Source organism: Grammomys surdaster, unplaced genomic scaffold (genome assembly GCF_004785775.1).
Source record: "Grammomys surdaster isolate TR1022 unplaced genomic scaffold, NIH_TR_1.0 60, whole genome shotgun sequence".
In the NCBI taxonomy this organism is placed as follows: Eukaryota; Metazoa; Chordata; class Mammalia; order Rodentia; family Muridae; genus Grammomys; species Grammomys surdaster.
This window is the reverse complement of record NW_021604562.1, coordinates 9,696,898-9,761,090: the sequence shown is the minus strand read 5'-3', so window position 1 is coordinate 9,761,090 and position 64,193 is coordinate 9,696,898. Positions and strand designations below refer to the sequence as shown.

General features: G+C 39.9%; 1 protein-coding gene across 2 annotated transcripts; it reads right to left on the bottom strand.

The window, feature by feature from the left end:
- Positions 1 to 10,719: 10,719 nt before the first annotated feature.
- Lamp2 (lysosomal associated membrane protein 2) lies at positions 10,720 to 55,992 on the bottom strand. Of its 2 annotated transcripts, none has more exons than XM_028770286.1 (9): positions 55,780 to 55,992; positions 41,209 to 41,324; positions 39,320 to 39,536; positions 33,772 to 33,930; positions 32,364 to 32,563; positions 31,422 to 31,544; positions 25,013 to 25,076; positions 23,927 to 24,091; positions 10,720 to 11,238 (listed from the first exon to the last, which is right to left on the bottom strand). In XM_028770286.1, the coding sequence occupies exons 1-9, from the start codon at positions 55,841 to 55,843 to the stop codon at positions 11,099 to 11,101; spliced, it is 1,248 nt and encodes a 415-aa protein (XP_028626119.1). In that variant the 5' UTR covers positions 55,844 to 55,992; the 3' UTR covers positions 10,720 to 11,098. The 2 variants fall into 2 exon arrangements, with proteins under 2 accessions (XP_028626119.1, XP_028626772.1); XM_028770939.1 differs by lacking the exon at positions 10,720 to 11,238 and adding an exon at positions 18,982 to 21,319.
- Between the last annotated feature and the right edge of the window lie 8,201 nt (positions 55,993 to 64,193).

Sequence of the window (64,193 nt, the reverse complement as noted above, 5' to 3'; positions counted from 1 at the left end):
GAGAGAGAGAGAGAGAGAGAGAGAGAGAGAGAGAGAGAGAGAGAGAGAGATTGAGAGAGAGATTGAGATTCCAGAAGTCACAGATGCGGGCTACATTTTGGAATTAGAAGTGACACAAGAAACACTGTGTTGTTCCTTTAGCCATCTGGAAAATGGAAATTAAAACTACAGCGAGATTCAATCTCACCCCAGACTACCAACAAGAAAACTGATAATAACAAATGCTGGAGAGGATGTGAGAAAGAGAAAGCCTTACACACTGCTGTTAGGGATATAAACTGGTGTAGCCAGTACACGAATCAAAAGACTAAAAACGCAACTATCATGTGATCTAGCCATAACACTAACTATACAAATTGGTCCTACCTACAAGATGTACTGGGGTAAAGGTAGAACAGAAATTGTGGGAATAGCCAACCAATGGCTGGTCTGGCTTGAGACCCATGTCATAAGATCACCCCTCACACTGCCTGGAAGGCCAGGATGCAGAAGATGGATAGCCCAGAGACCTAGAATAGAAAATTATTCCTAATGATATTCTGCTATACTCATAGATTCGTGCCTTGCCCAGTTGTTACCAGAGAAGGTTCACCTGGTAATTGATGAAAACAGATGCAGACACCCACAGCCAAACATTAGGCAGAGCTCAGGAAATCCTGTGGAAGAGGGGAAAGGAATGTAGGAGCCAGAAGGTTCGAGTATATCACAAGAGAAACCACAGACTCAACTAACATGGACTCACAGGGGCTCACAGAGACTGAACCGCCAACCAGGAAGCCTGCATGGGTGTGACCTAGGCCCTTTGTCCATATGTTACAATTGTATAGCTTGATCTTCTTGTAAGATTCCTAACAGAAGGAGCAAGGGCTTTCTCTGACTCTTATGCCTGCTTTAGGGAGCGCTGTCCTACTGGGTTGCCTCATCCAGCCTCAATATGAGAGGACGTGCCTAGTCTTACTGCAACTTGATTTGCCATGGTTGATTGATATCCATGGGAAGCCTATTCTTTTCTGAAGAGAACTAGAGGAGTGGATGGGGGGCGAAGGGAGTGGGAGAGGAGACTGGGAGGAGAGGAGGGAGGGGAAACTGTGGTCAGAATGGAGAGGGAGAGAGAATATTTATATGTATATTTATATTTATATAATGGACTGTAAGCCTTACCACAGAGACCACACATCCATGTATATTGCTGTACTCTTCATAATAGCTAAGAAATAGAATCAGATCAATGGATAAAGAAAGGGTGTTCAATATATACAATGGATATTTTTGTTGCCTTTTTTTAAAAAATGAAATCATAGGGCTGGTGAAAAGACCAACCAATAAGAGTATTTGCTACTCTTCCAGAGGACCTGAGCTCACAACCACCTGAAACTTCAGCTCCTGGAGATCTAACACCCTCTCTGACCTCCATAGACCCCTGCACTCATGTTCATACACACAACACACAAGGGTACACGTATACACACAAATAAATCTGTAAAAGAAAGAAAGGTTACAGAAAATCAGCAGAACTAGAAATTATGTTAAGTGGCATAGCAGACAATTATCACACATGCACACATTTTAAAAACACATTTTCTTTCCTGTGGATCCTAGTAAAAATACACATTTTAACTTTATACGTTTATGTTTTTGTGGATGCTGTTACTGGTCATGAAACTAAAAAGGGGACCATGAGAGTGGATCCCCTGGGACTGGAGTTACAGATGGTTGTAAGATGCCCTGTGGGTGCTGGGAATCTAACCCAGGTCCTCTGCAAGAATAGCCAGTGCTCTTATCTGCTGAACCATCTCTCCAGCACACACATGTCAATTGTCATTAAAGTGTTCAAAAAAGAATCAATGACATACACAGCTCAGTGGGTGAGCACAACTGGCACCAAGCCTGGCAACCTGGATTTGATTGATATTCATGTGGTGGAGGGAGAACCAACTCCCACAAGTGGTCCTCTGACCTCTGCACATACATGCATGCATGCACATGAAATAAAAATGTATTAAATTTCAAAAGAGAACTGATATGTTGTTTAATTAAAAGGTTGTAATAAGAGAATATAAGGCTTGATCTGCTTCCATAATATAGATGGTATATTTATGGTTAGCTATTCATTATTAGATAATGTTTCGTGGTAGATGACATAATCTATGTACAGCACAGTTCATGGTAACTGGAAAATATCAATTCCAAAATCTTTTTTATTTCAATTTTTAACAGCTTTGAAATCAGCAGGCCTCTTATGGCCTCATTATAATTGGCAATATTGACCTTATAATTGATAGATCTTAGACTTGATGGAATACGGCATTTGGTGCTTAATAAATGTTTAGCCTATTTCATGAGATGATTGCTCACTCAATAATTTTTCCTGTGCAAATTATATACCAGGCAGTAAGTATTTTAGGGATTGGAAAAGAAGAGCAGATTCACCAATAACACCTGTTCTCACTAAATTCATCTTCTAGAGGAAAACAAACTTGAAATACACATTAACAAGTAAGAGACACAGAATATCTGATGCAGTTAAATGACACAGGTAGGGGGGGAATGGAAAGTCATAGGAATGTTGGTGTGTGTGTGTGTGTGTGTGTGTGTGCGCACATGCTCATTGTATGCATTATTAGTGCATGTCTATGTGCATATGGAAAGACCAGATGACACTGGGTGTCCTGGTCTGTCATTTTCTGCTTTATTTGCTTAAAACAGGGTTTCTTTTTCTTTCATACAATATATTTCTATCATGTTTCTATTTCCCCAACTCATCTCCCTCCCTCAATCAAAACAAATAAAAAACAGTAAGATTTAAAAATTCAAAACAAAATGAAATAACAAACACACACACAAACCCAAATCAAAAAACCATAGGGTTTCTTACTGGCCTGAAGTTTGCCATTTCAACTCCACTGGCTGGCCAGGGAGCACTTCCCAGATCTGTCTCTGTTCTCCAGTGCTGGGGTTCTGGGTATGTATGGCCATACCCAGCTAGGGCTTCAAATGCAGCTCCTTAAGCTTCCAGAGCAAGTGTTCTTACCTACTGAGCCATCTCTTCAGCCCTGAAGTACCATTTTAAACAGGCTGGGCAGGTAATGCTTTATTGACAAGATGACAGTTCAGAGACTTGACTGGGGTGAGAGGGTGAGCTGTGAAGGGAGCTAGGGAACAAGCTTTCCAGCTAGAATGCAGAGAAGTACAAGGACCTTGAGAGGAAAGCACCCTGGCGGGTTTTGGAGGGTCAGTATGGCTAGAAAGGAGTACAGGGATGCACTAGACAAGATATACTACAGATCATGGCTAGAAGTTTAAATATGAAGGTAAGCATCTCTTGAAACTCAAAACTGCCCTAGATTTGGAAGTAGGAACTGTGTATCGGGGCTCAAACTACCAAGTGTCCTAGCTACAGTGCATTTAAATCCAAGGGATGACTCCAGGATAGGAGTGACATTAAGGAAAGCGAGGACAGAGAGAGTTCCATTTAGTTTCTTAAACACACTAATGCACAGTCAAAATGATTCATGATCCAGAGGAGTCTGAGGGCAGAATGATAATGATACGTGATCAGAATAAATGGATGAGGCTAGCTTGGAAAAAATGATGCCCAAAGCTTAACATCAGTAATAAGGCACACTGCAAACTGGCACTGAGCTCTCAGAAGGCACGGTGCCACAAAATTCATCTACCCTTCCAAACTCAAGAATAATGGAGAGTATTTATGGATTGATTAAAGGCGAGCTGGTAGAGCACAAAAGTCAGATTTCTGTGACTAATACAAGGCAAATGCTCTATAAGCCTAAAGCGTCTTAGAGGAGCAGGATGTCTAATGCTAAATGGCATGCTCTGTGGAGGCAGACGAAGCTGAACTCAGATATCCGCTTGACCACTAACTTCAATGCTTCAGTGACCTCACTTCTGTGACCTGGGAATGATAATTTGCAACCTCAGAATTACTGCACTGAATGATACAATGTGGGTCAGGAGCTTAGCACCAGATTTGCTCATTGAGAAACTAGAGTTGCTATCAGGTGATGGTGTTAGTGCACACTTTTAATCTCAGCACTGGGGTGGAGGGCAGAAGAATTTCTGTGAAGTTTGAGGCCATCCAGAGCTATATCGTGAGACTTTGTATTGAGAAAAGAAAAAAAAAAACTAGAGTTGCTTTGCTATTTAAAAAAAAAAAAATGTGTTGTGGAAAAAAAAAAGGCAGTTGACTTCCATGCCACCATCTCCATTTGGGCAGTTGTAGCACAGACCTTTAACCCCAGCAGAGTCAGATGGATCTCTGTGAGGTTAAGGCCAGAGCAAGTTCCAGGACAGCCAGTGTTACACAGAGAAACCCTGTTTCAAGGAAACAAATAAACAAAACACTGTATACCACAAGTTGTTGTTCATTGTGTACACCTCTTGAAACAAAGTGATCCAAATTTACAGTGCCCTAAAAATACAAAAACAATGAAAGTAATGGAAAAGAGGAAATATTTCCTCAGAGTTCTAAAGACAGTAGTAGCTTTCAGGGATTACACATATCGAACTTAGAAGGGCGATCCTTCAAGTTGGCTTAGATCCATAGGAACCCTTACAGCCAACATACATAGAATACTCTTGCCAGCTGTACTCTTAAGTATTGAATTGTGAATACATTCACTAAAGGAGATGAAACAAGAAATATTTTATTGAGACTCCCCTTCCCTAACCAGTCCCACAAATCTTGTATAGTGCCACTTTTCCAACTTAAGGTGCATGTGCCGGTGCTGCCTGTAACATCAGTTTTTACCCAGGAGTTAAAAACAAGAGGCTCAGGAGTTCAAAACCCCAGCCTGGGTTATGTATGTGTAATCATGTCTCAGAAAGAAACAGTGGGTGGGGATAAAACATGTAGCAATCACAAAATGAAATACTAACATTTAAGAACTGAGAGACAATACTAAATTCCTTCCCCCAATATCCAAAGTAATGTAAACAGTAATAAATATATTTATGGATTATCTAATGTCATCCAAGTGAGCAGACAGAGGGCTTGTAAAGAATTTAAGGGACATTTCAGCTCCCCTTCTACCCCTGTTGGAAAGCATCTTACAGGTCATTGGTATTCACAAACATGTTAGTACATTTATTAAGTTCTAAGAATTGTTGATGTATACATTTCATTATGGGTATTTTCTTGATATTTTCATGAATATGTAGGCCCTCATATTTGAATTGTCTATTTTAAAAAATTCTAGTGGCTTCCTTATAATGGGACTTGAGTCAAGTTGCAGACCTTTGAGATCATGATTTGTGCTAACACTTCAAAAGAAGAGGCTTTAAAGATATAAATCAATCTAAGTTCTTAAGGCTGTGCACACAGAATAAAAATGAAGTTATCCCTGGTGCCATGGAATGTATCACCTTTATTACCGATAATGTATCTATCTAAAATCACACATATGAGATCAAACACAGATACCACAGTATACTTTATTTTCCCTGGATCCATTAGTTCCTTAAATGGACAAATCCAAAACTTGAAAGAACAGCAAGCATCAGTTCTCCCAAAGAGGATTAGGTAGAAAATAATTCACCATTCACGAGTTCAAAGTCTTAGTTTGATCCACTGTTATATTGGTATAACATGAACTCACAAAGAAAAGCTAATTGAACACTTGACTCAGTTCACACTTTGAACTTCATTGGAATTGAAGCAACTTTTTTGATCTCCTATGTTGTATTTTAATGCTCAGAAAATAAAAGACATATCTGCTAGTTGCCTAAGATAAAGCCATAACACCTAATGAAGAATTAGTCATATTAGTTTCCTGCTCAAAATGTAGAAAGGTTTTGAATATACTCATATTTTTGGAATCTCTCTGAACATTCAAATCATATACTTAGCAAGCCAAAAAGTCCATTTAATTAATTAGACTTGACAATATCCAAAATATATATTGAAAGGAAGCCACTGTTCTTTATAGTACCTGCATTTGGCTAAATGACTTTTGCTAAATAACAAATAAGCAGAAGCCTTTGGAGGACATTTTGTTAAAAGCTATTCTGTATCTATTAGAGCAAATGGAGCACTTGACTCTGCTAAAGGAGAGGGACTGAGTTACCTAGCATTCTACATACACAGTTGGGTATCTCTACTTTTGAGATGGATAAGATAGTAGAAAAGCATCTTGGCAAACCTGCTTTCTTTTTAACAGGATTTCATAACTGCAGTTAATGGTAAAATACCCTGACATCAGCTCGTGGCAGCAGCACAGTGGTAAGCAGCTGCAGTATGCTGAGAGGTAGATTGGGATTTGATCCTGGGATCTGCTACCAAACTAACATCACTTAACCCAGTGGTCCTCAACCTTCCTAATGCTTCGACCCCCCAACCACAAAACATTTTTGTTGCCACTTCATAACTAATTTTGCTACTGTTATGAATTGTAATATAAATATTTTTGGAGACAGGGGTTTGTTAATGGGGTTAAAATCCACAGGTTGAGAACCACTGACTTGGACTTAAGATCAATATTTTAGGCTTAACTAAAATCTCTGAAGTGAAAACAAATCTTTGGACTCTTCAGTTCTTAGTAGAGAGAAAACAGCTCGAGAAAATTCAACATCTTCCTCGTGCTCGTATCAGGTGTGGGAAGCTGACATTTGGGACATAAACATGCACAATGTTAAACATAGTAACTCAGTGGCTAAAGAATCCAACAAACATAAGGATAAGTAGTGTCTACTACTACCTTATTCCAGAAGCCATGGGCACTTGTGGCCCCTACAGGGATACAAGTCTTACATTTGTAAGATCATCCCAGGAGAGCTTTGGTTAGACAGCCACCTGACAGATGACATGTCAGGGTCCACTAGATTCCACAGTTAGCACTTCCAACTGGGAGAGGAAAAAGTCAATGCATTAGAAATACCAATTTTTTAACTCACTGAGGCACAAAAAGTATACCGAAGGATTTTTCTTTTAGTTAGTGCAGGATAAATTAACTTTCTCAACAAGTTAAAGCCGGGAAATAATTCTACATTATACCCTTAAAAAACATAGCCCACTCTAAATCAAAACGTTAAGAAACACAAACAGTATTGCTTCATCTTGTGGTAGAAATACCAGGTTTAATATAATCAATACATCCCAAACTGCAGAAGCCAAACAAACAAACAATTCCTTCTTAAAATATAGTAGCTCTGACAGTAATGGAGAAATAGGCAGAATTTTCTGTTGAGTGTAGTTTGTTTAAAATGCTACTTTCGAAGTTGTGAGGCCGGAACCCAGAACTTCACATATGCATGCAGTAAGTACCACTGGGTTATATCCCCGACCTCTTTTTATTTTTGGTTGTGAGCCTAGCCTTCAATGACTGAGCCATGTCTCCAGCCTCCAGACCCCCTTTTAAAGTAACAGAATTACACAGATTTAAACAATTCTCCTTAGAAGGTGCAGAAAGTCATTCTTATTATGAGCTAAATTTTATGTTTGTCCTCAAAGAAGATGAACTCATTATGTTTCAAAACTTATTTAGGGAAGCAAGTGATAGTCTCTAACAGCTCTGATTTTGCAAATAACATCAAAGTAGCAAAATACAATTAATCGCAACATATAAAATTATACTTCAGTAGAAATGCTTCCAAAATTGGATCCAGATGCTTAAAATTATTTACTTTAAAAAGACAGTCTAAGTTGTAAGTTTTCTTTCAGTTACATCTTAACAAATGGAGAAGAAAATGACAGAAATAAATACATTTTTAAAGTTCTACTCATACCCAAGCCAGCTTGCAACTCACTGAAGTCAGTCTGTTTATCTCACAGCGATTCTTGGCTTTTGGCCAATGGAAGCACTAGGCTGGTTTGATTATACAGACTGATAACCAGTACGACTTTTCTGTCTTCCAATCATGTAAGATATAAACACAGCAATTATAAGGAAGCCCAAGGCCACACCCACTGCAACAGGAATAAGAAAGTTGAGGTCAGAGTCAGCAGCACATTCTTCAGCTGTTAGAAAAGAACAGACAGACAGCAAAGAAAGGAAATTAGTAAAGAATACAATGAGACAGAAAGAAGCAAACACGAAGCATTGAGAGCATAGACACATGCTATCTTTTTCTTTAGAGTATTACTCTTATTTTCTCAATATTCACTGGAACATTTCACAGTAAGATCATTGTTGAACATTTCATGTAAAAAAGTTCTCAGTATGGAAAGGGAAACTGGGAAATGGTTCAAATTCTGAATTAAGCTTATACAATATTGAGTTATATTATTAGCTTATACAACTTTAGAGTTGCCTGATGGCATTAGGGAAATTACTGCCTCTGCATCTCCCCATTTCCTTTCTCCCTCGCCACATCCAGACTTAGTGTCAAGTGGGAAAGGGAAGCTAGAGTGCTTGCGTAGCATGCCTAAGGCTCTTGGGTTCCATACCAAGCACATCTGGAAAAAAACTTCTAAGCAAATAAAAGACAGGATCAAGACAATGTGCTATAGCTTTTTAAAGATTAATTTATTTATATTTTATTATGCAGGTGTCTTGCCTATGTGTATGGCTATATACCACATGTGTTCAGCACCCTGGAGGCCAGAAGAGGGCATCTGATCCTCAGCACTGAAGTTATAGGTGGGTGCTGGGAATCAAACCCAGGTCCTCCGCAAGACCAACACATATGCTCAGTAACCTCTCCAGGTAACATTTTTTTTTTCACACAGGCATTAGGTAGCTCACAGATTATAAGTAATCCTTTCCAACTAACTGATGGCTGTGGTGAAGAATAGCAGTATCAAAAGCATACAAGTCCATCCCATGGAATCACCAGAGCACAGCATGAGCAAAGTGGACACTAAACTCTGACTCAAGACATAACTGATTTGGAAATCAGATTCTGAAGTACAACTTAAGGAAGCTATCAAGTTATTTAAGCTCCCTTCCTTCCACTAATACTTACACTATACCGTACTTCAGGATTAAGTACATTTTCAAGTACCTGGACCACAGCAAGTGATCCACAATTACCTTCCCTTTTCCTCCTGTATGTATATTCCAAAGGGGCCTGAGTTTTGACAACATAGGAATCCTAACACTTGGGTCTTAGTGGACGACTGACAAGGCCTGTATTCATTATTTCAAAATGACTGAAGCAAAACAAAGGACAACTCTCAAAGTGCCAAGCTTTGGACTCGGAAGCTCAAGTTTTAATCAATCATTTCACTATTGAGTGATTACATTTTATTGAGATTTTAATCCAAATACTAATGGTTTCGTTGCTGAACATGTAACAGAGGAAGTCACGTCCCTTTCAATACAGGAAAGGACTTAAGGAGTACCTAATCACTAAGGTCTTCTCAGCACAAGGCTAAAGCCATGAATAAATTATAATGGCTTGTGTTATCTGGGATTTTCTCTTACACTTTTGTCATTCACACAAACATCATGGTTCTGAAAACATAATGTCAATTTCAATAACTACAATTAGCCTTTTTTTTTTTTTGGAGGACTACTGTTTTCCAGAAAGCTCCCTAACAGACACTGGCAGCTGGATACCTAAACACATTTTCACTGTTAATTAGTACGTGACAGAAACTCTGAGCAAGCCAATATACATATTAAAATGAAGTAACGATCATTTTCAGTGTGTACATGGTCTCACCTATTAAGTCCTTTGATTTATTTATGTATTCCATCAGCACTTCACTTTTACCAGGAAAATGTTTCAATCTGGACTAGCTGCCTAGCTCATCTGAATGCCAACAGCCTCCTTCTCCACCCCTCTCAGAGCTGTGCCCCACAGCGGCTGTCTTGGAGAAGCAAAAGCATAGCCGCTGTGCTTCATTGCTTCCCTTCTGAGATTGCTGTTAGCTTACATTTCATAAGTACCAGTCTGATGACAACACTAAATAGATTTTAATGCTCCAGAGATCAACAAGATGAGGTAGAGAAACACAACACAATCTGTCCTAATTAGTTCATAGAATCCTCTATCCTTCAGTGCTAACCAGGCATCCAAAGAGGAGGAGAGTATGCCGAGTGGTTAACTGTTTGAATCCTTTCAGTTTATATTGCTGAAAAAGAAACATTTTCTTTAAAGCCTGGGATGGGCACGGTAACACATGCCTGTGACCTTAGCATTTGGCCAGCCAAGGCAGGTGGATCTCCGAGCTTGAAACTAGCGTGGACTACATAGCAACTACCAGATCAGACAGAGCTACAGAAAGACTCTTTAATACCGCCCCTTCCCCCACCCTACCCCCCAAAAAACCCTCTTCTAATTAAGAAGCCAGTCTGAGCTCTGTTAAAGCCTTCTAAGCCTGTTTTTAACCTATGGAAAAAAATCACAAGTTTGAGAATCAATTTCATATTTAGCTTGAACTCAAAAGGCATCAAAGTCATAACCTTTTTTAAAATGTAATACTTAGCTGGGCGATAATAGCACATGCCTTAATTTCAGTATTGGAGGCAAAGAGAGGTGGATCTCTGTGAGTTCAAGGCCAGCCTGGTCTATACAGTGACTTCGAGGTCAAGGGCTACACAGAGAAACCCTGTTTCAAAAAACAACCAAACATACAAACAAAAGTCCTCTGGTTCCTCTTCAGATCTTATTTTTTAAAAAAATGTGGATGGCCCTAAGGACTGTACTTCATCCCCTAAAAACTAAGTCTGAGCATATCTGATAGTTATTTTAAGTATATGCAAAGGCATAGTAGTGGTGAGTTTAAATTAGGACAGCTGTTACAAATGGAAACAGAACACCAGTGGTGAAGCAGTGTTTATTAATTCCAGTAAGATACAACTCCATATATCTTTTCTTATAATGGTCATGTTAATAAGTTTAAGGCATCTTAGGTTGGGATCCCAATTTGGCCAAAGCTTCTTAAGACAGACCTTAAAACATTGCACGTGTGTGTTCGTTTTCTTTTTTTTTTTTTAAAGCCAGTCTGCATTTTAAGCAGATCAGAGGAATTTTTTTTTTCAAAAAAAAAAAGACTTATCTCAAACTGTGGTGACTGATTTCCAAATGAAAGTTCCAAGGTGTCTGTCTTAAGGAGCAAAGTGCTTCATACACTGACAGGTAAGACCACTTTGTTATTTGTATGTATTTGGTAATATAATCAATCAGATTGCAGGTGCTAAAATTGCTCATATCCAGTATGATGGCGCTTGAGACCAATAAAATAAGCCAGCAACACTAGAATAAGTACTCCTCCCAGGGCTGCTCCCACTGCTATGGGCACAAGGAAGTTGTCTTCATCTGCACTGCAGTCTTGAGCTGGATGTGGAGAAAGGACAATTGAGAACAGAAACAATGGCATTTCATATCTCTCAATTTTAAGTTAGAATGACAGCCCTTCCCCCACATATGGATTTTTACATCAAAATAGCAAGTCATTGGCATTCATTATCAGTAGTGAGATATTATACTTCATGAGATGTCCCCCAAAAGGTTTTTTTAAACAAACAAACAAAAAAAAAACAAAAACAAAAAACCCCAGTACTTCCATGTAGTTCCCCTTCATAAAAAGCAGTCATTGGGGGAGAAATATGTATAGTGCTCACATACTCCCAGGCTTCTTACAGAAATTCGCTTTTCCTTGATCAGCCTGAAGCTTTCAGAGCCAACTATGACACTGAATCCTGAATGTTAGAGAGTACTAACTCAGTAAATAAACAGTTATATAAAGCAGACACAGCACTCAATGCATAGGATGTGAGCTCACTTAGTAATAAGGAAAGATAATCTGGCCCTGCTGCCATTAATTGCTGGCTTCAAGATGTGTATGTAACTGAGGGAAAAAAGGAGTACTTATTCGCTACTGGTAGGAATGTTTTGGTTTAGCAACCATGGAAATCAATATCAAGTTTCCTTAGAAAGAAAGAAAGGAGAGAGAGAGAGAGAGAGAGAGAGAGAGAGGGAGGGAGGGAGGGAGGGAGGGAGGGAGGGAGGGAGGGAGGGAAGATGGATCTGGAAAAGGAACAAGTTAGGAAGGGGGCACATTGATAGGAATGGGAAGGAAACAAAAGGTTGCAGGAGAGAGTTCTAATGAGAAAACAATATATAGGTATATCAAATTTTCAAATTAACACCATTAATCTGAAAAATTAAAAAGACAAATACCATATATACAGTGATCCAGAAACTCCACTACTGTGTATGTAACCAGAGAAAATAATTTAGTAATCATAACAAAACAAAAACCTTAATAATAGAATTACTGTATAATCCAGCTATCCCACTCCTGAGTAGGTATCCAACAAATGAAATCAAGGTCAGAGATAACTGTACATCCGCATTTACTACAGCACTAGTCACAAGATGTATCAATACCTAACCCAGATGTCCAGTAAGGAAAAACAGATAAGGAAATTGAATATATATATATATATATGAATTTTATATAGCCATAAAGAAAAGTGCAATTATGTAATTTGCTGGGAAAACTGCAACTGAAGATCATTATGTTGACCAAAATAAGTCAGACTAACACAAATTTCCCTTTTTATATCCAGACTTAAATGTGTGTGTAAATACAAAGGAAAGGAGAACACAAGAGGGGTAAAAGAGCTTCTAACGAGGAAGGAAATGGTACAGATGTGTGGTCTACAGGTAAAGGTTTATCGATGCCATGGAAGCAGGAGAGGCTATCTGTCAAGAAGGATCAGCAAGAGGAATGAAAGGACAGGGAAGATACTGGGGAGGAAAAAAATGAAAACATATAATGCAATATATGTATGGAATGCTATAATAAAACACTGTATGATAACTTAAAAATAAAATATGCAGTCTGGTGTGAGAGTCAAACACAGAAATCAGTAGTTAGAAAGTCAAGATGTGATATGGTGGGGCAAGCAATACACAAAGTATCATGGAAATATTTCAGGGACCCAGTCAACTCAGCTTAGTTAAATAAGACACTTTGGAAAGGTGACATTTGATGTGAATGTTAAAGACAAAGAATTAATCATTAATTAATTGTAATTAACTATGCAGATAGTGGGAGGGTACTGCAGGCGTACGAAACAGCGCAAAGATCCAGTGAAAAGAGCCAGGTGGTGGTGGTGGTGGTGGTGGTGGTGGTGGTGGTGCACACCTTTAATCCCAGTACTCAGGAGGCAGGTGGATCTCTGAGTTTGAGGCCAGCCTGGTCGACAAAGTGAGTTTAAGAGAGCTAGGGCTACACAGAGAAACCCTGTGGAGAAAAACAAAAACAGCAACAACAAATAAAAGCAAAAAAAAAAAAAGACAGTGCACACAAAAACATGGAAGGTAAGAAAACATAAAGACTCCAGGAGCAATGCCAAGGAAGGTGACATAGAACAATGGATGGAAGCCAGAAAAGGTGTATTTAAGACCAGCTCACAAAAGTACACTCTCAGGTGGTTCTGCCTTATCCCAATGGAAAAACAAAGAACCAGTAACAGGAATTCAAGCAGGGTACATCTCAGAATTGCAGATGGAAGAAGACTACAGGCAGTAAGCTAGGAGCCACCTCTATTGCTAGCATCCAAGTGACCAATAACACTTTCCTGAACTGGGTTAATGACGTGTAGGGAGACCACAGATCCATTTAGAAGGTAAAATTGGCAAAAATGGATGTGAGGACTGTAACAGGCTGTGATAACAGTATGCTTTCCAATTCCACACTTGACTGGTTATGCAGATGCTGGTGCCCTTCACCATTTACCATGACGGTAATCCAAAAGAAAGAAATGTGAATTTTAGTCTTGTTGCATTGTAGTTATTGAAGATACATGGGACAGATTGTAAAAGGGGATATGTAGAAAAGGGAGATACTCAGTTTGGGTTTGAATTTAAGACGCCTATGTCCTTAGCTATACCATTCCTGAGTACATACCTAAAGGGGTCTATTCCACCACAAATACCTGTACATCTGTACTTACTGTTGCACTGTACATAGTAGTAAACAAATTCACAGTAGGAACCAGCCTAGATGTCTACGAAAAGGTGACTAGATAAGGAAAATGTGGTGCATATATACACTAGCATTTTATTTGGCTATAAATAAAAATGAAATCATTCCATTTTCAGTCAAATTGATCAAACTAACATTAGCACGTTGAGCAAAAATAAGGCAGCCTCAAAGACAAATACTCCAATTTCTCTGATCCTCACATACTGTATTTTAGTTTGTATATAGTCAAGAAACTAGACTATGAGAGGGGGGAAAGCAATTCCTAAGGGAAGAGTTGAATACATGTGATATGAAAGCAGAAAAGGGGAGGGGGAACAAGCAGCAGCAAGAATAAGTATGTGGGAAACCATCACAATACAAACTCTTAGTCTGGGTAGCATTTTTAAAACACTAAGAAAACAAGACTTCTGGGTCCCAAACAAAATGTCAATAAACTGGAACACGTAAACTGAAAAGGGACCAGAGAGAAAACTCCTAGGAATACTAATATTTGAGGAACTAAGGTATAAAAATAGAAGTAGGAAAGGCGGGTAGAAGATGGTGTCACAGCTCAGGAAGGGGAGAGCTCCCACTGTCATGAGAAGAGTTTAATATGTTAGAGAATTCTAAAACAATGCCTATAGGATCTAGCAATGTGTGGGATGAGTTATGTATGAGTCAAACTGCTGCAGAGACAACTGAATGGCAAGTGAATAGCTAATGATCAGTCACGACATCAAGGACGAAGAAGAGAGTCTTCTTTATAAATTTAAGATTAGGAAAAAGACAGCATGGGGTGCTTAGAATTGGGGACATAAAGAAAAGGTAGCATCTGGGATAGATAAATATGTTTGTAAGATGAGATAAATGTTCATAAAAAGAACAAGGCTAATGAATAGCATTATACATTATACATCATAATTCAGAGTATTATACATTATACATCATAATACAGAGTAATAGCTCCCCTTTATGAATGCAGACTTTGGAGTTTTTTAGAAGTTAGGGTCTTTTATTACCATCTCCAGTTTGAAGAAATACTTATATTTAGAAAAAAAGAAAAAGAAAAGAAAAAATTAAAAAGAGAAAGGCTAATGACATGCTGAAAATGTTCAATGAAAGGTTTCCTAGGACCTAGGAGGAATGAGATTCCAGAAGAACTGGTCATGAAAAGTCTTCTATGACTGCAGGGAAAGACGGAGAGCTAAGACACTTGCAAAGACAAACAACGAGAATCAGGATACTGCAACACCACTTACCAGTATCCCCCACTCCCTTGCCTCATCTTGCCTAAAATTTTCTTCCAGGGGTTGGACACTACCAGAGATTGATAAATCACACAGTTAAGTAAGTCTATTAAGATTATGCCAAAGTGCCAGGCTGTGGTGGCGCACGCCTGTAATCCCAGCACTTGGGAGGCAGAGGCAGGCCGATTTCTGAGTTTGAGAGTTCGAGGCTAGCCTGGTCTACAGAGTGAGTTCCAGGACAGCCAGGGCTACACAGAGAAACCCTGTCTCGAAAACAGAACAAACAAACAAACAAAAAAGATTATGCCAAAGTAAGAATGAGGGGGATTAGAGTTAAGAACAGCACTAGCTGTTCTTCAGAAGACCTGGGTTTGATTTGCAGCATCCACATGGTAGCTCACAACCATTCATAACTCCTGTTCAGGGGATCTGATGGCCTCTTCTTTAGTCCACATTCAAAAGGCACACAAGTGGTACACATACATATGCATAGGCAAAAACCCATATACAGAAAGAAAAAAAAAGAAGAGAAAAAGAATGAGGAGGTTACAATGCAGTGCTGACTACACTCTCCAATTACAAAATGTACCAAGCTCTCCTCTGACTGCCAGCCTCTGGAGCAGTAACTGGAAACAAGATGCAACCCTGGAGTTTATAAACATTTTGACATTGACTTTGGCTACCAACTTGATGGTCATTTTAAACTGCATTCTACTAAGAATCCAGAGAGTCGATGATGCTGGATTTGACTTGAGAACAGACAGTACTAAAGAGTTCCCAGTTAACTCCACCCCTTCAATTTCCCACATTTCCACCCAGCCTATAAACTATTAGGTGGCACATACCATAAAGTATTATGCCTTGGATTTAATACCTCCTGGATTTTAAAAAATTCATTAGTAGATTAATTTCTTATTTTGGCAAAAAAGTCTCAACAGTCCTCTCTTTCCCAAATTGGGTGTTTGACCTAATGCTGAGATGACTTTCATAAATACTGCCAATAAGGCTTTCATGGAAGACAAATATTCCCAGAGCAGATCAAAAAGGCAATTCCACTAATACAAAGATCTTTCTAGATGCTGTCACTTACTTAAAATGCCCAATTAGTATATGAAATGCTAATTTATAATAACTATTGATTTTATAAATTCAACTTTAAAAGAATCTGTAGGTAACTGAAAGAAAATCTGATTTTAAAAAATGGGTTTTTTTAACTCTTTGTTCTTTGCTGTTTTTGAAACAGGATCTCATGCAGTCCAAATTGGACTCAAATTTGCTATGTGGCCATGGATGACCCAGAAATCCTGATCTGTCTCCACCTTCCAACTGCTCCAAGTATGGATGTGCTCCACCGCTAAAACAGTTAATGTTAATAGGAGTCTGTCCTGAAGAAAAGAAAAGCTAGTTATGTAGGCCAAGTTGAGTTCAGTTATTCGACTAATGTACATTTAATACTACAAAGAAACTGTATTTGGGTTTTTTTTTTTTGAGACAGAGTCTCACTGTGCCATCTTGTTTGATTTAAACTCACTATGTAGTCCAGGTTGGGCTTGAACTTGCAGAGATCTGCCTGTTTGTGTCCCAAGTGCTGCAATTAAAGGAATCTGTAGCATTGTGCCTGACTGCTGAGATTCTCCACACCCACACTGCACCCTTACCTCCACCACTGCACACTGAACTCAGGGCCTGATCCATGCTAAGAAAAGTGCTCTACCACTGAGCAACACCCAACCCTGTGAGAAGGTTTCAGAGCCACAGGAACAATACAAAATTTAAAGATTGTGGGAGGGGGCACACACCTTTGATCCCAGCACTCAGGAAGCAGAGGCAGAAGAATCTCTGAGTTCCAAGTCAGTCTGGTGTACAGAGTGAGTTCCAGGACAACAAACAGTATAGAGAAACTCTGTCAAAAAAAAAAGCCCAAACAAAACAAAACAAACCTAACCAAAATAAATAAAATAAAAATTAAAGATTACAAAGTTTCATGGCCATATAGATAAAAAATAAAAACCCTACTAATCTTCAGTTTTGTACCCAGAAATCTTCCAAAGAGAAATTTCAGTCTAAGATTTAGACAACAGTTATCTGTAATGAAATATAAAACTCCTCTTAAAAACTAATTAGGATTGTTTTTTTAAAGAGTAACTTTGTCACTCACCTTCTACTGTAACATCTTACTTATATTTCTTTTAGATCTACATTCAAAACATTTCAAGTGTATCGCATGAAGCTGAACAGATACTTGAAGCTGACAGTGAAGGCACAGCTCAGTGGGGAATGTGCACGTTGTGTAAGCATGAGGAACTAAGCTCAGATGCCTAGCATCCACTGTGTGCATCTGCAATCTCAGGGCAGCACTGGGAGGAGGTCACTGGATCAAACAAGCACTCTGGCCAATTGGTCTAGCAAAAAGAGCAATCTCCACATTAATAAAGACCCTGTCTCAAAAATAAGGTGGAAAGCACACAAGAAACCTAACATAGACGTGTAGTCTTTACATGTACACACAGTATACACATGCAACTACATGCATGTGTATACAGAAAATATTTGAAGCTATTCAATATAACTTAGATATGTCTACACCAATTTCAAAGACAAGACATAATGATTACTGACAGGATTTGGGTTCCCAGGGAGAAGAAAAGGAGATGAGTAGAAGAGAGGTAAACCCAAGACAATTCAACTTTATCTACCTAAACAGATGGTAATGCTATAATCTTCAAAATAGATGAATCTTCTATGAATTCTTCCTGACAATGTGCGGGATATGTAAAGTGGTACACTGTTCACTGAGTTTAAGTATGTGTTTGAAATAAAACACGTGGCTTCTTCTCAGGCTTTTTCTAAAATACTCAAAGGTGCACTTAACTTTTCTGAAATGAAAGGTATTACTCAAAGAGGTAAGAATAAGCAGAAGTTTAAAGCCCCCACAATCCCTAGATGAAGAAATCTGTGAGACTAACACCCTAAAGAAGCTCAGAAACTTGGCCAAAGTAGCTACCAGCCGAGTTGAGAGCTTTGATAATGAACTGCAATACCATGGCTTACCTCGGTATCTCAGGGGAAAGCTCCCAGGTGAACTGCTACTTTGTCTTGCATAACATACTAACGTGATTGGGAAATTACATGGGGATTGAAAAAGCAAATGTGAGCTAATCTAGGAGACAGGTTGTGTTATGGATGTGAAATGCTAACCTCAATTTAGAAATTAAGAAAAGTGTACCAAAGCCAGGTGGTGGTGGCGCACGCCTTTAATCCCAGCACTTGGGAGGCAGAGGCAGGCAGATTTCAGAGTTCGAGGCCAGCCTGGTCTACAGAGTGAGTTCCAGGACAGCCAGGGCTACACAGAGAAACCCTGTCTTGAAAAACCAAAAAAAAAAAAAAGAAAGAAAAGTGTACTAAAAAGAGATGCTCTGAAGCTTTTACTATAAAATAAATATCCTAGATTACTGTTTACATCACTAGCTGTGAGTTAGATTCCACAAGAGTGTTTATGCTTACACACACACACACACACACACACACACACTGTCTGCTGGCCTGCCCCTCTCCCTCTTCCTCCCTCCCCTCCCTCCCCCCCCTTTCTCCTTATAACAGACTTTCCAAATAAAATCATCCAGATCTGAAGCCTAGGTAAAGATGCTGTGTCAAGTACTTCCTATTCTGCAGCCATCCTTGTGCCACTCAAACCTTCCAACTGGGACGGTCTTTCCAGACACAGTAGCACACAGACAACATGTATTGAAAACAATCTAGTTCTATATTCTTAAGCACTTCTAAGTTTTTTTTTTAATTGCCATATGTAATATACAAAATCTTCACTTTTAACCAGTGTGAAAAAATGTGAGCAAGTTTCCTTAAGAAATAAAAGAATCTTTATTGATTTAGAAGCAATGTTGGGCAAACAGACAGGCAAATATCTGAGAAGAGATATCATACATCAACTAGCACTTTAAACATTTGAAGAGAAAACATGGAAAGTACTTACATGGACCAGTTTGTTATACAAATTCTAACGTGTGGAAAACATACCAAACCAAATAGAATATTACCATCAAGAAGCAAAACCAGTAAAACAAAACAAAAATACAAAAAAAATACAAAGAGAGTGTGTATTATCTATAGGAAATAATAGTGTAAATAGCAGTACATAAACTGGCCCATGTAAAATACAAAAATATTTACTGAAGTCAAATCTTTCTATAAAACAGTGCTTTGGAGGTATCTTAATATGAATTTGATATATAATGTAAATGTAAAATCGTTTAGAAACATTAACAGCATTAAGCCAGTGCCACCCACTTGTTCTAATTAGTCCTCTTTTTAAAAGCTGTTTTGTTGATTCATGACAAATACATAAGACCTATGTTCTTAAAAGCACAATCCATTCTTTTAGGATTAACAAGCTTATGCAAAAACACAGTGAAAATGAAAAATGTATTTTAAAAATCAGATTTCTGGTTCATTTATAACAAGTGCTTTAAGTTGGCCATGCAGTTCCCTGTTGCTCTAGAAGACAGTCAGAAATAGGATTCTGAACTAGTAAGGTTTTCAGGCTAAGTAGACAGCAAGTTAAAGTGACACAATCTGTTATTCCTATATAACTCAAAAGACAGTCACAGACATAAACATGCTAACATGCAAGTGCCTATATGTGTGCATTTATATCATGTATTCAAGATCAGCATTTTGGAACCCAGATAGCTCTTCATTTTCTTGTGAATGAAAAGCATTTAATCTGTCCTTCCCAAATAACAAGAACCTTCTATATATGGCTGCAGATCTTAAGAAATATTTGCTGGGCCATACCAGTATGTACACATATACGCATACATGTATGGAAGATGTCCTAGAAGCTGCAAGGAATACATGATGTGTTAAGTATCAGGCTAAAATAATTAGCTCTCTCATATAAGCAGTAGGTGGTGCATAGTAAATGAACAATCGGTGTCATCTCTGAGTACAGCACTAAATAGAAAAGTACCACAATGAACAGTAACTAAGTTTTGATTATCACAGAACCATTTAAACATGAAAGCCAAATTAGTAAGTGCTGTAGCAGTCAATGCAAACTGTAAATGAAGACCATGTTAATGGACTAAGGCAAGACTACAACTTTTGGATTAGGTGCAAGCAAATTTATGAGTGTAAGTGCACTTCGTTATCTAGGTTCTCAGACATAGTAACATTTCTTCTTGAGGAAAAAGGAAAGAACAAAGCACATTACCATCAACAAGGAAGACTGGAAAGTTCAAGAGAAATCTGCATTAATCTTAGTGCTGCATGTAGAGGCCAATTTCTGGGTACAAAGCACTAATGCCCTCATTTGGCACTGCCTAGCAATTATCTCTAAAGCACCTAAAACCAGATTGAAATGCCCAGTTGGAATTGCTTTGTGTCTTGCAATTTAAAAGATTGAAACATTCAGTTTTTCTTTTAAAAAGATTAAATAAAAAGGTTAACATCTACTGTAAAATTTAGAACTTTTGTGTTTTCGTCATTTCAGCCACATTAAATACAAAGGTATTCAAAAACATGGGGAAAGAATTTTACTGGCAAGATCATTGATACTTCTGGGCTCTGCTCAAATCTACTGATACCTTTTTTCATAGGTCAAATATGGAGCAAGGCCGAAGTAACTAAGTCAACCTGCAAACAAAAAGTCACAAGCAATGCAAAAGGAGCAAGTACAAATCCACTGGAGATCATGATGGCCAAAGTCAACCTCATGCAGGCAGAAGAAACCTGCTCTTTTTCTTACACTGGGCGTTCTCATTAGAAATTCCAGACAGTGAAACAGAACCTATAGTCCAGATAATTTTGTACATGCCTTTTGCTATAGTAGTCTTAGACTCCTTAGTCAGGAAAACCAAAATCATATAATTCATTTGTAGTTGATAGTATTTGGAATTCTTTTGTTTTAATTTGAGATCTAGCATACCACCCAATCTAAGAGCAGGACTGTAACTAAATGTACCTTCAATAGTATTGCATGTGAGAACTTGTACTTGCTTTATTGTTTTGTAACAGAGATCACATGTGGATTAGTGTTACAGAGTCTGATATCCAGCATAGGTCTTTCTTCTGCCAATTAGGTAAGCAATCACTATAACGATAATCAAGCCTGAAAGACCAGCACCAACTATAATTGGTATTAGAATGGTGTCATCATCCAGCGAACACTCCTGGGCTGTAGGTGAGAAAAAGTGTGTAACAAATAATGAGTATAATCAAAAAGAAATATCCAAAAGTAAAAGATGCTGATTTTAAAAGTCAGAAATGCTCTTATAAAATAAATTTCAACTAACAAAAGCAGGTATATTTTTTATGATAAAGTACAGAAAGTGATGACCAGTTAAAGCTACAATCCTAAAGTGCATTTGCCCTTTCACTTGTGAGTACATATGAAGATATGTATGTGTGAATAACACAGATTTATTTATAGCTCTAAGTAAACAATGTATCACATGTTATGCACACACTGTGTTGTATATACTTCTAAGATGGGAGAATTACTTTGTCATAAATGAAGAGCTCTAACCCAGCCTATGTCTACAGAACCACTTTAACCTCTAAGTGGGAGGTGTACATCTATCTCTGGGGAAATAGAAAACATTAAAGAGTATTACTGGACTGAACAATCAATCAGGCTGGCTCTGGAGTTCATTAACAATAGGGGTCAGCAAACTATAGCCCAAGTGCCAAACCTGGCTAAAAAGATAAAAATAACATGAATCATTTTAAATGACTGGAAAGGAAGACACTCTTTTGTGAAACATAGAGGTTATATGAAATTCCAATTTTCATATCCTTAAAGTTTTACTAGAACACAGCCACACTCATCTGTATGAAGTACCTAGGGAGGTTTCCAAGCTACAACTGCAGGAGTTGCAACACAGACTGTATGACCCAAAAGCTTGAGAAATCACTGTTGAAACTGTTTCACAAAAAGCTTCTGTTCCCCAGCTTAAAATATGTGATTTGTGTGGTGGAAGAGCGAGAAACTAGGACCTCTTACTAATTTGAGTGTGTTTACTACATGTTTTATCAATCTGGCTCAGAATAGCAGCCCAAAGGGGCTAGTTTTTTCTATTTATAGCAAGTAGTCTGATCTAATAAAATCCAATCAACACTCTTCAACCTAACTGCAATTCTATTTCCTCCCTGAATACACTTAAGTATTACCTGGGCGTGATATTTATAGTTACCCACAACCAAGAACCTAGTTCCATAAATAGATCATGCATTCAATATCAGTATTAAACGTTATATCTCTCTGGCACCCTAACTTTCAAATTAGGCAAAGAGCAATGGCTCATCTCAGGCCACTGCCAATAAGATAAACAGACCTGGACTGAGAATAGTACTGCAGATGATTTTAAATTTTAAACACAAAATCAGACCTCAAATTAGGATAATGATGTAGGGAGCTGGATGAAGATTTCAAAAAATAATTCTATTGTAAGATCAAAATAATTAAAGTAATAAATAAACAAACACAGAAAAAAATTGGATTCTATTTTTGGTTTTTTTGAAACAGGATCTTATATACCCCAGGTTAGCCTGGAAGTAACATTGAGCCAAAGGATGACCTTGAACCCCAGATGACTCTGCCTTGATCAGCTGAGTACTGTGATTATAAGCACGTATTACCACTTCTGTCAAAGGAAATAGTATCTTGAATTTTTTTTTTTTTTTTACGGCCGGTCAGTGGTGGCCCATGCATTTAATCCCAGCACTTGGGAGGCAGAGGCATGGATTTCTGAGTTCGAGGCCAGCCTGGTCTACAGAGTGAGTTCCAGGACAGCCAGGGCTACACAGAGAAACCCTGTCTCAAACAAACAAACAAACAAACAAAAGAACATTTTTTTTTAAGTTGTGATTAACCTTTCTACCCACAAGAATGGTAAAAGGCCTGATCTCTTTTAAGGTAAACAAGGCCAAGTTGGTATTTGGTAGCATTGTAAAGGCAGCTGAATAGTTCATAGCATATTTACTTTAAACACAGCATCTCCATTTACTTATAAGCCTCTAGATTAATTGTCTGAAAGAATGGAAATGACTGGAAAGCTCTGCTCAGCAAAGCTCTGCTCCACAAACCCCCAATTTAAGTAACTGGTTTAAAAGCACAAGTCACTTAAAGAATTTGCTGTACTTTTTTTCTGTCATGCGAAACGTAATCTTGCAATGCCAAATACATCTTTTGTATTCATACAAATACAGTATAATGAACTCTATATGGGGATTTCATTAAAACCCAAATAAAGGCCATTATTTGCCCTTCTAAAGTAGGTCTTCAAAAAGCCTTATTATTTGAACTAAATTGTACTTGCAGATCTCCCTATGCCACTCTGGCTAGCAAGATGAATTCATGGGTGTGAGGCTTTGCTACTACCCTGTATCTTGTGTCTTAAGCAAATCAAACCAAATTGTTTTCATAAGGGTATGAAAATGTTCCCAAAGAAGATGGTCCCAAGAAGGCAGATTGAAGGTAGTTAAAGCTGCTGCTCCAAGTACCATCCCTACCCAAACTCAACCTGGGAAAGTACCTCTTCCTTAAAAAGGATCCTTAAATACTTCAAATTATTTTCAGGTTTTCAAAAACTGTATCTACTTTGAGCAAAATGATGAGCCAAATGAAGAGTTACACAATTGGTTCCAGGCTGTAAGAACTTTCTATCAGAATCAAGAGGGGAATTCTTATTTCTCTATGTTTATGTACAGAATCCCTTTGTCTCGGTGGAAAGCCCACCTACAGGGTAATAGAAGAATGTAATGAATAAGGTTTGTTTCTTACCTGTAGAATACTCTCCTTTTGTCACATTAAAAGGTTGCACCTTTAGGTTAAAGGTATTTATCTGAAATGTTCTGGACACGGAAATCACTTGCTCTTTGTTGCACATGTAAGAACTTCCCAGAGGAGCATCCCAGAAGCTAAGGTTGTTATTTGAAATGTTGAAAGCTGCAGGAAAAAAAGGCAGGTTAGTAACTTCTTCGTGTATCAACATAAGAAAAATGAAACAGTCATTAGGATTGTGTCTCGTGTGTGGGTGGAGGGTTGTGTGTATGGGGTGTGTGTGTGTGTGTGTGTGTGTGCAGATTCACGTGGATGTGTGCATGGCATGCATGTGAGGGGTTGGCCAGCAGACAATCTTGAGTATTGTTCCTTAGATGTTGTCCATCTTGGTTTTGAAGACAGGGTCTTTCATTGGCTTAAAAGCTTGCCAAATAAGCAAGACTAGCCGGCAAGCTAGCTCCAGCAATCCACCTGTTTCTGCCTTCCCAGCAGTGAAATCACAAGTGCTCATTGTCACGCCTACCTTTTTTTAAATCAGATCTTTGTGCTCTGCAAATACTTGGAACAACTGAGCTATCTCCCTAGCCTTGCTAAGAGTTTGGAGTCAGGCTCTGACCACCTGCCTCCTCCAAAAAAAAAAAAAAAAAAGAACAAACAACTGTTGCCATTACTAAGCTCACTTGTTTCTTTTGTTTCCTGAGACAGGATATCATTAACTAGACCAAACTGACCTAGGGCTCACTATGTAACTCACGTTGGCTTCACACTTGTGATCTTCCTGTCTCAGCTTCCCAAGGCTGCAAAACCAGGCATGCACCACCTCATTCACTTCTTCCTAATCTTTCCATAGAGGTTTCAGTAGTCTAAAATTCAGTCACTTCCCTAACAAATATCCACCATTCTCTGAAAAAATAATTCTGCAAGGGAGAGAACACTATAGTTCTAGATTAGATTTTAAGTTGTGATCAAAAATATTTTTACATAGCATCTTCTATTTCATAAGACACAATCTGGCCATAAGCTAATTAGCATTTCTTCTCCTTCCATAAAACCCACTCTTTTCCTCCAAGCCAAGGCTGCGCTTACCTGAGCCATTAGTCAAATACATGTTGACATTCACTTCCTTCAGATAGAATCGTTTCCCATTTTTCTGTTTGAAAGAGAGCTTCTAGTTAACAACATATCACAACCATCTAAAGAGTTGATATCTACAGAATAGGAATCTAGTACCATTATACAGATGAGGTATAAACCATAAGACCTGGGCCAGCAGCATAAACTACAACTAAGTCTTGTCACTAATTGACACAAAACTATTTTTCCAATGCATTTCATTTCTAAACTCTTTGATTAGAGCAGTCAGACATTTCTGGATATAGGATAATTCATCCTCTCCTCTGTTTTATTCTTCTTGTTGCCTGCTGAGTTCACATTATCTAGCCTAGGTCACAATGTGACCTTTTTATTGTTTTTTTGTTTATTTTGTTTTCTTTTTTTCTTTTATGAGACAGGGTTTCTCTGCATAACCCTGGCTGTCCTGGAACTCAGCTCTGTAAATCAGGCTGGCCTGGAACACAGAGATGCTCCTGCCTCTGCCCAAATGAGGTACATGTACACAATTGAACTCTATTCAGCTAAAACAAAGAGATAGTGAAATTTGCAGGCAAATGGATGGAACTTGAGAATATCACCCTGAGTGAAGTAGCCCAGACCCAGAGAGATGAACATGGCATGTACTACTCATTTATAAGTAGATATTAGCCATAAAGTGCAGGATAACCATGCTACAATCCACAGACTCAAAGAACCTGGGTAATAAGGAGAACCCAAGGAAGGATGCATGAATCTCCCCCAGAAGGGGAAACAACATAGTCATTGGAAGTGGATGAAGAGAGGGAACGAAACTGGGTGGAAGAAGGAGTGAGGAGGGGAACAGGAATGGCAAGCATGAGTGGGGGGAGGGGGACAGGAGAGGGTTAGGAGTGAGAATGGAAATCAATGGGGGCATCTCTGGGACTAACTCAAGGCCTGGGACAGGGGAGGCTACTGGTAGTCTATAGAGGTGACCCAAGCTGAGATCCTTACCAGAGGGGAATACAGAGACTGAAGTAGCCACCTCCTACAGCCAGATAGGACTTCCAATGGAGGGAGGGGGACACCAATCCCCACACAAAACCTTCAACCCAAAATTTGTCCTGCCTATAAGATGTGCAGAGATAAAGATGGAGCAGAGATTGAGGAAATGACCAACAAATGGCTTCCCCAACTTGAGACCCATCCCATGAGAGAGCTAACCCCTGACACTATTAATGATACTTTGCTATGCTTGCAGACAGAAACCTAGTGTAGCTGTTTCCCAAGAGGCTTCATCCAGCAGCAGATGGAAACAAATACAGAGACCCACAGCCAAACATCAGTTGGCGCTCAGGAGTCTGGTAGAAGAGTGGGGAATAGCATTGAGTGAGCCGGAGGGGTCAAGGACACCACAAGCCCTACAGACTCAACTAAGCTGGGCCTATGCGGGCTCACAGAGACTGAACCACCAACCAAAGAGCATGCAGGGGCTGGACCTAGGACCCCTACATATGTGAAGCAGATGTGCAGCTTGGTCTTCATGTGGGCCTCAGAACAACTGGAGCAGGGGTTGTCTCTGACTCTGTTGCCTGCCATTGGATCCCCTTCCCCTACCTGGACTGGCTGGTTCAGCCTCAGTGGGAGAGGACGTACATTGTCATGTTCCGACTAGATGTCCCAGGATGGAGTGGTACCCAAGGAGGGTTTCCCCTTCTCTGAGGTGAAGAGGAGAAGGTAAAAGAGGGAAGGATTTGTAAGGGCATGACTGGGAGAGAGGGGGGCTATGATCAGGTGTAAAGTGAATTAAAAAAATGAATTACTGGCATGTGCTACCATGACCAGCTCACCATGTGATCTTTTAACCCACTCAGCTCTCTGCTTTTCACTACTATTATCTCTTTTGTTTGCTCATCATCCTGATCTTTTAATACTATTTACTACCTTTGCATTTTTGTTTTGTTTTCTAAACTTTGTGATTTGGGTCTAGGACCCAAGGCTTATTGCATGTAACAGGCAAGTATTATTTAATTGAGGCCAATGTTTATCTATTAAAATTTTTATTATACTTAGTTTGTGTGTGTACATACATAAACTCATATGTGTGGAGGTCCAAAGATAACCCATGGCTCTCTCCCTCAATCATGTTGCTACTAAGGACAAAACACAAGTCATCATCAGACACAAGTGCCTTTACCCACTGACCTATTTAGCCAAGTTTTTATCTGTCTGACTGTCTGTCTGTCTGTCTGTCTGTCTGTCTGTCTAATAGAGGCAGGGTCTCTATATACCTTCTGGCTATCCTGGAACTTTCTCACACTCAAGAGACTCACATGCCTCTGCCTACTAAGTGCTGGGAAGTTTATTTTTTATTAACATATATTTTACTTTTATTTTGATCAGTAGTTCACTATATAGCCTTGGATAGGCTGTAACTTATTATGTAGACCAGGCTAGCTCAACTCAGCTATCCACCTGCCTCTCTCTCCCAAGTGCTGGATCAAAGGCTTGCATTACCCCACATCCCACTAAATATATTAATTGTATGTATTTTGTTTTTGAGACAGGGTCTTTCTGACGTAGCCAGGACTGTTCTGGAGCTCACTATGTAGATAGACCAAGCTAGCCTGGGACTCACAGAAATCCAACTGCCTCTGCCTCCTAAGAGCTAGGATTAAAGGTGTGTATCACCATGCCCAGCACTTAATTATATGTATTGATAAAGCTCAGTGTGATATTCAGACACATGCATACACCATATACTCATCAAATAAAGGGCAATTGGCATTTCTCTTGCCTTAGTACTGCTAATGTTTGAAGCTCTGAAGTTCCCTTTTCTAGATCTTCATAAAATACAACATAGGATACTTTGAGCTAGCCATCCTATTGTAGTATGGAACATTTACTGTCCCTCTACCTAGCCTAGGACCCCTATTACCTTTCTTAAGCATTTAACTGATCAACTAGTCATTGTAATTGTCTATGTGCTTAGTATACATAAAGTACCATGTCTAAATACTCCATGGGACTAGCAAGATGAATCGGACTTGTATCTTGCCCTCTAAGTGCTTGTAATCTGCCAGGGAACATAGATAGATACACAAGAAATTAAAGATACAGCTCAATGGTGGAGGGCTTGCTTAGCATTTATGAGTCCTGGAGTTGTAACCCCCAAGCTCCTTGACTCAAAAGAAGAGATATACAAATAAGTTGATCCTGTTTAAAAAACAAAGTGACAAGTTAGAAATTTGACAAGAAAGAAATTATCTCTAATGAGGGAAGATACAAAACTCATGCCAGCTGAGAGATGGGGAATTTGGGGTGGGTAGGATTTGCTTAGGAGACAAGTGGACCAAGGATATGTTCAAGAAGGCAACACCATAAGCAAAGAAACATTACTTAAATAAACACCTGAGAACGAAGTGCTAGCCATTATTCTTTCTGTGTGTGAGACACTGGAAATTGACCCTAGAATTCAACATATGTTAGACAAGCATCCTGACACTGAGTCATACGTCCTCAGTCTTTTTTTTTTTTTTTTTTTTTTTTTTTGCTATTTTGAGACAGGGTCCCACTAAGCTGCCCAGACTAGCACTAAACTCAAGTAGTACATGCTGGCCTTGAATTTGCAATCTCCTCCCAGCCTCCCAAGTAGCTGGGAGTATAGGGCTATGCCACCAGCCTGGGCTCCAAAACCCCATACTACTGATGCTGTTACTATGCCATTTAGGATGAGTCATTCAAGCATAGAGTTGCTAAGTGACCTCCCCCACTGCTGCCAATTAGCAATCAGTGAGCTGGAATTTAAACCCAAAGTCTGGCTCTAAACATATGGACTGGTTACTGCTGTACTCTTAGACTTCACAAGCTATTGCAGAGTGAAGAAGGTTCACGAAGTGAAATAAAAGTTGCAGGAGGAGGAAAGGCCTTGAGCTGCCCTTCTGTCATTTAGATGTTACCTTGTTGGCAAAACACAATCACTGAAGATTTATGGGAAGAGTTGTGCTTTGGGAAGATTAATCTAAGTGAGATAAACAAAGGGGGAGGTTAGGTAAGAGGCTTTTGAACAACCCAGATGAGAGAAAGCACTGGAAGCAGACCTGAGGTAGAGAGAGTGGAATGAAATGAAGACAGAGAGAAATTTCAGCAGCAAGTGTAACAGAGGACTTGATGTTTCCTCTTACTATGTCCTCTCTCTGTTCAGCCAATGCCTCTGCCTGGCACTCAAATGGGCTCCTAACTTTGTTCTAACTACCTTCATGCTCAGCTGAACGCACAGCTCACCTTTATCCCCCCAGCCGGCATTGATTATGTTCCTTTATCCAGTGACAACCTTTACTTTTCAAAACACTTCTCCTCCTTACCTCTGTACAGATCTGACCTACCCTTGAATGCCCTCAAATGTCATCTTTTCCATTAAACCTTTGTCTCTCCTCCAGTCAGAACTAAGCTCTTCGCTTCCTCTTTGTGTTAACATCTGGCCTGGCACTAGGCATGTAGCCAGGTAGCTGCATGCTTCCTTAGCATTTGTGAGGCCCTGAATTCGATCCCCATTGAGAGAGACAAAGAGAAAAGAGAATGAGAGGGAGAGGGAGAAAAGAGGGAAAGCAGGCCTGCCTTGACACATTGAAGAGGCTAATTCTTTTTTGTTTATTTTGTAATTTTTCACAGTGCTGAAGATGGAACCCCAAAGCGACATGCTCACAATACAAACACTTGACCACTGAAACTCCAGGTACTTGGACATTTTCAGTAGTAAATGGGAGGTCACATATATATTGTAACAAAGGATTTACCTGAATACTGGGGAAAATTTTGTCAATATTTCTAAAACAAAATTGCTTAATATATTCATTAATTACTCAATAGTCTATGAAAAACAAGTTATACTGGAGATAACGGGTTCAAATCTGATAACATCCTGACATTTTTTGTTGTGTGTTATTTTTGAGACAGCGCCTCACTACATAGCCCAGGCGCTCTTGGACTTAGGAGCCCCCTGCTTCACTCTAGGTAGGTATATACCACTTTACCTGGCCATAGCTACTTTTTACACATCAGATGCTGAGACTGTATTCCCATCCCTATATATAGTAATATGAATTGAAATCAAAAGTGGCTTTTATACAATTACACACTACTTCTGCTCAAGAAGGGCAGTGGCTCCCCTTCTCCCCTCACCTATACAACTATCTCCTATTCTTCGTTCCCATTTGCTACTACTATTGTATCCAATCACATGAAATGAAGACTAGCAATTGTTTCTGAGATGCTAGAAATTAACGTCCCAAACTATTAATGGATGCTAGCAAGAAGTAAAGCAGGTATACCTAACTTGTTACAGTTCAGCTCTCAATATAAGCATAAGTAACAGAAACCCGAATGCTAGCACTGTAAAGGATCCTAATTTAATGAGTCGGTATGTGGACTTACACAGCCTGTAGATCACAAAGAAACTGGTCCCTCAGATTCTTGGGAGGATTAGTACCAGGACCCACTACAGATACCAAAATCTAGGAAGTCCAAATCCCCCTTTCAACATGGTGTACTGTACGATTTACAAGTGGCTCCTGTATACTTTCAGTCATCCCCAAATTACTTACAATCCTTAAATATAAATGTGTAAAAGAAATAGTGCATTGTTTATATTTTAATAACAAAAACAAAACTGTGCATGTTCACAATAAATGCAATTTTTGTGGTTTTGGAGATGAACCACAGGGTCTTGTGCATTCTAAGCAAGAATGTCTGCCACAGACATTGAACTTGAGACATTTTTACTTAATATTATTAATTCAAGATTGGTTTAATCTGTGTATGCAGGGCCTAGAGAAACAGACAGCTAACCATTCTCATTAATGCTAGCTATTACTAGTATAGACACTACTATAAAGAATGTTAACAGGGGCTAAAGAGATGGTTCAGCAATTGGGAGCACAGGCTGCTCTTCAAGGACCCAGGTTCAATTCCCAGCACACATGTGGCAACTCACAGCTATCTGTGATTCTAGTTCCATGGCATCTGGCACCTTCACTCAGACATACATACAGGCAAAACACCAATGTGTATAATAAATATATCTTTATAAAAAAAGAATATAACTATAAAATGTTTTAAAGGGTGTGCTAGCATGAGAATTGTTTAATAATAGAGAAAATATTATAAAAACTAATTATAGTGAGTTTTCTTTTAATGTGAGTTCATTCTTGCTTCTACACTGAAGTACATATAATGGTACAATGGCCACCTTTTGTGATTATTAATACAAGAGTCCAGCCCATAGACAGTCCAGCTGACTCAGAGATGAGCAGGGATAAGTAACTCAACTATCGCCCCCACCCTCCGCATCAACCTAGCACCGTTCAGACTTGCAGATCCACTTCTCAGAGAAAGCACTTAGCTTTAGAAAATAGTCAGTACTCACCACAGCAAAGATAAAGTCGAGATACTTAATTTGGCTGTTGTTCAGCCTAAGTTGAGCAGTTTGAGGATTACAGCTGCCGGTGAAGTTGGTTGTGGCGGGGTTAATGTTAAAAATGAAAGGCACCTTCGGGAGAATAAAGTGAAGAAAGGTGCAGATTAACTGTAAAAGTCAACAACAAAGCCCTTTACACTGACAAAAACCAATGTCAATATACAACACAACCTCTTTGGTGTAGACACTTGAATTCCTGGTTTCTTACTTTTATGAGAACTTGATGCAAGCCTTCAAGCTATGACTCATCCAACTTCAACAACAACAATAACAAGAGGGAAGTTTCTTCACTAATGAGCCAAATGAAAACACATTTTTCCCCCCAGAGCACAAGAGCCATCTGTCTGGCTTGTTTCAATCACAGAATCCTGAAAAATGGGATTTGTTCACTGGCACTCCCTCTGGTGTCCCAATGAGGTATTGCAATTCGACAAGTACTTGAGCATTACCGTGCTCTGACTCATCAAATAACCTTGCACCAACCTACAGTGTGGTTCAAATAAAAGGCTGAAAAGGCTTTGGTTTGAGTTTTCATTTTTGGCAGTGTTGGGATGGTACCCAGACCTTGTGAATGTGATGCAAGTGCTCTACCTCTGAACCTTATTTGATCCCATCTCCAACTTAACTATGTATGCTGAGCTACTGAAGGCCTATAGGATCTAAGCTGTAAAGAAGTCTTTTAATAAATCGACAGGTTTTCTGCTGGTCAAGATGCCTTGATGAGGACATTAACTACACATGGATATAGTCTTTTCAAACTATTCAAAACTCAACACCAACTCTGCACTTAAACTTGAATCAGTCTAGTAACCGTTCTTAAGTGCACGATCTACTATACATTACCTTAGGTGCAATTTACAAAAAAAAAAAAAAGGTTTCACTAAAGCCTACCTTCTCCTCAGTGATGTTGAGCTGCAGTCCCATGGTAGCCAGAAGACAGGTAGTATTGCCATTAGTAATGGTGTAGTTTCCAACCGTTGGAGGTGGGATGGGTGTTGAAGTTGGACTGAGTGTGGTCGTAGTAGATGGTACGGTGGTGTGAATGACAGGTGCCACAGTGGTTACAGTTTGGTCTTCCTTACACACTTGTTCTAAAACAAAGGACAAAATAAGCTAGGGTAATCTTACCAGGGAAGAACAAACTACTTCTCCCAGTAAGGTTCTCACAGTCTAAAAGGGTTAAGTATATTTTTAAAGTGGACGAAGCAGGGTTCCTAAACTACTGTTTCATAGACAAATAATCTCTTATGAGTTGTGACCAGAGTAGACAAACTCAGAACATATCAAAAGTTATAGCTACTCAGGTGTGGCCACATACTCTTCTTTGTCAGGCCCACAAAGGCCTTTATTTCAAAGAATTTCACCTGTCTCTGATGAGAAATTCAGAGACAAGTCTAAAAACAATGTCCCCCACACACACCAAGCTAAAGTGTCTTTTTCCTTCAAACATAACAACCACTGTGAAGAATACTGCTTAGCTTGGAAATGGTTGAAGGGTGTAAATACAAAGGAATCTTTTATTTCTATCACTCCTATAGCAGGTTACTGGTATTTAAATTCCTTCTTAAGAAGTATTAGTGGTTTTCTAGTAATGAATGTAAAATTATTACACTTCTATTAAACGGTTCACTGTGGGCCTCTAGTCTAGTGCGTACACTCATTCTATCAACCTCTCTCTCTCTCTCTCTCTCTCTCTCTCTCTCTCTCTCTCTCTCTCTCACACACACACACACACACACACACACACACACACACACACACAACATAACTACAAACAAGATAATCCCATGTATATCACAAGCTTTCAACTGAAATCAGTAAGAATGGCTATCACTGTAAGCCTATGCTTACAGCGCACACCTTTGATCCCAGGAGGCAGTGGATCTCTGTGACTTTGAGGCCAGCCTGGTCTACAGAGTGAGTTCCAAGACAGCCAGGACTACACAGAGAAACCCTGTCTTGCAAAAAAGAAAAAGAAAGAAAGAAAAAGGAAGAAAAAAGAAAGAAAAATCACTTTTAAAATATTTAGTCTGCACCTTAAGAAATGTTCTCAGATGATGATCTCAATGAATGCTACCTGATATAGTCTGCCACATATATAAATTCATACTTTAAGGACTCACGGTTTTTGGTGGGGCAGTGGTGGTGCACGCCTTTAATCCCAGTACTAGGGAGGTAGAGGCAGGCAGATCTTTTGGGAGTTCAAAGCCAGTCTAGTCTACAGAGTTACAGGACAGCCTAGACAATTACACAGAGGAAACCCTGTGTCAAAAAATAAACAAAGAAACAAAAAACTCACCATTTTTACTCACTGTACCATTTTGGACAAAAGCTTGCAGTTGAATGCCCCAATAGCGCTGAACAACAGGAGTCAGGTTGAAAGTTAAAACACTATTGCACTTAAAGATGACATCCAATGGAACTTCAAATTTCTCAGGAACTTTAACAGCAAGAACTCCTATAAAACATGGCATTTCCAGGAAGACATGAGAAACTGCTAATGTATTTATATTAAAATAAGTACAGCTGGTTGGTGGTGACATATGCCTTTAATTCCAGCACTTGGGAGGCAGAGGCAGGCAGATTTCTGAGTTCGAGGCCAGCCTGGTCTACAGAGTGAGTTCCAGGACAGCCAGGGCTATAAAGAGAAACCCTGTCTCAAAAAACCAAAAACCAAAAAACCAAAACAAAACAAATACAGGTTAAGAATGGCATTTCCAGGAAGACATGAGAAACTGGTAATATATTTATATTAACACAAATACAGGTTCTCTTTTCTTCTAGGTCTTGCAATACCAAAGGTGATAAACTGTGGAGTGTTGACAGAAATGACAAATTCACTGTGACTGGAACTGCAGACAGTAGGGAAGACAAGGAATGAGGGTTATGAAAGAAAGCAGAAAGGAATAAGACTGGAGGGATGGCTTCATGGTTAAGTGCGCCAGCAGCTATACCAAAGCAAGCAAATTCAGTTCCTAGTACTCATTTAGTGGCTTGGTGGCCCACAAATACCTGTAACTCCAATCCCATGGGGATGTCACACCTCTTCTGGCCTCTATGGGCAATAGGCACACACATGATACACAGACATCCGTATCTGTATGTGTATGGGAAAAACACCCATACACATAAAATAAAAGTTAAAATAATAAAGAATAAAGGCGGTGTTACTCTGAAACTTCTCACATCTAAGGATAGTATGAGCTTGGTTGATGATGGAGCTTCTGTTTTTCACTATATCTGTGGCTACTGTTATTGATTTGAGTGCATGGGCACTCGTGTGCAAGCTAGTTATGAAGAGTACACATGTGGGGGTGGTCAGAAGATAAACTGCAGGTTCTCTCCTTCTTCACCGCTTCCAGACAACCAACTCGGGTTGTCAGACTTGACAGCAAATACTCCTAGACACAAAGTCATCATGCTCTCCCTCCCCCAACCCCTCTCTAACCCTTCCCACCCCCTTCCTCACTCAACTTCATGTTCCTTCCTCTCCCTATACCCTTACACTCAAAATAACCAAGAGCATAGCAATGAAAGCTGAAACATAAAGAACAGTAAGACAAAAAGTGTCAGAACAAAAGGTGTACACACACAAAACAACAACAAAACAAAAATCCACAAGGCAGTCCATTTTTGCTGGAGAAAAATGATCTCCTTTATCAGCAAGTACCAATCTTAGTTAGGAGTGGACCTTAAGAGAGGAAATAAGGCCTAATTTATTTTAAGGAATGTTAACAAATATGTAGCCATAGGCAGAGAAAGACTCTGACCCTAACTTTTAATTACCAGGGGAAACAAAAGGCCAATGGGCTGCTTAGGTGGAGGAAGAAAACCAAGGTTAAGTTCAAAATGCCTTTCTACAGTCAATAGCTGGGACTTAGTGACTGTAAGAAAGACAGAGTGCTGAGAAAGTAGCACAGTGGGTAGAATACTGGCCTACAAGCATATCAGAGGCCCCAGGTTTAATACTCAGCACCCCATAAAATAAGGTAGTGGAGTCACAGAGGCCAGCACCGAAATGCCTGCTGTTCCAGAGGTAGAGAGACTGGAGGACTAGGACTTCAAGCTCATTCTTGGCTTCAGCTAGCTAGAGGCCCATCTGGCCTACATTAGAAATAATAGAGCCTTCCTCTTTCTGGGGCTAGTGAGGTGATTCAGAAGTGATTTGGTACAAAGGCCTGGTGACAAAGTCTGGCATTGGTGACACATGCCTTTAATCCCAGCATTCTGGCAGGAGGATCTCGGTGAGTTTGAGGCCAATTTGGTCTACAAAATGAATTCCAGGAAACCCACGGCTGTTACACAGAGAAACTATCTAAAAAAATAAAAAAATAAAAAAAATAAAAATAAAAAATGTAATAAATAAAAATGTAAGACAAACGATTCCACTTCAGGAAATCTTCAGGTAAAATGTTATGCCACTGTGAACAGAATTTTTACTGGAATGACTATAGTGAAACTGCAAAATACTGAAATCACACAGATCTAAGTGGCTTGGTCTCTGGGAGAAGCAGAAAAGAATGTATTCATGATCCTTAACACACAGGCCTTCTATGCGTCTCTATCATGTAACAAGGTGACCCCTTAGTGCTGTCTTGGCACCCCCTAATGGACAGATGGGGTCTGGGGGATTTTTAAATTTGAATGTTTTCCTAAAATTGTCTCCTAGTTATCAAAAAGGAACAGATATGAACTTGCTATATAAAGACAGACCTCAAAAAACAATGAGCGGAAGCCAGGGGTTGTGGTGGTGCAGGCCTTTAATTCCAACACTCAGGAAGCAGAGGCAGATGGAGCTCTGTGAGTTTGAGGCCAGCCCTAGACTACATAGTTGAGTTCCAGGCAAACCAGAGCTACTTGGTGAGTTCTGTTTCAAAAACCAAACACACAAAAATGATGATAGAAAAAAAAACAGTTTCTAAACATATTAGGATTATACTATGAAATTATATAAAAGTTAAAACTATTACCTATGAACATATACAGGAATATTACACCCTGAAGTAATTATAAGGCTGGTTGCCTCTAGCAGGCAAGGAGGAAAATGGAACCAGGGAGTATCTCAAATCTATCAGTAAAGTTTTATTTCTTTAAATAATGAAGCAGCTATTTTAAATATTACATTTATTAGCCTAGACATACTCCTTTAGTCCCAGTACCCAGGAGACAGAGGCCAGCAGATTTCTGTAAATTGGAAACCAATCTGGTCTACATAGGGAATGCCAGGCTAGCCAGGGCTATACAATGAGACACTAAAATTCAAAAAAAAAATATCTGGGTAATAAGTCTCTAATGGGCCTGCTATATCATTCTCTCTGGGTTTTTAAATATAAATATTTTAATCATGAAACCATTTTTAAATAGCAGCTTCAGTTACTTCAATTGATTAAATGCCTAAAAATTAGTATTTCAGAGTAGGGCAGTGGTAGCATAGACCTTTAATCTCAGTACTGAGAAGGCAGAAGCAGAACAATTTCTGTGAGTTAAAGGTCAGTATCGTCTAGACTGACTTCCAGGACAGCATCGTCTAGACTGACTTCCAGGACAGCAAAGGCTACACAAAGAAACCCTATCTCGAAAAACAAATAAAGCAAAACAAAATACAAAAGTAGCATTTCAAAATACTAGATTATTTCAAAGGCAATTCTCTAAAGTGCACACAAGGAAAAGTATTTTAAATTCCAAAGTTTTGATAAATTTATACAGAAGACAGTCACAAAAAAAGTCAACCACTTGTTTAAAATAAAGACAAGGAAGGGAGTTAGAATGTTAATGATTTTATCTAACATGTCTGTAAAGCCATCTTCCTTTAACAGTTGCCCACTTAGAATGTTAATGATTTTATCTAACATGTCTGTAAAGCCATCTTCCTTTAACAGTTGCCCACGTGGTTAAGGGATGGGTTACATCATCCCCTGATTATAACAGACTCTGAAGCTGGCTTCTCTGCTTGTAGTCTCCTCACTTCCAAATTAATCCAGCAGTATATTCTCTTTAAACCGTTCTCTCTGCTTTGCTTATATCACTTTCTGGCTTAGAAAAACCTACCACAGTTTCCCTAGTGCCTATCTTCATCATGCTAAAAGCCCTTTCTTGGCCTCCCAGGCCCCTATAATGAGGCCCACTGCACTGAGCCAACTGGCCTTGCCTCCTGCTACACAGACAGCCTGGATTTTAATCAGGCAATCCTCCAATGACTGTTGTGCATCCTCTGGCTCCCCCTGGTGGAAGCGTCGTGCTCCAATTCTTCCACTTACATTCCACCATGAGGCTGCAGCTTAGGACCAAGCACCTTTACCACTCCACCACTCCATCATAAACTGACCTCTCTCAGTCTGTTCCCAATCCCTCTTCTCTTCTCACTCTGCTCCTCATCAGGACCCCTGGTGAGAATATTCCGAAAGCAGACCCTCGGCCCACAGATACAACTATAGAATGCATACTACATTCTGAAGTTACTATGTGCATTTTTGTTAAGAAGGTATAGAGCTGCTACACAGAGAAACCCTGTCTCGAAAAAACAAAAAAAAAAAAAAAGGTATAGCGCTTTCCTCACAGGACCACAAAAGATTTATAAACTGTCTACCCACTTAAACAGAAAATACAAACAAAAAAATTCAGAGTGACCTCCATGTTCTTCACATCACTTGGGAACCCAAGCTTTTTCTCCCTCAGTGATTTCCAAACTTGAAAGTCAAAAACAAATCTTATCCTCGTAACTAAAGATAATGCAACCACACCCCAACTAGAGATAAATATCTAAAAATAGCCAATAACCTCTTGCCTCGGTTCTTCTCTCAAAATAAGAGATTAGTAGAATTAAAACTTGGGTTTGATTTTTGAGTAGACCAGGATAGCCTTGAACTCAAGAGATCCATGGCTTTAAAGTACAATTTTTCCATCCACGAGTCCAAAGGTAGTATTAACCTGATGTTGACCGGCCAGTGCTTCTGCAGTCAGAATAGCACTGTGGTATGTGTAAGAGAGCAAACTACACCAGACACCCTGCTAATCTAACATCACTGCAAAGAGAATTACATACTTAATAAAATCAGCATCACAAACTGAGCATGGTGGTACACAAACACCAAGGATTTCAATGCTCAAAGGTGCTGATAGGAGGAGTACACATTTCAGGTCAGCCTGGCTTGACAAAAAAATCCTTAAATTCTTCATCATACACACTTTCAGACTATTTGAATGCATAATTGTTTAAGAATGACAAGACTGGCCTAATCATCTAAGTTGTTCTTGACCTGAAGTTGTCTCAAGATAGCAAACGTTGAGTTACTTTAACTCTATCATCATTTACTTTTCAAGTAAAGGTTCATCTTAATAGTAAAGAGATCTGAAGGTGAGGCATCTTTTCTACATTACTGAACTTGTACACTTTCAATTAGTAAAGAGTTTTCTCACTCATCCAACATTTGTTGAGTGCCCACTACTGAATAGATAATAGTTAAGTGTATGAACTCTCAGTAAACTTCTTTCAAATGCTAGCTCTTTGCTCTCTTACTAAATTTAGAGACTTTAGGGAAGTCAACAAGCCTCATTCCCTTTATTTCTTCCCAGGGTTGCTATAAATGGTATACTCAGTAAAATACTGCATATGACAATCAGGATAATCTATAGTATAGAGTAAAACACTCCAGAAATGACGGTCAATATCACCTTGTGTCCAACACTGTTCTATGCATGGAATCAGGGCTGAAATGAATAAGAGGACTTGATTTTTTTCACTCTTATTAGGAAGATAGATAGGCATAATAATCATTATTTTAGTTGTTGACACTTTTTGTTACTAATGAAAGCAAGAGAATATAAAACAAATCCAATTCTAAGGTTACCTTTATCTACAGCACCAGGAAATGTTGTGTTATCACTAGTATTGTAGGAAAGCTTGATGTCCTGAATAAAATAATGAGATCCTTCCTTGGTAAAGTTCACATCCCAAGAAACAGCGAATCCAAACTGTATCATTATTTTGGCACCATTCTGGCCATCCCCACAACTGCTTCCATTGTGTGTCACCTTGTCATCAGGTACTGCAATGGTTATAGTTTTCTAAAAGATAAAAGAAAAAAGTTTAGGAGTGGAGGGAAAAAAACAGACATCATTAAGCCCACCCCTGGAGTACCCAGTTAGGTGTACCACTTTTGGCTAAATCGCACTTTCCCCTCAGCCAAGAGGCTCTTTGCTTGGTGTGCTATGAAAGCTAATCTCAAGATTCTTTAGCTTCATACCAGTTGTCTGGGCAAGCTCGTGTACATCTAAAGAAGAGAGAAGTTGCCTGGATTCTTTTCTAGCTGTTTGTTCATTTCAGCAGAGCTGGGGAGAGAATCCAAGGTCTCATGCACAATGGGCAAGAGTTCTACCAATGAGCAATTTCACAGCTTGTAGTCTTTTTTTAAGTCATGTTATATATAGGGCTTTAACAAAATGAAAATAAGGCAAAAAGACCAAAGAGACCAACAAAAAGGTAGATAGATATAGCAAACTTTTCTTAGAAGTTGGGCACTTGACAGATATCTTGGTGGTTAAGAGCATTGCTTACTCATCTGGAGGACCTGGGCTGGATTTATAGAACCTACATCGTGGACTCAGAACTGTCTGTAACTCTAGTTCCCTTTTCTGTCTTCCTCTGACACCAAGCACAAAAATGGTGCACAAACACACATAGAAAAAAATTTAAACCCACAGACCCTATATACACATAAAAATTTTTAAAACATAATTTCTTAAAGATAAAAAAAGAAATTCCAGTTTGAATGGTAGTATATTCTATTATTACAAAAGTAGTTGCAACTGAAATACCATGAAGTCTTTCCTCATTTGCATATAACCATCTGCAAGGAAAACTCCAAAGAATCAAGGAATTCAAAGTATCCCTTCCAATCTTAAACAGAATATGTGTAAGAGTATAATATTTTAGAACATAGGACTTAAGTGTTAGGGTAATTAACATTAGATCTTACTTGTATGCAGTATAAAAGGTAAAAAAGTAGGGGCTGGAGAGATGAGTCAGGTTAAGAGCGCTGACTGCTCTTCCAGAGGTTCTGAGTTCAATTCCTAGCAACCACATGGTGGCTCATAACCATCTGTAATGGGATCTGATGCCTTCTTCTGGCCTGCAGGCATACATGCAGGTAGAATGCTGAATACATAATAAATCTTTTTGTTAAAAAGGTAAAAAAAAAGTAAAGGGTAAAAGAAAGTCTAAATGTAAAGCTGGGCATGGTAGCACATACCTTTCATCTCAGCACTTAGGAGGCAGAGCCTGGTGAATCTGAGTTCCAGGACAGCCAAGGCTACACAGAGACCCTGTCTTAGGTAGTGGGTGACAAACAAAAAAAGGCTAAATGTAAATAAATCCTTGACAGAAAACTCAAGACATATATGGGACTAGGAGTAGTACAGTGCTTACCTAGCACCTACTAGACCCTGGTTTCAAACCCTAGTACCATCACCACCCAAACGAAAAAAAAAACCTGTTTACTCAAGTGGACTAGAAAACCTGCTCCCTGGTTAACAGCATCAGCTGCTCTTCAGAGGATTCCTAGCACCACCATGGCAGCTCACCCTCATCTGTAATTCCGGTTCCACAGGGTTCAATGCCCTCTACTTACCTCTCAGGGCAGTGTATGAATATGGTGCACAGACATCCAATCAAGCAAGACACAATATACATATAAAAAGCAAATAAACCTAAAAAAAGAAGGCAGATATGTTTACTTACATGGGTTTGGTTTGTAGTTTCATATGTTACCGTGAAATTCATCTCCCATTCTGCATAAAGGCAAGTACCCTTTGAGTCTGTCAAATTAAGTTTCAATGCATTCGACTGAATGGCTCCTAAATTAAAAAAAAATGTACAATATAAGAGAAAGATAAATTCTAGCCACGGCTGAAGTTCAACCAGCTCTAAAATAAAACATGTATGTTTAAGTAGATGGTTATCTTGGTGAGTATATTTCTTTGTAGTTTTTAGCAGGCCACTAGTAATACTAGTAGCATTTTCTCTTCTGGAAATGGTTAGTAGATCCTTGATGCTTAGGGGATGGCAGAAACTTAGTGACATGTGACCCCTACATTCACTCATGCCTTGTTAGTTCAGTTTTTGACATTACAGTTATCTTCTTCCTGTTCTTATTTGGTTTTGCAGTGCTGTGAAATCAAAGCCAGGGCTCCATAAATTTGGCAAGTACTCCACTGAGCTCCATCCAATGCTTTCTTTAGTATTTGAAGTAACTAAGGTAGGGGCAAGTTTGGAAGGTATATTAAACTCCTGCTTCTCTCAACCCAGTGAGTGAAACTTTCTCTGCAATGATGATTAATCAGATGGCTTCTGGTCTTACTCAAAATTCTGTTGCCAACTATATGACCTAGGACATGGAGAGCTTGCCAAATGATTCTGATGTGATAAGGTTTAGCTTTTCTAAACACATGAATCACAATACCAGAGAAGCAACACATCAAAGGGCTGTTACAGCCTAGATCCAGAAGATAAGTCAATCTTTACAAACGCAGAATTCAGAACTTAACTTCTCGTTAAAGTTGAACTGAGTAAAAAGGTTGATGAACCTTTCTCACAGACCCACAATCACTTCCTAAATTCTCAACCTGCTCCTTCTGTAAATGGAGCAACTTTCCTGCAGAAATGCTTTGGGACTTTTCATCTAACTCAACTCTAACCTTCTATTATGTAAAGGTTCCTGAAACATTACCTACTAAACTCAAGCCCCTAAAGCTTAAATACGCCAGCGAATACACCTGAAACATAAATAACTGGCAGCCTTTTAAGAATTGTCTTGCCTGTCTAATACATTACCCAAGGGGAAACTGTTTCCTGTTAAGATCACTGTGCACCCTTTAATGCTATCCAAGCAAGCCAGTGTCATCTACAGGTAGGGACATGCTATTAGACTAAAAAGAAAACTCCTAAGAGAAATACCAAGCCGGCGTGCCTCAGCAACAGCTTTCAAGCTGTACACAAAAGGCTATCTTTCATGCTTCAGAAACCTAGCTGCCTTAGCAAGCCCAAACACCATGCTAAAGCTTGTGGTGGCTGACAGTGACTAAGTATTGGCAAAGAGTCATTTCAGAAAGACCTTGCATGAGGAAAGTAGCATTTTGCCACCATTCTTTTCTCCACAGACATGAAATGGAGCTGTCAAACAGATCCAAGTCTACCTGTACAGTGCTGCTGAGAACTCCAACTTACAACCCCTAATCAGCTGGAGTTTTGCTTTGCCTGTGCTCAATCTCAAAGCTTGGCATAAAGTCCCCAGCTTGTATCCCTGGTATAAAGACTACTTGGTCATGATAAATGATCTTTTAAATATGTTGTTACATTCAATTTGTTATGGTTTTTAGAGTATTGCATCTTATATTCATTACAAGTATGAGTGTACATCTCTCTTTTGCGTAGTCTTTAGAAGTTGAGAGTAGACTACAAGTGGCTACAAGAAGCTGGGCAGAGTTGATGAGAAGGGATGGAGAAATGCCAATCAACAGAAACTAAGTTACAGTTAGGATGCTTAGGAGTAAGCATCCCTGATATGCTTCAATATGAACACTGCACGGGGCAGCAGCAGTGTACTACACACTTCAAGAAGAAAGGATTTTCAAAGCTTTCCCATAAACAAATGAGCAACACCATGAATCAATATTTAGCTTTATTCTTTAAAATTAGACAATTTTCATATGCATCCAAAAATCATGATCTCATTTTATTGTGTACAATTTTATATGTTACTTAAAATCAATTTAAAAATAAAGGATAATCTTCTTCTACCCAAACCACTCAAAATTATTATTAAAGTAATTGAGAAGCCAGGCACAATGGTACACATTTACAACCCCAGCATCCAGGAAACTGGGGCATGGGATTCAGGAAGCTTAGGCATGGGGCTGCAGAGATAGCTGAGTGGGTAAGAGCACTTGTTCTTGCAGAGGATGAAGGTTTGATTCCCAGTAACCACGTGGCAGCTCACAACTGTCTAAAACTCTAGTTCCAAGGGATCTCATGTCCTCTTTTGGCTTGCATGGGTACTAGGCGCCCACATGATGAACAAATGTACATTCATGCAAAATAATAATACACTTAAAAATCAATCTAAAAATACTTGAATGAAAGAAAAAGAGGGAGGAAATGAAAGCTGGGCTGGAGAGATGGCTCAGTGGTTAAGAGAACCAGATGCTCTTCCAGAGGACCTGGATTTGATTCCCAGCACCACCACATGGTGACTCACAACCAACATTACCTCCAGTTCCTCTGATGTCCTCTTCTGGCCTAGGCTGGCACCAGGAACACATGTGGTCACAGACATATATGCAGGCAAAATACTCATGGACATAAAATTAAATATTTAAAAAGATACTAAGGCAGGTAAAAGGCTAACCTAAGCTGGTCTCAAAAAAAAAACAGTCATCTCAAGGCAGGTGGATCTCTATGAGTTAAGAGACCACATTGGTCTATAGAGCAAGTTTCAGGACAGCTAAGTCTACAGGCAAAACCCTGTCTTAAAAAAAAAAAGAAAGAAGAAAAAAAAGAAGAAAACAAAGCAAGGAAGAAAGTTGTGGAAGACAGGAACAGGATCAATTTGCCATGGTGAGAAAGTAAAGGGTTTAAGAAGAGAATTCGAGTTGTAGTTCACTTTTATCTCTTTCAATCAAACTCAAGATACCCAATCTACTGCTGGCGAGGGTGTGGAGAAAGAGGAACACTCCTCCATTGTTGGTGGGACTGCAAGATGGTGCAACCACTTTGGAAATCAGTGTGGCGGTTCCTCAGAAAATTGGACATAGCATTACCTGAGGATCCAGCTATACCACTCCTAGGCATATACCCAGAAGATGCTCGAACATATAATAAGGACATATGCTCAACTATGTTCATAGCAGCCTTATTTATAATAGCCAGGAGCTGGAAAGAACCCAGATGTCCTTCAACTGAGGAATGGATTCAAAAAATGTGGTATATTTACACAATAGAGTATTACTCAGCTATTAAAAACAATGAATTCGAGAGGTTCCTAGGTAAATGGATGGAACTAGAAATTATCATCCTGAGTGAAGTAAGCCAATCACAAAGGACACACATGGTATTCACTCACTGATTATCGGATATTAGCCCAGAACCTTGAAATGCCCAAGATGCAACTCACAGGCCACATGAAGCTCATAAAAAAGGAAGACCAAGTGGGGGTGATTCAGTTCTTCTTAGAAGGAGCAACAAAATACTCAAGGGAGCAAATATGGAGACAAAGTGAGGGACAGAAGGAGGGGCCATTTGAAGACCTTTCCACCTGAGTATACATCCCATGTGCAGTCATCAAAGGTAGATGCTGATGTGGAAGTCACGAAGTGCATGCCGATAAGGGCCTGATATGGATGTCTCCTCAGAGGCCTTCAAGAGTCTGACATATTCAGAGGCAGATGCTCACAACTAGCCATTGAACTGATCATGAGGTTCTCAATGGAGGAGTTAGAGTGAGGACTGAAGGAGCTGAAAGGGTTTGTGGCACCATGAGGAGAGCAACAATACCAACCAATCACAGCTCCCAGGGTCCTAACCACCAGCCTGGGAGCACTTATGGAGGGATCCAAGGCTTCAGCTGAATAGGTAAGAGTGGAGGGCCCTGCTGGGCACAGGTGGAAGATGAGATCCTTGACCTCATGAAGGCTGGACGCCCCAGGGGGTGGGAATTTTGAGGATGGGGAAGTGGGAGTGGGGGGGGGGGGTAGATGGGGGTTACATCCATGGAGAAGAAGGAGGAGGGGTAAGGGGATGGGGGGTTCCCGGGTGGGTGGGGGATGGGGTAAGGGGATAACATATGAAATGTAAATAAAATATCCAATAAAAAAAAATGAAAAAAAAAAGATACCCAATCTACCTCCTGGAATAAGACAGAACAGAGGGATGCCAGATACACCTATCCATCCTTCTCCAAGTCCACCTATATCAGGACTGCTTTTACTCATAGGCTTATCAGCTCAAACTAAACAATTCTAAAATCCAGATTTTACTTCCTCCACCAAATGGACTCCCTTGATCCCTCCCATACCACGAAATACAAAGGCAAAGCCTGACATTTTCTTCCTACTTCTATTCCCAATCTACCACTCCATCCTTACTTACATTCCTACAGACCCCTCTGAGCTGTCCCTAAAAAGCACTGCCAGATACCCACTTCTTTCTCCAACATTCAGAGTTAATTTTGTTACTTGTTCCAGAACTCCCAAACCAAATTTAAATTCCTGTCTGACTTTCAAAGTAACCCTTAATCTTGTCCCAGCCTATTGCTTCACTGTCACTCAGACCATTTTCCCAGAACACACCCTTTAATCTGGTTGAACTGGTTTCCACTGGGCCCAAAGGCTACACTCCACTCAGCTTCACTTCTACTGTCTATAGCACTTGAGATCCACTTCCTTCTGATGGCTTAAATCTTCACCTCAAGGATTACTACTTTGGGGCTGTAAAGGTAAAATAACTGTACCCTTCGATGTGATTCTAACTTCTGGTCCACACATCATTGGCTACTATAGAAACCGAAAATGTTGAACACTTGCTTTCCCAACCTCCCTTACAGCTAAACTGTCCCTAACAACTCCAACCCAGACTTAAAAGTAAAAGAGCTGAGGGTGGAACCAGCTATAGAAAAAGCATTCTGTGGGCAAGGAAATAGCTTAGCAGGTTCAAGGACCCAGAAAAAAAGGTATGCTAGCCAATGGTAGAAGCTTAACTTCTTTCACTTGGTCATAGCAATGCAATCCAGTAGCATGACCTAGGATATTAGATTTTAGTTTACATGACCAGAGTTCTTCCTCTTTCTAAGTAACTTGATAAATTATGCACCTTTTTTTACACATTATTTTGTGATTTGGGTACAGGAGACTGAACTGGGGAGCAAGTTCACACAGGCCCAACCCTTGTTCACTTTAAAGCAACATGTTACTGAGATGTAACATACACAACATAACATGTAAGGAAAAGGGTACACAGCTTAGAGCTTTTTTTTTTATTACATAGGCAAGTGTGAACCCTCCTTCAAGAAGCAGAACATTCCAAGTACAGTGTCAGAACCTATTGGAACAGCTTCCAGGACACTCAAAGGATACTCGAGTTCCCAGATGTTCTAGTTCCTTACATAAAATGGTGTACACAGTATCAGCACATAACCCATCCACATCCTTCTACAATCTCACTGGATCACTTACATAATACAACACAAATTTGATGTTTAAAAAGTCCATAATATTCAGTATACTTTTTTTCTCTCATCCTTTGATCCATACCTAGTTTAATTTGTGGATATGGAACCTATAGAGGACAAAAAGGGCTGACCATACCCCCAAAGTTCCTACAGCTTCTCCATTCAGTTAATATTCCTCTTCCAAAGTAAAATGTCATCCTAACTTGTAACAGATGACTACTGCCTCTTTTTTTAGCTTGATATAGACAGAATAATGCACTATGCTCTCCTCTGGGTCTGTCTTCCTTTACTCAATATTATGACCTGTGAGATTCACTGTGGTGTGTGACTGTGATTCATTCAGTCTATTCTACTGCTTGATTATGGGGTGAACCTTTGCTATAGATCTGTGGTATTGTTGATGGACAGCTAGAAATGTCCCAGTCTATTCTATCACAAATGCTGCTATAAACACTCTTTCATGGATTGGTAAACCTGTGTGTTAAATATTTATCTAACAGTGGAATTATGGTTTCAAAGACTATATAATATGTCCCACTATAGTTTTCTGGTTTTATTGTTGTTGCTACCTGGGGGAAAGGGTTGTCTGGTTTTCTAGTTTGTCTGTCTGTTTTAAGACAGTCTTTTTTCTTCCTTTTTTTCCCTGCTTTTTGAGACAGTGTCTCACTATGTAAACTAAGCTAGTCTTGAACTCAGAGATCACTTGCTTCTGCCTCCCAGTCCCCAGGAATCACCCTGCCCAGTCAGACCATCTTGCTGTATATCCCAGAATGCCTTAAACTCACTGTTTTCCGGGCTGGCTAAGAACTTCATTCTCCTGCCTGGAATTACAGGTCTGTGCTACCAAACCCTACCCCACTATGATTTCAATGAACTCCCTTTTTGCTTAAAATCCATCAGATTTTCTTTCTCATGCTTGTAAGTGGGACTGAAGCTGGGCACTAAGCTAGCACTTAGGAAGCTGAGGCAGGAAGATCATGAGTTCAAGGCCAATCTAGGCCAGATAACAAACCCCCTACAACCAACCTGTTTCAAAATAAAAATAAAAAAACAAGGGACCCATACTTACATTGTTTAGCAGACATTTCTCCACAAAGTTCCCCTGAATATAAAAGCCCTTACAGACAGTCCATAAAACATATTTGCACATCTCAGTGGACTCTACACTGTCTTGAATTACTGATATTTTTAATGCTCTTTCAATATTTTTTATTATAGGGACAAATGACAGATCATTTTCAAATGAAAAACTACAACTGGCCAATAAATATATTTATTTAAAAGTATTCAACATCATCAGCTCTCAGTGCAATGCAAATCCAACTTATTTTGTCATTGAATCCTGTCTCTCCTACTGACAAAGGCTCCAAAATATAACACTTCCAAACTGCCACTTCACAGCAATTAGTACGCTGTGGAAACTGATGTACAGTAAGCAATTTATTATTAATAAAGTACCAAAGTCTGTGAGTGGGTGATATGGATAAAGACTTCCTTTACAAATGTTTCCATCACTCATTTGAATTCCAATATGCCCCTTTAATAAGATCGTATCTAAGCCACAGTTCCTAATAGTGTGTCTCTTCTATGAATGTCATCTATCTTGTCTGTCACACTGAAGAACGGGTCTGTTACTGTTCTTCTATCTCTTAGTGTTCTTAGTAATACTGAATACATACTAGGTTTTCAATAAATACTGATTGATTGCATCAAAGTGAAAAATACCCTGCAATGTGGACCTGAAATACAGCTCAGTCTTATTACAGGAGGCCAGTTCTGTTGAACTTCCAAATCATGAACTTATCAGTGTTCTGGATATTGCCACACGGCTCATGCCAATTTTCCATAAACTGTGACTCAGATTTCAAGCCATGAATAATGCTTTTCCCATAAAGTGAGAGTTTAATTCTGAAATGTAATACTTGAGTACAGTGTCTCTAGTAAGTGATTTCCACACTTAACTGCTACGCTTGATTTTTAGAACAGCCAAACTATTTTAAAGTCTGTATTTTAAATGCTGTCCCGCCTCTCAAAGCCAAAGCTGAATATATCCTAAAATATGTGATTATGGAGCTGAGACTCAAAAGAAAAGAAAAAAGACCAAGCCTCAAAAAGCAACATTCTCAAGTACGATGCTGCTGTCAGGGCTGCTCCAAATGGTCAGATATAGGTTTTCAGAAATTGGCTATCCAAACCGGAAGCACTGAGGGAAAAAAAACACATGGCTAGGTTTTCATAGGTCTGTTTGGCCCAAAATGTGCCTCAAAGGTACACAGACTAAAACAAAGCACCATGCCAGCACATGCTATCAGTAGATATAGGCAGATTTCTGAGTTCGAGGCCAGTCTGCTCTAGAGAACAAGTTACAGGTCAACCAAGACTGTTACACAGAAAAACCCTGTTTTTGAAAAAAATTATAAATAGAAGATAGAAACAAAATCCATACAACAGGGGACGGAGAAATGGCTTGGTCATTCTAGAAGACCCAGACTGGATTCCCAGAACTCACATGGCTGCTTACAATAGTCTCTAATTCTAGTCCAATGAGACCCAACATCCTCCCCGTGGCATCCTCAAGTACCAGGCATAAACATGGCAGACATACAAGCAGGCCTCCCTTTCAGTAAATATAAGACGTAAAAAGAGGGATCCTGTCCCATTCTGAGTCCATTAAGTCCTATCCTAAACTTTACCCATTTACCTTGAGGTTGGCCAAAAAGTAGGGTGCTTTTTGGTGGAGGGGGAGGGATACAGAGCTGGAGAAATGGCTCAGTGATTAAAAGCATTTGTTGTTCTTGCAGAGGACCTAGGTTCCATTCCCAGCACCCTTATGATGCTCACAACCATCCATAACTCCAGCTCCATGGCAACCAACTCCCTCTTCTTGTCTTTATGGAACACCAGGGCATTAATGTAGAACACAGACATACATGCAAACAAAATATTCATACATATAAAATAAATGGTTTTCTTAAACGCATGGGGTCAGAGAGATGGCTCAGAAGTAAAGGTGATTGTACCAACCTGACAACTTAGGAACTAGGTTCAATTCCTAGAATCCACAAAAGAGAAGAAGTGACTCCTGCAAATTGTCCTCTACTTCCCACATGTACCACATGTATATGCGTACTCATACATGTACACACACACACATACACACACTCTTTACAAAACAGGGCACAACTTATAATCTCAGCACTCAGGAGGCTAAGACAGGAGGACTGCCACGAATTCCAGGCTAACCCAGGCTATACAGTATGAGTTGCAGGTGAGCTTGGGCTACAGAATGAGACCACTAAAAAAACCACAGCAGGACAAAAGGTCCATAATTTCTTCTCTGTTTTCTTTGTTAAGTGAGGGTTTTTCCATGAGTTTACATCTGGTTAGCTGTTCTCATGTTTACCTGTGACTCCCCTGTTTACATTTTTCTTTTTGTTAGGTCTACTGCAACAGCAAGATTTTAAGCTATGACTGTTGGTACGTGAAAGCAACAGTTAAAATTAACAAAACATACTGTTCTAAACCATAAAACGACTTCCTTGGTTCTTTTTTAAGGTCAGGGAATAGGTAAGAAAATGAGACAACTTCACTGAAGTAATGGAAAGTGCCTATGGCTGAGCCACAGTTGGCAGGCCTCCAGAGTGCTTTTGCAATATACACTGGGATACCAACATGTACTCATAAAATATACTTCTGGAATGGAAGAATCTCTGACCACTTTAGAAATTGTGATTAGGAAGTGCAGCCTTCCTGAAGCAGGGTCACAGAAGTTCTCTCCAGTGCTGAGACAATGCTGGGTTGCAGACACAAGTCCACTGTAAATTCCAGGGAAAGAAGGCTAGATACACAGGAATATTTAAATATTTAGACCCCTATGAGATGTGAGAACCAATTGACTCGTGGATACTGTCAAGCCTGTCCTTTTGAGTGTCTCTACTACAGATAGATGAATTTTAATTGAACCATGAAATCAAAGTTACTGTTTAAACAAACTGTGGTAAGGCTACGGGGGGAAACAAACTAACAGGAAAATGGTGTTAAACATTTTCTTTCTGATGCTCTCCAAAAGGAGAGGTGCTGGTTGTTTGAGAAAATTAATTCTCCTCACCAAGTCCGTCTTAGCTCTCCACATTAGGCCTCATGCCTACACAGGCATATGTCAAATGCCAAATGTGATGGTGTACGCCGTAAGTCCCTGCACTAAAGAGCTAGAGGTAGGTGATCGCTTAAATTTGAGGTTGGCCTGCTTTACATAAAGTGTTCCAGAGCTACACAGTAAGACCGTGTTTCCCCTAACCCCCCAAAAAGGAGCCCAAGTAGGAAAGACTAGAATTATCACGTGAGACCAGCCTATAATTACCTGCACTCTTACTGCTCATTCAAAGACACAAAAGGGCTTTTTGTAAAACATCATGTAAAAGTCACAGAAGACAAAAAGAGAGCATGTTTGGTCTAATTCACCATCTTACCTACAGAACCTTCTGATAAATACCCCCTAGCAAAAACATCCGACCTTTGGCCACCCCACAGTCCGTCTTCTGCTAGCTCCAGGAAATCTCAGTCATCTCATCCTCTCAGAGACTAAGACCATAAAAACAGAAGACAGGCTACTATACCTAAGAGCTGGAAAACATACTCCTTTTTTTAGCCTAAGTAATTTATTTGTTGTATTTTGACTGAAAATTCACATTAGTCTGATCATGATTTCCCATTCCCCACCTCCTCCCCAGAATCTCCTCACCCACATTGTCCCAAATACTTAAAGGTATGGTGGGCCTCCTCTCAGCACCAAGGTCTCCACCCATCCGTCATTCAACACTAGAAAGCCCTTTGACCACATAATATAAGCACACAGGTCACCCCAGCACGCACTCCCTCCACTAGCTCCGCTATTCATTTTCATTCCTTCTTATCTTGCTTCATGTCTGTTACACTATCTGAAATGCTACTTACCTATCGGGCTATCTTCACCCTCTAAAATGTAGGCTCTAGGACAGCAGACCCGCCACTGTCCACTGCTGTCTCCCTTTCGTCTGGCTGTGGTGTTTTAGCCTACAGCAGGCAGTTAATAATTTGTGGGAGGGAGTGGCCCCAACCTGAACTACACTCAGGATAGTTAGCAAAGCTGGTTTTTTTAAAGTTTCATTCAAGCCTTTAAATAAAACAGAAGTGAATCGGGGTATGGTGGGGGGATAAATGTTTAATCCCAGCACTAAAGAGGCAGAGGCATGCGGATCTCTGTGAGCTGGAGGCTAGCTTGGTCTGCAGAGTGAGTTTCAGGACAGCCAAGGCTATTATACTGAAAAACCCTGTCTGAGGGAAAAAAAAAAAAACCAGAAGTTAAGCTAGTTATAAAAATCGATGACCACAGAGGAAACGATGGAAACAATTAAGCAATGATGTTAGGAAAGGACTTTCATCTGTTGCCCTTTCCATGTCTCTAACTCATAGGCTTTTTCCCCAAAATGGTCATCTTTCATTGTTTATAATTCATTCAAATGAAAGCCAACAAAAGGTTTTTTTGTGAGCCATTTGTAGTGGTGCACCCCTTTAATCCCAGCACTTGGGAGACAGAGGCAGAGGCAGGCGGATTTCTGAGTTCGAGAGTTCGAGGCTAGCCTGGTCTACAGAGTGAGTTCCAGGACAGCCAGGGCTACACAGAGAAACCCTGTCTCGAAAAAAAACAAAACAAAACAAAAAAAAATTAAAAAATAAAAGGCTGTGGAAAACACCAATATAAAGTTTAAGAGTATCTCCTATACTTACTTTAAAGCAAGGGTTTTGGTCTTCTTTTTTTACAGAACTGGCTGGAAATTAAACCTAGGGCCTCATCCACTCTCTGTAAGTGCTCTCTACCCACCCTTAAAGTAGATTTTTTTGTTTTTGTTTTTTAAGATGCGGTTTCTCTGCATCACAGCCCTGGCTGGCTGTCCAGGAATTCACTCTGTAGACCAGGCTGGCCTCAAACTCACAGATCTGCCTGCCTCTGTCTCCCAAGTGCTAGGATTAAAGTCATGTATTTAATTAACTACTGCTCCACTAAAATAGTTATTTTTAAGAGGATGCTGATAGAGATGGACTGCAAGCAGTTATGAAGCTGCAAAATGAACCAATACACCAATGACAGCACACTTCAGAACTAGCACCCACTTTAAGTACCAAGACACACTTAGGCCTAGTTTTCAAAACCCTATTCTTAAGTGTCCATTTTGACATGGAAATGTAAAACACAAAATCCAAAAACAGTTCTTAAGTAAAAGGCACACAGCATCATCTTCAGCCTCACAGCAGACCAGGAAATGCCTGAAAGAACAGCTGTGCAGAGTTAAAAACTAGATCCTGGGGCTGCAGGTGGCTCAGCCATCACTCTTCCAGAGAACTCAGTTAATTCCCAGCACTCACACAGCAGCTCACAAGTGTCTGTATAAAGTCCAGTTCCAGAGGGATGTGATATCCCCTCGAACTGCCACTGGTACCAGGGACATGGATCATACACAGACATACAGGCAGGGAAAAAAAACATATAAAATGTAGATAAATCAAAAAATTATTTTCAAAAACCTGCACCCTACATTGTTGCTCCTGTAACTCCCTTTCTGAATTTGTGGATGGAGAGAATAGGCTTCAAAACCATCCAAAAGGATAAATGTAGTTAACTACAAATCAATCGGTTTGAACTGTTCTTCTATGTACTAAGTCTTGTCTGTTTACTTTCTGCAATGAGCGTGTACTGCTTTTTTAAATGCAAAAAAAAAGACTTCATTAAAAAGAAATTTTAATGGCACAAAAGCCAGCACATAGGTCAAGTATTTTTCTCACCTTCTCTGAACAATAACAGCGTTGTGTTTGTGCAGATTCAGCTGGCAGGGAATTACTGGTTAATAGGCTGATGCCAGATGTTTTCTTGTCACTGATAAGGTGTTTTTCACTGCAAACAAGCTTCTCTTTGGGGTCAGCCAGCCCTAAGTAAGTGCCTCACAGGTAAGGCTTAGAATTAAGTGTTCATTCCAAGCCTCGTGACCCAATTTCATTAGTGTTATAGGCGTTTCTCACACAGTATGGTCAGCTAGATCAAGGGCCTGAAAATGTATTAGAGTCAGAATATTCAGTCTATGGAAGACTTCACAGAGTCTTGGCTTAGGTGCAGTACATCTGCTGGCATTTACAATATTATAAATGAAAGTTGATAAATTAATAAGTAGCAAGAACACTAGAATCATAAGGGTGGTGATATCAGCACATATTATACACATAGCTTCTAGAAACTCTACTGTATATAGGCAGAAGTCTAGGAGGAAAAAGAAAAAAGATCTTAATATCATTGGGAAAAGTTTTGATTCCAAAGGCTCCCTAGTAGGCTCCTTGGGAGTTACTGGGTGAGCTCATTGAATGTTATGCTCTCAAGCTGGACTCCTCACATTTGGCACTGCTGATATGTTGAAAAAGAGAACTCTTTATTGAGAAAGGCTGTGCCTGTTCATGCAAGCAGGTTCGAAGCTGCCCAGTGGGACAAACGAAAAATTCCTCTAGAATACATATGTGCACACAACTACTTATAAGCATGCAATATCAATAAATGAAAACAGAGGTCATGGATTTGAAGAGCAGGGAGAAGTATATAGGAAGATTTGGAGGTGGGTAAGGGAAAGGAAAATGTAATTGAAATACAATCTCAAAAAAAAAAAACCATCAAAAGCTATTACAAAAAAAAAAAAAGGTTAATGCCTCTAAGAAGATATTGCCAAATGCCCACTGGGTAAGAACACACTGTTCTAGCATATTCTATTCCACCAGCATGTGAATTAGAAATGCAGTTCTTTGCCTTCTCAAAGCCCCCTCAATATACCTATCTCCAGGCCATTCAGGTCTGTACCTTTTTCTTCAATCCCTTTATTAAAGCACAAACAGCAGGAGGCACTAGGTAACAACAGGCAGAGTAAATCAGGTCAGGAGGACACACTGGGATCAAAGTTCAAGTTTAGGCTGTTTGTTATGGACTCTTAAGTCTATTGGGGCAGATCACAAATAACCAACATTATTAAAACCCGGTTACTCTTCCCACCAAGTAACAGCACGACTCTTAGGCTATTACCTACCACTTTAAAACCATGAATAAGCTGAACGTGGTGAGGAAAAAGACAAAAAATCCAAGAGGCTGTGAAGAAAACGGATTGAGTATACAAAGCTCAGATACACAACTACCATCTTGGAAGCTCCCGGGCTTCAGCATCTAGGGATATTTCTCTCGGAGTCTGGCTGGGAGGAAGTAGTGAAAGTTACAGGAGAAAAACAAAAAGACAAACAAATGAACAACAAAAAAGGAGACCCTCAACACCTTCAAGTCAAATACTCACTCCCCACCAAAGTTTATCACTCACCCCTTTAGTCTCCAGAGGTTGGGTATAAGTTTTCTTTCCGGGAAGTCACTCCAGTCACCTTAGATATAGATCCCTTTACCCTCAAAACTCCAAGGCCAGTCCTTATCACTTCGGTCACCTTTTCTTCCAGCCTCAAATCCTACCTGCAAAGCTCCCAAATAATGTCTCTGCCCCTTAGGCCCTACTGTCCTATCTACCTACCCACTGTGCTCTTCCCCCCCCCCCCCGGGAGCGTTCGCGAGAGTACAGAGCCTTCCTTTTCAAATTTCCTTTCTCGCTCTACACTTTCTTTCCACCACCTTCAAAACTCTCCCCTGATCCAGGAAAACCAAGACTCCCCGGTGTCTGCTCCCCGACTCTTTTCCAAGTTGCTCTCTCTGCCCCAGAGGTCTAGAACTCTTCGCTCCTCTTGCCTAATCCCTTGACGTCCTCCTCATCCCCTTACTTGCCCTGTTGTTACTCTCAAAGGCCCTCCTTGCCAGCCATCCCATGGACAGGCCTTTCTCTAGGTCCTGTGTCGCCACCCCCCACCCCCCACCCCCCCTCCCGCCGCCGCCGCCGCCTCGGGCCGCCGCCGCCCTGTGTCAGCTGTTCAGTCTCTCAACGCCTCCTCAAAGACCAGTCTTTCAGGTTGTGGCCTTTGAAACTCCCTCCCCCCGATCCTCCGGGCCCAGCTGAAAGGTACTAAAGGAGAGGGCCCCGAAAACTCACCCAGGAACAGAAAGATCAGGACCAGGACGAGCTTCGAGCCCGAAACCGGAGAGAGGAGGCGCATTATGATCCCTCAGGACAGGCAACGACCAGACCAGCAACTCTAAGGAACACCCTCGCAGCCCTGGAAAAGCGAATGATCTGGCGACCACCGACCGAGGAAGAGCAAAAGCCCGGACTCGCCGCTTCAGCTGGAGTCATAAGACCAGGGGCGGGGCTCTTTATTCCTTTCAACCAGTCAGCATGCTTGAAGGCAGACAGAGGGGCGGTGTTGTGCGGGCGGGGAGGGCCGGGTGGCCACGCCCTGGCTTTTTGGTTCACAGCCATTATTACTCTAGGAAGACGTGTGCGAGGAGGGCCTTTTTTTAAGGCTAACAGGAAAGGAGGAACTTTGATGCTTGTAGACAGTGGGTTATTTCTATCCTAGGTCCTTGAGAACAAGCAGAATCATTTTTTTTTCTGGCAACAAAACGGTTGCTGGGCATCTCAAGATAAAATATGTAAAAATAATACACGATTATTAAAGTACCGAGACCAGCTACACAGTTTACACTATAGGTGGACAGGGAAGCTAGGGGGTAGTGTGGAGTCACTGACCACCAGATCAGACCACGCTCTTGAAGTTCACCAAGTTATAACACTCTCTTTCCTTGATGGGGAAATTGAAGCCAGAAAGAGGAAGCATATTTTTAAATAGAGGAAGAAAAAAAGAAAGAGAAATAAGAATAGAAAGAAATAAAGATCATTCCCATTACCACCCAGAGACATTCTTTACAAAATACATAAACAAGACTATACTTTCAGGGATCATTTCTACAGTTTGTCACAAAATACATAAACTTCCAGATATTTTTCTGCCTGGAATACAAATAACACCAATGTTCTCTAATGAATTCATACTAAACAGTATTCTGTACACTTGCCAAGTGAAGAGTAAACAAACACGACTTAAAACAACAGAGGAAAACATTAACATAAAACTCCAGAGTTGGAATAAAGCAATGACGGTCAAATGTTCCTTTCCAAAACACATACACACACACACACACAAAATCGTCTCAGGGATTTTAGAAGTAGTTTTGATTTGTTTATTTTATCCGATGCCTTAGAAACAAATGCCCTTTGTCCTACAAGCTTACTGTTTATTTGAGGTTGAATCCTCACACATGCTAAGCAAGCACTGAGCCCTTTTTGAATTTTTTTAAGACAGTCTCACTAAGTTGCCTAATAGTTTGACCTTAAACTCAAAGTATAGCTGTAGTTCAGGCAACACTTGAACATATAATTCCCCTGCCTCAGCATGCCAAGTAGCTGGGATTGCAGGCTTTCTCCTCCAATCCTGTCTTATTCCTTTCTTAAACAAACACCTGGAGTGATTCTGATGCTGAGGTCCATGAACTGTACTTAGAGAAGTACTAAAAACATAATGGCATATGCCTTTAATCCCAGCACTCTGGAGGCAGAGGCAGGCTGATATTTGTGAGTTCGAGGTCAGCCTGCTCTGCAAAGCAAGTTTCAGGACAGCTGAGGTCTGTTTACACAGAGAAACCCTGTTTCAAAACAAAGAAACAAATAAAAAGATAAAAAGAAGTTCTAAAACATAGCTTCAAAGTCATGCAGTCCAGGATTTACACAGAGAAACCCTGTTTCAAAACAAAGAAACAAATAAACAAAAAGATAAAAAGAAGTTCTAAAACATAGCTTCAAAGTCATGCAGTCCAGGAGATCTTTAATCTGGGGTTCTATTTAAAATTAAGCTTTAGAAGAGATTTGTGGGGGCAGTTTGGTGAATTCTCAGAAATTACAGGAGACACTGATGAGGATTTTTCTGTGGAACTTTATAGATTTAGCTAATTCTTTAATGGGACTGGTGACTACCCACTCTAGTCTCCCGACTCCAACCCAAATATTAATAACCATGATCTGTATTCACGGTCCTTTCCTTTAACGTGATTCATTCCTGAAAATAAGAACACTTGCTAATGAATGTTTTCTATCATGAGTAAAAGTAAGTCATGAGCAAATGCCTTGCTTAACATGGGACTAACATACATTACAGCATTAGTCATTAACTTTAGCAAAATGTCATTTGATCATTCTCCCACTCATAATAGCTGGCTAGAGCCAAGTCCTGGATCTGCCAAGAACACATGACTGAATCAAGCCCTCAGAAGTTGCCCTACCAATCCTTACAAAAGAACTCTTTCCTTAACTCTCTTTTGTTATTGTTGTTGTTGTTGCTGCTGCTGCTGCTGCTGCTGTTGTTTTGGGTTTTTTTGTTTTTTGTTTTTTGTTTTTTTTGAGACAAGGTCTCCCTAAGTGGTCCTGGCTGGCCTGGATGTCCTATAGACTAGACTGGCCTAGAACTCACAGAGATCTTCCTGCCTCCATCTCCAGTGCTAGGATTAAAGGTATACCCAATCAGGCCTGGCTGGAAGATCACTGATAAACCTTTTCCCCAGTATCAGGACAGCGAATGATATAAAGAAGAACCCATGAATATGAGTGAATATAATCAAAGTGTGTCCTATGAATGTATGAAAAGTACACACTGAAGTCTATTAGTCTGTATAAATCACAAATGTTATTTATAATAATAAAAACAAAAACAAGTAATGACTAGGCATGGTGGTAAACAACTCTAATCCCAGGACTAGAGAAGCAGACACAGAAGGATCTCTGTGAGGGATCTTCGAGTTTGAGGCTAGCCTGGTCTACATAGTGAGTTCCAGGACAGCCAGGGCTACACAGAGAAACTCTGTCTCCAGGAAAAAAAATAAATAAAAATTAAAAAGTTATATAGCTTTACCTCATTCTTCTCCTTTAAGACAGGGCCTTGAATTTAGTATGCCACCAAGGATGGCCTTCAGCGGCTGTTCTACCTGCCTCTACCTCCCAGGACCCCAGTGTTTAAATAGCTCTGTAGACTGAATTTGTATAGCTTTATGATAATTTATTTTAAAAATAAATAAACAAACATTCTCGTCAAGCATGGTGGCACATGCCTATAATCCCAGCAAGAAGGAGTCTAAAGTAGGATTATCAGAAATTCATGGCTAGCCTGAGCTATACAGTAAGGCCCTGCATAAGAAAAAAAGCTATGCCACACTCCCCAATCTCGTACGGTTAGTATGAAAATTGTATCTCAGAACACCACAATTTTCTTTTCTTTTTTTTTTTTATTTATTTGAGGCCTGGTCTCACTCCATTGTCCAGACTGGTTTTTGAAAGGTTAGGTAGATCCAAGCAATCCTCCTTCTGGACTAGCTGGTACTCCAAACACGAGCCACCATTCCTGCCTCATCAGCATTTTCTTTAACATGGAATTTTAACCAACAACTTAGATTTGCCTTACTGGTTGGGGCATTTAGATAAGCGTCTCAGGTAAGTACTTGCCAGTGAGGCGAGAGCAAAGTAGATTTGGGCCATTGCAATGCTGAAACTAGACTTCTGTAGCCCCTTCCACTGTCAGATTATCACACAAGCTTCCATTCTCAGAACAGCCAATGAGTAGGATTCGGCCCGCCCACTGTCTTTCTTCTTCAGGGAGCTGCAGTTCTATTCTAAATACCTTTGAACTAGTTGCATATTATGACTATAGTCCACCTGACATAACTCCTGTTCCTTAAAGTCAACAGATTAACGAACTTCAATACCAATTGAACAATACCATCACAGTAACTAGACTAGTTTTAGGTTGATTAATTAGCCTTGCTGACTTGTCAAAAGATCATCAAAAAGGAGCATGTTGTTTCATTTAAAAACATCTTCATAATAGGGTTACTCTAAGGGCAGTCCAGTCCACAGAACAGAATGGACAATTTAAAGATACACCTATGTGCATATGTGGGACCAGTTATCTTATGTTGGGGTTTGGATGTGATATACTGGGCCTACTGGGCAAACATCTTCTCACTGCACAATAGTTCCAGCCCCTTCTGCGTTTGTATTTTTACTTTGAAACTGAGTCTTACAGGGTTGCCCAGGTTGCCTTTGAATTCCCTTTGTAGCTCTCACAGGCCTGAAATTTACAGTTTCTGCCACAGCATCCAAAAAAGGCCTTGGCTTTGACAATATCAGTGTTCTCAACCTTCCTAATGCTGAGACCCTCTAATACAGTTCCTCATGATGTGCTGACCTCCAACAATAACATTATTTTCATTACTACTTCATAACTGTAATTTTGCTACTGTTATGAATCATAATGTAAATATTTTTGGAGATGGAGTTTACCAAAGGCGTTGAGACGCACAGGTTCAGAATCGCTATAGTACATACTAAAAATACCACTACAAAGGAAATGAAGGAGCCTAGGGGTAATGTCTCACACTTTTATTCCCAGCTCTTAGAAGACAGAGGCAGGGGATCTCTGTTAGTTCAAGTTCATCCCAGTCTATATGCCAGTTCCAGCCCAGGTAGGGTGACATAGTGGTGATATTTGCCTCAAAAAGCAAACAACAACAAAATTGACAAATTATTTAGTGCCTAATCCTGGAAGACTGTTTTGTTGTTGTTGTTGTTTTTCGAGACAGGATTTCTCTGTGTAGCCCTGGCTGTCCTGGAACTTACTCTGTAGACCAGGCTGGCCTCGAACTATCGAACTCAGAAATCTGCCTGCCTCTGCCTCCCAAGTGCTGGGATTAAAGGCGTGCGCCACCACCGCCCAGCTGGAAGAATGTTTTTTAATTATCATGCAATGCTACTTTCTTCCTTGGTTTATCTTATCCTTTCCACATATAAATTATTACAACCAAGTTGACTTTTGTATTTTATAATTACTCTATACAAATCGTATACTCATTGAATGGAGAACATTATAAAACCACTGCTAAACACAAAAAGAAAACTTGAAATAACCTCTAGTCTACAGTCCCCAACTTCTGCCCAGCAGGCTCCTCCCCCCACCTCCCCCCCCATCAGGTGACAGTTTCCCTTAGGAACCCCTCTTAAGCCAGTGCAAGAACAAAGCCTATGTGCTTCCTCAACACCCTAGCTGTCCCTCCAATGCTGTGTCTTCAGTGGCCCTGATGCTGTTCTAGCTCTAAGTGTCTTCAGGGCAGAGAATGTGGTGGTATCTTTCAACATTCTGTTTTTATAATCTGTACTCATAAATGTTAAATGGTTTTTGTTTTGTTTTTTTTGAGACAGGGTTTCTTTGTGTATCCTTGGCTGTCCTGTTACTCTCTCTGTAAACCAGGCTGGCGTCAAACTCAGAGATCTACCTGCCTCTGCGGAGTATAGGGGTTATAGGTGTGCACCACCACTGCCCTGAACAGCTCTTGAATTAATAAGTAAAAGAGGATACAGGAAAAAATAGAGAGCATATAACATCAACATGGAGCTGGAGGAATTATCTCAGCCTAGTTCCTGTTTTCTCCATCTGTGTCATGTCAGGGAAAGTGGAAGGTTTTTTTTCCCCCCAGTTGACTAACCAGCTGTTAAGTACCAAACTTCTGACCCCTACTTTGACCACTTTCTCCTTGCATATGTCTTTTTGTCATTATTGAGTTAGGGTCATGATATACAGCCTAGTCTGCCCTTGGACTTTCTGGTTGTTGTTGTGTTTGGGGTTTTAGTGATTTTATTTTAGCTTTGAGATAGGATTTCACTGTGTAGCCTTGACTAGTCTGGAACTCTGCTATGCACAGAAGGCTGGTCTCAAACTCATAGAAGTCCACCAGCCTTTAGAGTGCTGGGATTAAAGGCAGGGGACACTTTACCCTGCTAGCCTTGAGTTTATTTCCCTACTTCAGCCTCTGGAGTGCTTAGGCTAAAAGAATGCAGCACCAGGTCTGCATATATCTTTATCCTACTGTCTCTTTCCTTCTGAGTCTTTGTTTTCCTGTCTACTTCTGTGTTCTTACACACACACACACACTTTTAGCAAACCTTCTTCATAGCCCCTTTCTATGATTTTCTTTTGTTGCTTTTGTTCTTTTTTGAAAGTGTGTGTGTGTGTGTGTGTGTGTGCTCGCACACATGTACCCTTTTGTATATGCAGATCCCCTGGAACTGGAGTTACAGGTGGTCATAAGCTGTCTGACGTGGACCTTTCCAGTCCAGCCTCTATTTTCCTCCCTTTGGATAGGCTCTCTTGTTGCCCAGGTTGGCCTTGAACACTCCTTCCCAGCATTATGATTACAAGCATGTACTGCCCTGCCTTTCTCCATAGTTTTCTTTTCTTCTCTTTTCATTTTTTGTCTCATATGATAGTCCAGGATAGCTTTGAACTTGAAGTGATCTTCCTGCCTTGGCCTCCCAAGTGCTGGAATTGCAGATGAGAGCCACCAGCCCTGGCTTTAATATTGTCTTTCTACTCAATAGATTATAGAAGCACGAGATCCAAAGACAACATTATATAGGAAATTGTGAAATGACACTCTATGGGAAATAATGTCGTATTGTTCTCTTCCTTCTTAGTGGCAGTTTAGAGGAGAGAATCAGATTTAGGAAGTCCTATCTCCCCCTGTGACTATTGATGATTGTCACCTAAGTAAAAAGTCAACTGAAATGGCCACCACAAGCTTGTGAGCATGAGATGGTAGTCACACACTGTCGATTTCTTGATATAGAATAGCAGGTATTTTGAAATCAGAAGGACCCTTCTCTGTGTCAACCCTGCCATTTTGTTCACCAAGGTCGTTCTTTCTCCAAGTTGGCAGCAGAGCTGAGAACAGAACTCTTACCTCTGAATTTCTTGTCTGCTGTTCTGCTCTCATTTGGCTCTAGCTCTGTGCTCTAAAAGGCTCCCTTCATTAAAGTTTCATGTCAATGAGGGAGGCACAGGAACCACTGAAAGCACTGTGCACTTCTGCTACAGAATTTATTAGATGGTGACCTTAGCACTTTCACCAATTGAAATGCACAAGTTTGCAAGCAATATCATGCTTTGGAGGTTGTTTTGTTATCCCAGTGTATACTCATGGAGAGATTTCTGGACTTGCAATAGGCTTTTTTAAAAGACTGTCTCTACATCCACCCGATCTCTTCATTGGTAATGTAATAAAAATTAGTAAAAAGAAACCATAAAAAAGACCAGGGCGTGCAGCTTAAATGTATTCAACTTGTATTTAATAACTAATAAGTGCTACTAGTCCTAGTGGTAGTCTTATCAATATTTATTATTATATTAATAGTAGCCAAGCAGTGGTGGTTGCACACCTTTGACCCCAGCACTTGGGAGACAGAGGCAGGCAGATCTCTGTGAGTTCAATGCCTCCCTGGTCTATAGAGTGAACTCCAAGACAGTCAGGGCTATGCAGAGAAAAACCAAAAATAAATAAATGAATGAATGTTTAAAAAAATGATCACACACAGAGGAGAACAGAGCTCATTACTCCTTATCAAGTCACACTTTCTAGTCCTTTCTTCTGAGACTGAGTGGTTTCTGGGCGGCAAAGTTCTGAAACCTGGGATAGAGACAACAGACAGTCACATAAATCTGTTGAGTCTTCGGGACACTGTTATTCTGTCACATTTACAAGATGTTCATACCTAAGAGCTACTTGTTCTCCTTAGCAAAAAAGCAAAAAAAAAAAAAACCCAACTACTTAGTAATTACTCTCCTTTTATAAAGTTATTACCCACCCCCTCTGTGTGTGTGTGTGTGTGTGTGTGTGTGTGTGTGTGTGTGTTTCTCTCATTCTTCCAACCTCTCCCCTTCATTTCCTTTTTAGAGATACTGTCTTTGAAGCCAGACTGCGGCTATACAGTAAAACTTTACACACACACATACACACATATACACAAAGGTAAAAGGTTTCTGAGGCCTATTACCAAAGTATCTAAAGGTCTTAGTGGGGCTGGGTAAATCTACATTTTAATGAACTAGCCAAATGATAAAGATGTTTGTGGTATGTGTAGACTTTAATAGACTCTTTTCTAAATAAACTTATATTGAGAGATTTTTAGTAGTCTATTTTTTTTTACTTACTCAAAAAAATACCATTTTCAACTTTTGGGTCAGATATGGTGGGTGGCTCATTCCTCTCTATAATCTGAAAATGGTTTCCAAAGAACTCAGGAAGCAGATGCAAGAGGACAGCCATGATTTCAAGGCCAGCCTAGGACACATAGCTAAAAAATATAATAAAATAAAACAAAAATCCTTTCTCAAAGACCTCTCTAATCATTTTTTTCTTTTTACAAAAGTTTTTTATGTTTGACAGAAAATTAGTCTGAGGCTGATATAGTCAAATATGGGAAAACCAATAAAAGCTTCCTGCTCTAAAGAGGAGGAGGAGTTGGGGGAAGCTGGGCGTGGTAGCACAGGCCTTTAATCTGAGCATTAGGGAGACAGAGGGAGGTGGATCAGCTTGGTCTACAGAATGAGTTCCAGGACAGCCAGAGCTTCACAGAGAAACCCTATCTCAAATAACTGAGGAGGAGGAGGAGGAGGAGGAGGAGGAGGAGGA

Coding starts and splice junctions, on each gene's coding strand:
- Lamp2 (XM_028770286.1), bottom strand. CDS start 55,843: ATGCGCCTCCTCTCTCCGGTTTCGGGCTCGAAGCTCGTCCTGGTCCTG. Junction 32,564..33,771: donor TGGTACAGTGAGTAAAAATG/GTGAGTTTTTTG, acceptor CCTTTGTTTTAG/AACAAGTGTGTAAGGAAGAC. Junction 25,077..31,421: donor TCGACTTTATCTTTGCTGTG/GTGAGTACTGAC, acceptor TCTTTCAAACAG/AAAAATGGGAAACGATTCTA.